At 40.3% G+C, this 53,365-nt stretch overlaps 2 protein-coding genes across 2 annotated transcripts; one reads left to right on the forward strand and one right to left on the reverse strand.

Annotated features, from left to right (window-relative positions):
• The first annotated feature begins 2,658 nt into the window (after positions 1-2,658).
• On the forward strand, positions 2,659-26,949 carry Ercc6l (ERCC excision repair 6 like, spindle assembly checkpoint helicase). Its single transcript, XM_027920163.2, has 2 exons — positions 2,659-2,794; positions 22,971-26,949. The coding sequence occupies exons 1-2, from the start codon at positions 2,727-2,729 to the stop codon at positions 26,632-26,634; spliced, it is 3,732 nt and encodes a 1,243-aa protein (XP_027775964.2). The 5' UTR covers positions 2,659-2,726; the 3' UTR covers positions 26,635-26,949.
• A 7,179-nt stretch (positions 26,950-34,128) lies between these two features.
• Positions 34,129-46,308, reverse strand: Pin4 (peptidylprolyl cis/trans isomerase, NIMA-interacting 4). Its single transcript, XM_027920170.2, has 4 exons — positions 46,147-46,308; positions 41,953-42,026; positions 35,146-35,265; positions 34,129-34,305 (listed from the first exon to the last, which is right to left on the reverse strand). The coding sequence occupies exons 1-4, from the start codon at positions 46,181-46,183 to the stop codon at positions 34,147-34,149; spliced, it is 390 nt and encodes a 129-aa protein (XP_027775971.1). The 5' UTR covers positions 46,184-46,308; the 3' UTR covers positions 34,129-34,146.
• Between the last annotated feature and the right edge of the window lie 7,057 nt (positions 46,309-53,365).

The raw sequence follows: 53,365 nt of genomic DNA on the forward strand, positions 1-53,365 counted from the left end.
TGGGCAGGTCCTCATGCAGGAGGTTAAGGGTGGGGTTGGTATGAGAGAGTGGTGATAGCCCAAGGGTGGGAAAGGTATGAGGGAGTCATGAGCCTGTCTTAGAAAGGCCTTTGGGAAAGTGAAACTTTTGCTTAAAATGGCGACTGTCAATTAAGATGCCTTTCCAGATGCTAAGCAAGGACTTTACGCTGTGAGCCTTTTTCCATGTCCAAAAAATGGAAATAGTAGTACACTGAAAGCCTTTTTTTTTTTTTTTGAGTACCAAGGATTGAACTTAGAGGCATTCAACCACAGAAGCCTTAAAGCCATATAAACACATGACATAAAGTGGTACAAATCAGGAAAATAGCTCATCTTAAAATCCTTTTAACTCTTGTTTATGAATTTTATAAAAATATACAATCCTCTGGACGCAGTGGTGTAGGCCTGTATTCCCAGCCACTTGGGAGGCTGAGGATAGAGGATAGTGAGTTCAAAGCCAGTCAATTTAATGAGACCCTGCCTCAAAATAAAAATAAAAAGGCTGGGGATGTCCCTTGGTGATACAGCATTTTTGGATTCAATCCCAGTAGAAAACAAAACAAAAAACCCCAAAGCAAATAAAGAAGCAAACAAACAAAACCCTTAACGTCTTCTGGACATATGGAATAGGCCTGGGGCAACAGGTGAATTTTCCAATATTAAATACTAGCTTAGAGTCCTGAGGAATTAATGTTCATGCTGTCACCAGTAAATGAATAAGAATAGTTTATTAGCTCACAATCTCCTCTTTAGCAGCACCCAATAAGCCACTTCAACTTGCTCCTGAGATTTGCCTTTGGCAAATCTTGTTACAATGGTGCACTTTATGCTTTGAAATGTAGCCCTTGCTGCTCTGCCACTGCAACTGATTTTTAAAATGGACATGTTTCTTTCTCTTCTTCTCTCCTTGCTCCTCCCTAATCTCCCCCCTCTCCCTAATGTCAGGAAACAGGATTATCTTTCTTCCCCATCATAGAGTTATCTGTCCTTGAGCACTCACTCACCCACTGTATGAAAGAAGTAATACAAATTTTGGAGATGGTACCAGAAGATCTCAGAAATGACTATCTCCCAAATAAACAAGTGAATTGCAACTCCAACAGAGAACTCATGGAATGTAGCCTTTTAATCACCTCTTTAAAAAAAGCTCCCTTGGGCTGGGGTTGTGGCTCAGTGGTAGAATACTTTCCTAGCATGTTTTGAGGCACTGGGTTCGATTCTCAGCACCACATATAAATAAATAAAATAAAGGTCTGTCAACAACTAATAAAAATGTTAAACAAAAAAAAGAGCTCCCCAGGCTGGGGATATAGCTCAATTGGTAGAGTGCTTGCCTTGCACGCACAAGGCGCCCCCCCCCTTCAATTCCCAGCACTACACACACCCCCCAAAATTAAAAAGCCCCCTGTTCTTGCTGATGGGCAGAATCACAGCCATTGGGACAGGAGTCTCCTGTGTTTCTCTTTTGCTAGCAAAGAAATTCTTTTTTCTTTTCTCAAAACCATGTTCCCGTTATTGGATTGGCATCAGGGATGCGGACCAAGCTTTCAGCAACAATCTGCCTGCATCTCAGCAGGTGCTCCTAAACAAATGGTGATCACTGCACTTATTTCTAAAATGAGAACTTTGGCTTTTTAAAATTAATTATTTTGGGGACTGAGGATTGATCCTTTACTACTGAGCCACATGCTACATATCTTGATCCTTTTAATTTTTTGTTAAATTGCTGGGACTGGCCTAGAACTTGCCATTTTCCTGGCTAGGATTACAGAAGGGGACCAACACAGCCTGCTCCTTTTACTTTTTGTGACAGGGTCTCGCTAAGTTGTTGAGGCTGGCCTGGAATTTATGATGTTCCTGACTCAGCCTCCCTAGCGGCTGAGATTATAGACTGCCTTGGCTTTGTTCCTTTTTTTTTAAGTATTTATTTTTTAGTTGTAGGTGGACATAATATATTTATTTCATTTTTTTTTTAATGTGGTGCTGAGGTTTGAACCCAGTGCCTCATGTGGGCTCGGCAAGCACTCTACCACTGAGCCACAACCCCAGCCCAAAGGGTTTTTTTTTATCTTATTTATTTATTTTTTTTTGGTGGGGTTCTTTTTTTTGTCTTTTTTGGAACTGGGGATCGAACCCAGGGCTTTGCGAATGCAAGGCAGACGCTTTGCCACTGAGCTACATCCCAGCCCGGCTTTGTTCCTTAAGACCCTTCTTCAATGTGACTTTAAGTCATCAGTACTCCACCTTCCAGGCCGTTTGAATTCAAAGTGTGCTGGGCCAGGAACTGGCGAGCAGGAAATGGTACGGCGGAGGTCTCTAGAGGCCGCTATCACGACTGAGAGCACATCAGGCCACCTCTACTCACAAGGATAGCACAGGCAAGCCCGCAAGCGCGCACGTGCACACTTTAATTCCCCAGTACCGGTTTGCACTGAATTGAAAATGCGAGGAGGGTCACAGGATGACGTAATCCTCCCGCGCAGCGCAACCATGACGTCCCAGCTACCGCGCGCCTAGGCGCAGGCGCACGACCATCGTGAGCGGGGCTCCGGAGAGGGGAGCTAGAGTACGGAGCCACGGATTGGTGGGTCTGGAGGCTGACGGTTGGCCCCTCTCGCCACACGTACGCGCACTGAGCTTGCGCGGGGCGGGAGAGAGCGAAATTCAAGCTCCAGCGGAGATACTTGGAACCTTACCTGAGGGTCATGGAGCTCTCCCAAGGCTTGGCAAAAGGCGAGACTTTGAGCCCAGAGCAGACTGCCCAGTACGTGAGGTATGTTTGGGCCTCCAGGCGGGTGTAGCTCGCAGGCCCTGCCAAGGCGGGGTTAGGGTGGCCCTCGGACCCTCCCAGGGGTCCAAACAGCCGAAGCGGAGCATTGTGAGGCTGGCTCCTGCATTCCCATGGGAGTAGGGAATAAGGATAAGTTCTGGACATTTATCGCATTCCTAGTCTCGGGAATCCCCGACACCGCCCTCCCCGTTGGCCAAATAACCCTCCATTATGAGCTTCTGGAGAACCACAACTTCCAGCTGATTAAGTAAACCCTCCTTTGGTCTTTTCAACCTACCAAGCGCCAGGACTAGGGATGAGATGCACAGAAGTTTTTTTTTTCTTTGACACAAGTATGCCTTCGTTTTACTCATAAAACAGCCTGGCTTCCTAAAACAGTGCAGGTTGCTTGTTTATCATCTGTCTGGGGGCATCCAGGCCACAGGGAATCCCCTGGATACCCACCCTTATGGGCTGGTGACCATGCAAAGAATCCCCTTTTTTCTGTACCCATCAGCAAGGCCAGAAACAAGGACTTTTCTCTAAAGGAAGTAGCCAGGATCAGAAATATCAACCTACAGGGCTTCCCAGATCTCAACAGATAAATACTTTCTTTTTCCAAAATCAGCACTGTTGGGTGGGAGACTGTGGGCACAGCACAGCTACCTATGCTTCTCCTCACCATTTGAGCTCTTTGCCAGCACTTGTGGGTGAAAACATAGGGGCCTTTACACAGCACCATTAACTTTGCCAGTCCATTTTCCAAGTGGATTTTTCAGGTGAACTGCACTGTTTCATAGTTGGAAAGACACAAGGGAAGTTTAAAAGAAAGTGGAGTTAAACTCTGATGTATAGAGATTTTTATAAAAAGGGGCTGGGGTTGTAGATCAGTGGTAGAACACTTGCCTTGTATGTTTGAGGCACTGAGGTCAATTCTCAATGCCACATATAAACAAATAAATAAATATGAAGGCCCATCAACAACCAAAAAACGTTTTTTTTTTTGGTACCAGGGATTGAACCCAGGGGAGCTTAATCAATGAGCCACATCCCCAGCGATTTTAAAAGCATATTTTAGTTTGAGACAGGGTCTCACTAAGTTACTTAGGGCCTCTCTAAATTGCTGAGGCTGGCATTTAAAAAAAATTAGTTGTAAATGGATACAATTTTTTTAATGTATTTATTTTTATGTGGCTGATGATTGAACCCAGTGCCTCACACATGTGAGGCAAGCACTCTACCACTAAGCCCCAGACCATGAGGCTGGCTTTGAACCTGATTATCCTCCTGCTTCAGCCTCCCAAGTCACTGGAATTACAAGCATGGGCCACTGTGCCCAGCTTAGAAGTTTTTAAATTTTGATGTGGTACAAATAAATAAATTGGGCTGTGTGTAGTGGCACAGGCCTGTAAATCCAGCTACTCAGGCAGCTGAAACAGGAGGATCACAAATTCAACATTAGCTTCAGCAACTTAGCAAGACTCTGTCTCAAAATTAAAAAAAAAAAAAAAAATTAAAAAAGGACCGGGGGTGTAGCTTAGTGGTAGGGTACCCCTAGGTTCAATCCTCAGTACCAAAACCCAAAAAAGCACAAAGAAAGAAAAGAAAGAAATTGGGACAGTAGAATAATTCTATTTCTGTTATTAAAAACAAAAATTTTTAAGGTGCTGATGTCTTTGGATTCATTACATTGCTTTCTTTTCTATCTTTCTTTTTTTTTTTTTAAAGAGAGAGGGAGAGAGAGAGAGAGAGAGAGAATTTTTTTAATATTTATTTTTTAGTTATCGGCGGACACAACATCTTTGTTTGTAGGTGGTGCTGAGGATCGAACCCGGGCCGCACGCATGCCAGGCGAGCGCGCTACCGCTTGAGCCACATCCCCAGCCCCTATCTTTCTTTTTTTTTTTTTTTTGTACCGGGGATTGAACTCAGGGGCACTTGACCATTGAGCCACATCCCCAGCCCTTTTTTATGTATTTTATTTAGAGACAGGGTCTCACTAAGTTGCTTAGCACCTCACTTTTGCTGAGGCTGGCTTTGAACTCACAGTTCTCCCACCTCAGCCTCCCGAGCCACTGGGATTACAGGCCTGTGCCACCATGCCCAGCTTACACGGCTTTCTTAAGGAAGGCTTGAGGTTGTGTTTTTAGTAGAGTGCTGGCTTCAGAGTTGGGTCATTTTACTTTTTTCAGTGCTGGGGATTGAGCCCAGGCCCTTCCCTATGTTTGGGCAAACACTCTCCCACTGAGCTACATCCCTAGCCCAGGTTGGGTTATTTTAGATTCAAATTACTGGCTCTGGGCTGGGGGTGTATGTCAGTGATAGAGCACTTGTCTAGCATTCATGAAGCCTTATGTTCTGTCCCCTTCTTACTAGCTCAGTGACCTTAAGCAAGTGTCTTGAGTATATTGAACCTCATTTTTTTCATCTAGAAAATGGTGATAAAGAGGCTTAGGACCTTTAGCCCTCCTCACCACTCATTTCCCTAAGCAAGCAAGTGATTTCCCCACCACTGTGCCTCACACTGACACTTTTCTCTTGCTCCCAGGGGTACCTTCTTGAACCTTCTCAAACAATTCTTTTCACCCCCTCCCTGCAGCAATCACCCCCCTCCTCTCACAATCCTTATCTTCTCTCAAAATCCCTACCGTTTCCTGTCTCCTGGTTCCCCCTCTCACAACCTCCCCATCTCTCATGACCCATCAGCTATCACAATTGCTCTTCTATTTCTCCTGATTGTTCTCAGTCTCTGCTGTCCTTACAAATCCACTCACACAAAGTATCTCCTCCTCTGTTGCTCATATTTCTGCTCTTCTTGCACAGTTCTCTCTCACACTTTTTCCCCTTCTCCCCTTTCTATCCCTCTCCTTCCTTGTCTCTCTGTCTTTGCTGTGTAAGCACTGAAAGAGAGCCCTGCAACTTGCTGTCACACACCTTCATCTTCTTTCACAGCAGCTCTGGGGCATACTCTGTCACTCATGGTTTCTCTTGGTGATGCCTGATTGCCAGTTTCTCTCTTGTCCACCTTGTCACTCTCCCATTCATGCTCCCTCTCTAGCATTCATATTATGTCTCTATTTCTCTCTTTCCCTGTCATCCACCACCTCTCTTGACACCTACCTGTTCACACTCTCACCTGCTTACTGTTCATCCACTTGCTTGTTCTGCCATCTCACCCTCCTTTGGTCTCTCTGTCATCCTCCCCACTCTGGCCTCTTATCACCCCTTCCCCCTTTCTCCTCACTCTTGGTTTTATTACCCATTCTCTACTTTTGCCTTTCGACCACCTATTCTCTTTCTATTCTCAATGCTTTCCCTGTCAGCCTTTCTCTCATGGCCTACTCTCTTTCTCTGTCATTATCATTCTGGGTCCAGTCAGCAGATAGAAACCACAGTGTATTAAAACAGGAATTTTAATATAAGGAATTATTAAACTGATAAATGAGATGCCAACTGATGAATGAAGTAAGGTATGAGGAAACTCTGAGTGGTACCCTAGGACTAAGGAAGAATATTTAGGTAAGTGAACTTGGAAGAAAGCTTCTTTCCCCAGGTGCAGGTTGAGAATTCTTAGAGGCATCCAGGGGCAGCCCCTTGGATAACAGATGAGTGTGCCTGCTTGCCTAGACTGTATCTGGTGTGTGTCCCAGTACACACAGGCAGGCAGTAACCTCTGGAGTACAGGAAGGGAGAGTAGGCTATTAGCAACTAGTGGCCTAGGCATGCACAATTCATAGGCCTAGTCCCAGGTGAGCTTCAGGGCCCTGCAGAGGGCACCACGGCAAGAGAACTTCAGGAACTGGTTCCATGTAAAGGAGGCTTAAGTAAGTTATCTGCAGCCTAGTTGGAGGCTTCATGGTCATTAAGGATCTGGGTGCTCTGGGTCTGTGGCTGTAGCTGAGCTCCACAGTGCCGCAGTCTGGCTGGGCACAAAATAACCGAGCCTTGTAGATTCAAACAGCAACTCTTTATTCCCGAACTCTCACCGACACTCTACCCACACTTCCCGTGAACACCCTGCCTCCACTCGGCTCTGCGCACCAATTCTCTCAGAACCCCGTGCGAGAACTCTAAAGGAGCTGGCGCCTGAGGCAGCAGGATACTCCCTAATCCCACCAGGATCCGCCCTAATCCTGGAGCCTAATCCTGGAGCCCCCCTATTCCCAGCAGGATTCACCCTAAACCCGGAGCCACCCTAATCCCTGAGCAGGGTCACCTTTCAACCCAAAATGCCATGCGTCATTCCTACTTGGCTATGGCTCTCAGCACCACAGGATGTTGTTTTTATTTGTAGCAGCTGGAAACTTCTAGAAAACCCCTTCCTCCTGCAGTGTCCCTCTAGTGCCCTCTACTGAGAAGATTGCCATTATTCTGATTAAATGAGAGGTGCTAGTTTATTCTATTCATTATCACAGAACAGGCATTGAGGGGTGAATTTGGAATTGAGAGGCAAGAAATAATGGCTGGAGAGTCATCCAACCTCTTTCTGTTGTCGATCTTCTCTCTTTTCCACTTACTGTGGCTCTGTCACTTAACCTGCTTGCACTCTATTGTTCACTCTTTCTCATTGTCACTTACCTTCTCTATAACTTCCCCTTGCTCACTTTGTCTATCACTCTCTTGTTATATCTTTTGTGTTACTGGGGATTGAACCTAGGGTACTCTACCATTGAGCTACATCCCTAGCCCCATTCATTTATTCTGATAGTTAGAAGTACTGGGCATTAGACATTAATATCCTATGTGCATATAGGACTACATCATGTACAACCAGAAGAATAAGTTATACTCCATTTATGTATAGTGTGTCAAAATGCATTCTACTATAAGTGTATAACTAATTAATTGTGACAGGATCTCAGTAATTTTCTGAGGCTGGCCTCCAATATGTAATCCTTCTGCTTCAGCCTCCTGAATTGCTGGGATTATAGGCTTGCACTACTGCACCCAGCAACTCCAGGAGGCCAGCCTGGGCATTATAGCAAAATGCTATCTCGAAAAAAACAAATTAATTAATTGCCATTTAAGAAAACCACACCCATTTTATTCCAATCAACAGTACATTTTTAACCAGTTATCCATATTTTCTCAGACTGTTAATTAAATAACTGAGTTAATTCAGAAGTTAGGATATATAGCTGGGTGTGTTGGTGCATATCTGTAATCCTAGTTTCTCAAGAGACTGAAGTAGGATTGCAGGTTGTAGGCCAGCCTGGACAATTTAGCAAGATCCTTCCTCAAAAAAAATTTTAAAAAAAGCTGCATATGTAGCTGAGTGGTAGAACAACCTTGGGTTCAATCCCTAGTACCACAAAAAAATTAGGATATATGGTTTGCCTTTTTGGGGATGGTATGGGAATAGAATCCAGGGGCACTTTACCACTGAGCTATAGCCCTTTTAATTTTTTTATTTTGAGATAGGATCTTGCTAAGTTGCTCAGGGTCTTATTAAATTGCTGAGGCTGGGCTTGAACTTGGGATCCTCCTGCCTCAGCTTCCTGAATCACTGGGATTACAACGCTGCCAAGTCTGGCATAGTTTACTTTTTGAAGCTAGAAATCTAGTATTTTCTTGTATAAATACACTTGCATGACTGGGCAAAAGTGTGTTTGTTTAAACATATGTGTATATATGATTTATCCTAGTTTTGTTTTCAGAAGGAAACAATCTACATAATTTGTGTGTGTGTGTGTGTGTGTGTGTGTGTGTAGTACTGGGGATCAAACCCAATGCCTCTCACATGCTAGGCAAGTGCTTGCTCTACCACTGAGCTACATCCCCAGACCTCTGTTAAGATTTAATTGCCAGTCTGACAGTATTGAGAGGTGGTGGGGCCTTTAAGAGGTGGCTGGGTTCATAGGAGCTTTGCCCTCATGAAGGAATTAATTTTCACAAGAGAAGATCTGCTCCTTTTGTCCCCTCCCTCTCTTTTGTGCAGTTTCCTCTTCCATTTTTCCATCATGCATAGAGTAGCATGGGGGCTCTCACCAGAAGCTGGTCAGATGCTGGTGCCATGCTCTTGGACTTCCAGAAAAGTGTTATGGTAATAGAAAACAGACCAAGATGGACCTCCACTCAAAATTTTGGTACAGATGTGAAGATTGCTGATTCCACATACAACCAGTGTTATGGTTTGGATGTGAGGTGTCCCCCAAAAGCTCATGTGTGAGACAGCACAAGAAGGTTCAGAGGAGAAATGATTGGGTTGTTAGAGTCTTAATCCAACCAGTGATTTAATCCCCTGGTAGGGATTAACTGATAATTGAAGTGGTAGGGTATGGCTGGAGGAGGTGGGAATTGGGGCGTGGCTTTGGTTATATATTTGTATCTGGCGAGCGGACTCTCTCTGCTTCCTGATCACCACAGTGGGAGCTGCTTCCCTCTTCCGCACTCTTCCGCCATGATGCTCAGCCTTACCTTGAGCCCCGAGAAATGGAGCTGGCTTTCTGTGGACTAAGACCTCTGAAACCGTGAGCCCTCAAATAAACCTTTTCTCCTCTACAATTGTGCCGGTTGGGTCCTTTAGTCATATCAGCGAAAATGCTGACTAAAACAATCAGGAAAGTATAAGATGTTTATTAGGCACATAATGAATTCCTTTTCTGGAGGAAAGCAGGGCAGGTTTCTTGAGAAAGCAGGGAAAGGATATAGGCTTGGGGGTTTTTAATGGTGGTTATGGTCTGGGGTAAAGGTTCCTGTGTGTAGGATAAGATAAGTTTGAATTTCCCTCTGGTGCCAAAAGAGAAAGAATTGGGATTTCTTTTTAGCTTGCTTAGATGTGGGGCAGAAGGGGAAGAAGGAGATGTAGAACTTAAAAGTTGTCAACAGTCAAGCATAAGTAATAGAATCTGTCTTTAATTCTACCTCCATTATCTAAATTTTAAGCATTCCTCTCTCAAACTTCTACCTTATCCCCCCAGTTTGCTGATTTCACCAACTCTTTCATATCATTGGGACTGTATAGTTTATTGATTCAGTCTTTTCACTATTGTTCATGCTGCTTAGGTCTTCACTTCCCTCCTTACATAACTTGAAGTTTAGAATCAATAATTATAGAGACTTACTTGCATACAACTTCAGCCTTTTTTCCCCCTCTCATTTCATTTTATTTGCTTTGCAAGACCACAACTTTCCTGTAGTAGGCAGAATAATGACTTCTGAAAGATATCTACATATTAGTTGCTGAAACCTGTTAATGTTACCTTATTGGCAAAGAGGAATTAAGGTTGAAGATGGAAATAAGGACACTAAGCAGCTGACCCTAAAATAGGGAGATTATCTTGAATACCTGAGTGAGCCCAGATGTCATCACAAGGGTCCTTAAAAGTTAAAAAAAGGGGCAGAAGAAGAGCTCAGACTGATGCCTTGTGAGGACTTAACCTGTTATGGCTGACTTGTAAAAAAGGAGCCATGATCCAAAAAATGGGGGCCCCTACAAGATGAATAGAGAAGAAACATTTTCCACAAAGGAATGAAGTCCTGCTGATACTTATTTTTTTTCTCAGCACAGAAAGACCTGTTTCAGGTTTCTACAGAACCACAGGATAAAAGATAATGTCTATTGGTATGGCAGGAACTAGTTCCAGGACCCCCCATGGATAAAAAAAAATTCCATAGATGCTCAAGTACATCATATAAAATTCCACAGTATTTGCATATAACCTACACAATCCTCCCCTATACTTTAAATCTCTAGATTACTTATGATAGCTAATATAAAGTCAGTACATATTGAGTACACACGCAATTTTTTTTCCAAATATGAATTCTTTGACACTGGGTGTTAACCCAGGTGTGCTTTACCACAAATCTATATCCTAAGTCCTATTTATTTATTTATTTGATTTTGAGACAGGGTTTTTCTAAATGGCTGAGGCTGACCTTGAGTTTACAGTCCTCCTGCCTCAGCCTTCTGAGTAGCTGGGATTACAGTAGAAATATTTTCAATGTATGGTTGGTTGAATTTGAGGATACAGAATCCATAGATGCATAGGATTATTTGAATATTTGTGTTATTTTAAGCCACTACATTTGTGATCATTTCTAACAGCAGCAATAGGAAACTAATAATACTTCACTAAACCTGTGCCATGGCACATGCCTGTAATCCCAGCTACTCTGGAGGCTGAGGCAGGAGGATTGCAAGTTGGAGGTTAGCCTGGGTAACTTCATGAGACCCTGTCTCAAAAAAGAAAAAGGGCTGGAGATGTGGCTTGGTGGTACAGTGCCTCTCAGTTCAATTCCCAGTACTATAATAACAAACAAAAAACATTTCATGAAATCCAGCTACAACCTATGCAGATGAACATGACTGAAGAGACAGTCATGCTGATGGGCCTCACTTGAAATCTGTAATTATCAATGTCAAGTAGGCCCTTAATAATACCTGACAATCATATTTCTCTAATGTATTCAGTCATTCATTCTAGTATATTCCTGTTTCATACCTTCTTGCTTTTCATACCCATAACACCTTTCTTATCTCTCTGAGTCTGTGAACCTGCTTCCAATTTCACTGGGTCGATAGAAGCAATCAACAGAGAATGTCCTCCTTGGGGCTGGGGATGTGGCTCAAGCAGTAGCGCGCTCGCCTGGCATGCGTGCTTCCCGGGTTCGATCCTTAGCACCACATACAAAGATGTTGTGCCCGCCGAAAACTGAAAAATAAATATTGAAATTCTCTCTCTCTCTCTCTCTTTAAAAAAAATCTTAAAAAAAAAAAAAACCCAGAGAATGTCCTCAAGCTTCTTCCTTGTCAACCCACCTCCCAGCATTGTTCCCATTCTATTTTCTGCCTTTTCTCCTATTACTGTGAATGAATCCTCCATGTTCCTAGCCAAGGCACAAGCTCTCCGCATAACCCCCTCTCTTTATGCAAAAGGTATAAGGACTTTGATCCCATGATTCTTTCATCTCTTACAAAAAAGTAAATCCCTCTCTTGATTCTACTTCCCACCCCAGTTATTGTTCCATGTCTTTTCTTCACTTTACATCAAAATTGAAGATACAGATATCATGGTTTGTACTCTATCACTCTAGTCAAATTGCTTTTGTCAAGGTCACTGATGACTTTCTTATAACTAAACCTAACAGTCAATTCTCAATCCTCATCTTCCTTGACCAATAGTATTTGACAAGATTTGATTACTCTGTCATGAAACCCATAAATTATCCCTGATTTTTGTCCTGCCTCACTGGCTACTTCTGGTCAGATTCTGATTTCTCAGATCTTTTAAGATTCTTTGAATACCTGAAGGGCACACCCTGACAACTGGCAAAAACGCAATTCATTGATGACCAACTACCTGCCCCCTTATCCCCATCTCCCTTTGTCCTCATGCATAGAAGGATGATTAGTCCTCACTTCAGGCTCTTAAAATTTATAGATCCTCAGTTACCATTGATGGTGGCTCTCTGCAGGTTTTAAAACTAAGTGTCTGTTGACCTCTCATCAATTTGGTGGTTTCTGTGATCTCATGTTTCTGTATTCCATAGATTCTCAGCTGCCATTTGATTTCCTACCTTGTCCAGAAGCATTTCCAAAATATTGTTCACTTTGAGGCATCTGGCAGAGTCATAAAGTCTGAGAATACAAATAATTACCTAGTATGATCATGGCATTTAAGGTCAAGAAGAGTTTAGAAACTCATTAAGAAACAGTTTATTTGGAAAGGGTGAATACCTGTTAGTAATCTAAGCCCTGTTATTTCATTCATCTCAAATTTTTTTTCTTTTCTGTTTTTTTTTAATACCTGAAATTAAATCCAGGGGCATTTAATCACTGAGCCACATTCCCATTCCTTTTTTAGTTATCAGTGGACCTTTATTTATTTATATGCAGTGCTGAGAATTGAACCCAGTGCCTCACACATGCTAGGCAAACGCTGTACCACTGAGCCACAACCCCAGTGCCCCAGTTTTTTAAATATTTTATTTAGATATAGGGTCTTGCCAAGTTGCTGAGGCTGGCTTTGAACTCAAAATCTTCCTGCCTTAGCATCCCAAGCCAAGCTGTTGAGATTACAGGCATGTGCCACCGCACCCAGCTCAATCTCTTTTCTTATGGGGTCTTACTGTGTCACCCAGGCAGACCTTGAATTTGGGATCCTTCCTGCCTCAGCTTCCTGAGAAGCTAGAATTACAAGCACACCTGGCTCTCATCTCAAAATGATTTTGAATTCCTCCCAAATCCCTAATGGGTTTAGATGGTAATAGGGCTGTGGATCTGAAACCTTGAGAGCATCAGGTCTGAAGAGCCATGAAGAGGGAAGGAAAAAGTGGGCAAATCTTGCACCCAATTGATGATCTGATGGATTGCTGGACCAAGACATATAAATTAAGTCTGTGTATATGAGCTGTCCAAAGATTGGAGTTTTGAGTGTGTGATAGTCATTTTATTTTATATATTTTTATTTTTTTAATATTTATTTTTTTTAGCTGTAGTTGGACACAAAACCTTTATTCCATTCATTTATTTTTATGTGGTGCTGAGGATCGAACCCAGGGCCCCGCACATGCTAAGCAAGCGCTCTACCGCTAAGCCACAATCCCAGCCCTAGTCATTTGATTTAAAAAAATAACCTGGGTTTAGTGAACAAAATTTTGATTATTTTGTATGTACATGGTATGTAATTTTGAAAATAAAAAGAAACAAATGTCACGGAATTTCACCCATAAATACTAAGAAATATCTCTAAAGAACAACAATAGTATACCATATCACACCTAACAAAATAAACTCCTTGATATCATCTAATGTATGGCCAGTTTTTAGTTTTTCAAATGTTACAAATGTCATCATTTTTATCATTGTTTTTATGGAATTGGGATTCAAAGAAGGTTCACACTGAATTTAGTTATATTTATTAAGCCCCCCCCCCTTTTTCAGTGGTTGGTGCTGGGGATTGAACTCAGGGCCTTCTACACGACAACTCCAGCACTAAAGCAACCTTAATTTTTAATGTTTTTCTTCACAGTTCTAGGGATAAAACCCAGGGCTTGAACCAGGCACTGTAGTGCACACCTATAATCCCACACTTGGGAGGCAGAAGCAGGAGGATTGGAAGTTTGAGGACAGCCTGAGCAATTCAGTGAGACACTGACTCAAAATTTTAAAAATAAATAAATAAAAAGGGTTGGAGTTGGTCTCTGTGCTAGCATGCCAATCCCCAGTACTGAATGAAAGTGGGGGCTTGGGGTGGGGGAGAAAAAGAAAAAGAAACCCAAGGTCTTGTACATGCTAGGCAAGCACTCTGCCACTGAGCTACACACCCATTCCTTAAGCCTCTTAATGAAGGACAGCTGCCTCCTCCCTTTATTTCTATTCCAATGATTTGGGTTAGCCTGATGGCTTCCTTGCAGTGTCTTTAGCTTATTCCTTTATCTCCTGTAATTTAAATCTAAAGGTTTGATAAGATTAGAGTTCAATATTTTTGTCAAGAATATTTTATTGATGAGGCTTTGTAATTTATTATTTATTTATTGATTGATTGATTTTGAGGTGCTGGGGTTTGAACCCAAGGGTTCTTTTACACTGAGCTACATCCTCAGCCCTTTTCACTTTTTATTTTGGACAGAGTCTCATTAAGTTGCTGAGGCTGGTCTCAAACTTGTAATCCTCCTGTCTCAGCCTCTCAAGTTGTTGGGATTACATGTATGTGCCACTATGCCCAGCTGATTATTTCTTTTTGCATCAACTCAGGAAGCATGTTTGATTTTCCTACTTTCAGTAATTTTTCTTTGGTACAGTGGATTGAAGCCAGGTACTCTTAACCACTGAGCCACATCCTCAGCCCTTTTTTTTGGAGGGTTGGGTACCATGGATTGAACTTAAACAATGAGCCACATCTCCAGCTTGATTTTGTATTTTATTTAGAGACAGGGTCTCACTGAATTGCTTAGCACCTCACTTAATTGCTGAGGCTGGCTTTGAACTCATAATCCTTCTGTCTCAGCCTCCTGAGCCACTGGGATTACAGGTGTGTACCACGCTGCGTGGCCTCAGCCCTTTTTATTTTGAGACAGGGTCTCACTAAGTTACTTAGGGCCTTGCTAAATTGCTGAGGATGGCCTTGAACTTGTGACCCTTCTGCCTCAGCCTCCCGAGCCACTGGGGTTACAGGTAAGCGCCACCATGCCTGGCCCCCATTTTATTTATTTTTAAATTTTTATTAGATGTTAATGGACCTCTGTTTTACTCATTTATTTACATGCAGTGCTCAGAATCGAACCCAGTGCCTCACACATGCTAGGCAAGCACCCTACCACTGAGCCACAACCCCAACTCCCCTATTTTAGTTTTAAAGTTTTGGCAGGAAGTAGTTTTATTTATTTGTATTATGTAGTGTTGAGGATCAAATCCAGTACCTCACGTGTGCTAGGCAAGTACCCTACCACTGTGCTACAACCCCAGCTCTATTTTATTTTTAACTAACCAATAGTGTATATATTTGTGGGGTACAATGTGATGTTTTGTTCCCAACTTAAGTCTCACTTTCCTGATGCTGGAAGGCCAATTTCTCAGGAGGTGAGAGTTGGTAGAAAAGAATCTGGTTTATTCTTGAAGAAGTTGGAGGGACTAGGTCCTCAAGGCTCCATTATGGGAGTTGGGGGTGCAAAAGAGTTCAATAGGGAGGAGCAGGGCAAGGCAGGACCTTAGTTTCCCAGGGCTTGTGTCTCTTTTATTCCTTTAAATTTTATTTTGTGGTGCTGAGATTAAACCCAGGGCCTCAGACATGCCAGGCAAGTGCTTTACAATTTGCATCCCCAGTTCAATCCTTTATTTTCTTTTTTTTTAAAGAGAGAGAGAGAGAATTTTTTTAATATTAATTTTTAGTTTTCGGCGGACACAACATCTTTGTTTGTATGTGGTGCTGAGGATCAAACCCGGGCCACACACATGCCAGGCGAGCGCTCTACCGCTTGAGCCACATCCCCAGCCCCCAATCCTTTATTTTCTGGCAATGGACTTCAACCTCTTGGGGCTAGCTAGCTTCTGTAGTTCTTTTTAAGTTGTTGATGGGCCTTTATTTATTCATTTATTTATAAGTGGTGCTGAGAACCCAGTACCTTGCACATGCTAGGCAAGTCTCTATCACTGAGCCACAACCCCAACTCTCCTGGAGTTCTTTGTGTTAGTTGATACAGAACTAAAGAGGAAGGAGAGGTGTTACAAATGTCATCAGGTGTTTTGGGTTTTGCAAGTATGAAGAAGGATTTAGCACTTAACATCTTAATCATTTAGAAGAGGCGTCTCTTTAGAAGCTGAACAAAGGGAAAGGGACCTAAGGTTTAATGTGGTGAAAATGGGATGGGTAAGGAGAGTAACTCCACTAAGGACAACTTCACAGAAATAGCCCTGTTAAATTTTGACAGGTATATTCATTATGAATGTTTCAGCCTAATTAATTAACATATTTATTACCTCAAATCATTTTTTAATAACATTTAAAATCCATTCTTTTGGGCTGGGGTTGTGGCTCAGTGGTAGAGTGCTCGCCTCACATGTGTGAAGCCCTCACAGTCTCAGTACCACATAAAAATAAATACATAAAAGTATTGTGTCCATCTACAACTAAAAAAAAATATTTTAAAAAATCCATTCTTTTAGCTATTTCGAAATTTATAATACATTATTATTAACTGTGGTCCCCATGCTGTGCAGATCACCAGAACCTTTCTAACTGAAACTTTATATTCTGACTAACCCTAACCAGGATATCATGATTGCCAGGAAAGTGCTCTACCAATAAGCCTCATCCCTCTATTATATTATTTTTAAAAATTAAAATTTTTTTGTTTTATTTATATTTGTTCTTTTTAGATACACATGACAGTAGAATGTACCTAACAATATGCTACTTTATTCTTTTTGATACTATTATAAATGTATTTGTTTTTGTTATTTCCTTTTCAGATTGTTCATTTTAGTATTTAGAATTGCTATTGATTTTTGGCTGTTGACTTTGTATCCTGCTACTTTGCTGAATTAATTTATTAGTTTTAACAGTTTTTTTTTATGTGTGTGTATGTGTTTTCATCATCTGGAATCAGATAATTTTACTTCTTTCCAATTTGGAGATTTATTTTTTTTTCCTCACCTAATTGTTCTGGCTAGAACTTTCAGCAATATGTTGAATAGAAGTGGTGATAACTGGCATCCTTTCTTTCTGGAAAAGATTTCAGTCTTTTAACATTGAGTATGATGTTTACTGTGGGTTCTTCACATATGAGTCTCATTATGTTCAGGTAGTTTCCTTTTATTCCTAGTTAATTGAGTGTGTGTTTTTTTTCATTATGAAAGGGTGTTGAATTTTGTCAAATGCTTTTCTTACATCAGTCAAGATGATCATGTGGCTTTTCCCTTCTATTAATTTGATCAATTTTTATATGTTGATCTATCCTTGTATTCTGGGACTAAATCCCACTTAGTCATGTTGTATAGTCATTTTAATATGCTACTGAACTGTGTTTGCTAATAATTTGTTGAGGATTTTTGCATCTCTGTTCATAAGAAACATTGGTCTATACCTTTTCCTTTCTTGTAGCATTTTTTTTTCTGTGGTTCTGGGGATCAAGCCTAGGGTCTTGAGCATGCAAGGCAAGTGTTTCTTTACCACTGACCTACATCCCCTTTTTGTACTATCTTTGGTTAAAATTTATTTATTTTTTGAGAGAGAGAGAGAGAGAATTTTAATATTTTTAGTTTTCGGCAGACACAACGTCTTTATTTGTATGTGGTGCTGATGATCGAACCCAGGCTGCACGCATGCCAGGCGAGCGCGCTACCGCTTGAGCCACATCCCCAGCCCCCCTTTTTGTACTATCTTGATGTGATCTTTTATATGGAAAAGCCTGGTGAATACACACACACACACACATACATACACACACATACACAACTAGAATCAATAAACAAGTTCATCAAAGTTGCAGGATATAAGATCAGTATTCAAATTTTACTTGTATTCCTGTACATAGCAGAGAAAGACATCAAGATTTTTTTACAATGGCACCAAAAGGAATAAAATGCTAGGAATACAGTTATCCAAGAAAGTACTCATTGAAAAGTACAAAACATCCTTGAAAGACATGGAAGGGGTCCTAAATAAATGGAGAGATGTTTGCTATTCATAATTGGAAGACAATATTGTTAAAATAGCAATATTCTCCAAGTGTTACATAAATTCCAATGCCATATCTTACAAAATCCAAGCTGACCTTTTTACAGAAATTGACAGGCCATAGTAAAATCCCTGTGGAAATTCAGGGGACCCAGAGTAACCAAAACAATCTTGAAAAACACAAAATTATCAGTTCCTGAACTCAAATTTTAGAACAAAGCTACAGTAGTTAAGACAGTTTTGTACTTGTATAAATATAGATATAGGTCAATTGAATAGAATTGAGAATCTAGAATCTTCTACAACGATATAAAGCGCCTTATTTCAGGTATTTGCTAGTATTAGGGAATATGGTTGCTATTGTGTTTTGTTTTTTGGTCCTCCCCACTCCCCTGCTAAGCAAGCTTTCACGGCCACTTTATTCTGGTGATGATTTTTTTATATATATATTGGGGATTGAACTCAGGAGTGTTTAACCACTGAGATACATCCTCAACCTTCTTTATTTTTTATTTTGAGACAGGGTACTGCTATATTGCTGATGCCAGCCTCAAACTCACTATCTTTCTGCTCAGCTCCCCAGTTGCTGGGATTACAGGCGTGTGCATCATCATGCCTGGCCTGGTGATGGATTTTACCCCCTAACCATTAGGTTGACAAGTAACATTGAGTTATGAATTATAAAATGTATATAGGAAAATATATAAATCATGGATATTCAGTTTAAGGTGGTCCAGGGTCTCTTAGGATAGGCTTCTGCACAACATTCTATTTGGGACTTAATGCTAGCTACGTTGTTTCACCTATGAGTACAATCACTTAAAACCATGTAAGACTTTGTAGTATTTATTACCTGTCAATGGCTTTGGATTCCACAGACAAAAACTATGTGGATCAAGGTATATGTTGTGGAAGAGATTCAGTGTTCTTACTGCCCCTTCAGGTCCTTTATATCCTGCCAGAAAGATAATATATGCAGGTAGGAGGAGCAAGGCTTGTTTCAAAGGGAGTAAAATCAGGCAGGATTCTACAACCCCTCTTTTGTAATGTAGACCTGAAAATTTCAGTGCTGCTTTTGGTCACTGGGCAAATCTGGCTAATTATTCTGGAAAAAACAACTAATTAGTAATTATGCCAAAACCAAAATTATCTTTTTTTTCTATTATAGCAGATGATGTGCTTTGGCATCTAGATGGATCATACCAGCCAATGCCTCTCAACAGGAAAAAAAAAAAAAAAACTTTCATTATTTGGGGGAACATTTGGTGGTTAATACCCTGACTAGTCCTTTGGGATAATGTTTAGCTAAAATGAAAAATTCACCAGAAACAATACTGAATTAGTTTATAGTAGATATAGAACTTTAGTGCCTGCAGCCCTTTAATCTTGCAGCCCACAGTTATCTGTTTCACAACTGGCAGACATAAAAGGACAAATATTTATGATTCTATCTATATGAAAGATCTAAACTAGGCGAGGTTACTAGGGACTGGAGGGAGGGAAGTTGTTACTTAATGTGTACAGTTGTTTGGGGTGATGAGAAAGATAGTGATAATGGTTGTACATTATGAATGTAATGTCATTGTATACTTATATATAAAAAAGTAATTGAAATGGTAAATTTTGTTATATATTTTACAATATTTATTTTTATTTTTGCCACCAGAGATTGAAAGCAGGGGTGCTTTACCACCACTGAGCTGCATCTCCAGATCTTTCTTAAATTTTGAGACAGGGTCTCCCTAAGTTGCCCAGGCTGATCTTGAACTTGTAATCCTCCTGCCTCAGCTTCTCCAATCTCTGGGATTATGGGTGGGCACCATTGCACTCTGCTTTTACCAGTTTTTAAAATTCCAGAAATTTATTCTCTCACAGTTATGGAGGCTAGAAGTCTGAAATCAAGGTGTCAGCCAGGTTAGTTTCTTTTTGGAGGCTGAGAGAGAGAATTTGTTGCATGACTCTGAAAAACCAGCCTCTACCTCAGAGCAAAGCCTGTGTAAGGAAGGGGGCGTGGCCTTTGTCCTTGGAAAGACCCACAGAGCACTCCTAGGCACATACCCTTGTTTATCTACAAATAACAGGAGAGATCTGCTGAGCCAGGTGTCCCTGACTCAGTCAGGCTAAGTGGGCACCCATAGCAACCCCCTAGCAGCCACCAATCACCATGAGACCAGGAAAATACCTGGGATGCCAGATGACCCTCCCAGTAGTTTATGGTGGTTGATAACATGTAGGGAAACCATGTAGTTTAGCACGTACACCCCTCGTGCCTAAACCAATCAGTTCAAATAAATCCCCCTCTTGCACTAACCAATCACCCCTACCCAACTTGTTCCTGCCAGTGAATGTGCTAATCACGTTTTAGAGTTGTTGTTTGATTTTCCCGCGATGTGTGATGATTTCATAAGAGATGCTATGATGTATGTGGGGGTCCCTGCCTTCCCCAAAGTGTGTATAAAACTGCTGGAGACCCTGGGCTTGGGGCCTCTCAGCGTCACCTGTTGCTGTGTGCATGCGAAGAACTGAGCTAGCTCACAATAAACACCTCTTTGCTGCTTACATCAATATGGGTCTCTGGTGGTCTTTTGGGGGTCCCGAATTCGAGCATAACAACTCTTTCCTAGTTTCTGAAATACCAGCAATCCTTGTAGCTTTTCTGCTTGTACATGCATCACCCCATTCTCTGATACCGTCTTTGTATGGCACTCTCTGTTTGTGTCCCAGTTTTAACATCAGTCATGTTGGATTAGTGCCCCCTCCCCCAAATCCAGTATGACCTCATCTTAATTTGATTACATATACAAGGACCCTACCTCCTAACTCCCTTCAGTGAGGTGTTTTAATACAGTTAAATTATTTTGTGATTCTAATACTGTGTGTTAAATGCACCAGTAGAGATACACAATGGGAAGTATTGAGGTGGAACAATTAATCTACTTGGGGCATGGGGTAGGGATGGAAGGTATCTTAGAGGAACCTCAGGTGAGGCTGGAGCTGTATCAAAGTAGCTCTTAAAGTGTGGTCTCTAGACCAGAAGCAATAGCATTAACTGGGAACTTTATAAATAGAAATTCTTGGCCCTTATTAAAGAATCAGAAAATCTGACATTGGGGCCCAGCAATCTGTTTTACAAGACCTTCCAGGAAATTCTGTAGAAAAATGAGAATGACTATTTCTAAAGAGTAAACAGTCCCATGATACTGTTGCTGACTCTTATGTAGACTATGTAGTGAAGAGGACAAGAGTGAATGTAGGGAGACCAGTGAGCAGGAAGTTGGGGTTCCAGGCAGTGGTGGTGAGATGGAGAGAAAGGTTATACATGGGAAATAAAATTAGTAGGACTTGGGACTGCCTGGCCTGGGGAGGGACAGAAAAGAAGAGGAGAGGTCAAAGATAACTCATATTTGGGTTGGGGCTCAGGATAGTCTTCAGATTTCAAGCTTGGGTAGGCAAGTGAAAGGTACTATTTATTACCATACAAATTGGAGAAACATGTATTTAGAGGGGAAATAATGATTTTAAATTGGCATGAATTGAATTTGAGGTGCCTGTGAGACTTTTTTAAATACCTTTACTTTATTTTTGATGTGCTGAGGATAGAACCCAGTCCCATCCACATGCGAGGTGAGTGTTCTGCCACTGAGCTACAACCTCAGCCCCTCCTGTGAGACTTTTAAGTAGAGATAACTTGCAGGCAATTGGGAATATGGTTCTAGACTAGAGCTTGTGCCTAAGCTCTGCCTTGGAGAGTGATATGGGTATCATGAGCACGTATGTGGGAATGGAAACTCTGCGAAATATAAGGGATGGAATATAAGAAGGAAATATAAAAGAGGAAAAGTCCTAGGACTGAGTCCTCTGGGAGGAAGAACATAGAGAAGAAGTAGCCAGTTGGATTAGTCATCTTCATTGTTATGACCAAAATACCTGACAAGAACAATTTACAAGCTGGGTGTGGTGGCGCAGGCCTGTAATACCAGTGACTTCAGAGGCTGAGGCAGGAGGATCATGAGTTCAAAGCCAGCCTCAGCAACTTAGTGAGGCCCTAAGCAATTCAGTTGAGACCCTGTCTCTAAAAATTTATATATATATATATATATATATATTTTTTTTAAAGGGCTGGGATGTGGCTCAGTGGTTAAGCAACCTGAGTTCAATCCCCAGTACCAAAACAAAAAAAAACAATTTAGAGAACAAAAAGTTTATTTTGGGTCACAGTTTCAGTAGTACAGTCTATCATTTGTCAACTCCATTGCTCTGGGCCCATGGTGAGGCAGAACATCATGGTGGAAGGGAGTGGCAAAAGAGCACTACTCTACTTATGGTGGTCAGGAAGCAGAGAGAAAGGGGGAAGAGGCCACAGGGAAAATGAACCCTTCCAGGGAGTACCTGTAATGTCCCACCTCCTCTAGCCATGCCCTCCTTGTCTATAGTTATCACCTAGTTAGTCCTTTCAAATTATTAATCCATCAAATGGATTAATCCACTAATTAGGTTCCAGTTCTCATAATTAATTATTTTGCTTCCTACTCATACAGGAAACTTTGCAGGACACCTCTTGACTGGTCCAAATCCTGACACCAGTGATGGACGAAGAAAACTATAAGGTTTTCTTGCCCTCCCGCCCCCCCACCAGAGATTTGCTGCTCTGTAATTCTTATATTGGCAGTTTTTAAAATTCCATACAATCAATAACCTTTGTGCATTTTATGTTTTCACAACTTGTACCTGAAGGTAAGTGTTGCTGGTAATGACAGTGGATTTTTGTTTGTCTTGAGTGATGGCAACTTTCTTTCTTTTTTCCTTTTTTTGCAGTGCTGGGAATGGAACCCATGGTCTCACACATTTTAGGACAAATGCTTTACCACTGAGTGACATTCCCAGCCCAATAACAGCTTCCATTGGCATCTTCTATGTTAATCTTTCCCATCCTGAATCTCAGATATTAAAAGCCCAACTAAAATTTGGATTCTTAAGTGGACTCGAAAGAGTTTTTAGACTGAATATTCAGTCTTTTCTAATCCTGTTTGTATAATTTTTTAAACCTTTTTTTGTAGATATGTGAAAGAGGCCAAAGAAGCAACTAAAAATGGAGATCTGGAAGAAGCATTTAAGCTTTTCAATTTGGCAAAGGACATTTTTCCCAGTAAAAAGCTGATGAGCAGAATCCAAAAGCTACAGGAAGCCATGGAGGAGTTGGCAGAACAAGATGATGATGAATTTACAGATGTGTGCAACTCTGGCCTGCTGCTTTATCGAGAGTTGTACAACCAACTCTTTGAGCACCAAAAGGAAGGCATAGCTTTTCTCTATAGCCTATACAGAGAAAAAAGAAAAGGGGGTATCTTGGCAGATGATATGGGATTGGGGAAGACTGTTCAAATTATTGCTTTCCTTTCTGGTATGTTTGATGCTTCACTTGTGAATCATGTGCTATTGATCATGCCAACTAATATCATTAGCACATGGGTAAAAGAATTCGCCAAGTGGGCTCCAGGAATGAGAGTCAAAACTTTTCATGGCCCTAGCAAGGATGTACGCACTAGAAGCCTCAATAGGATTCAGCAAAGGAATGGTGTCATAATCACTACATACCAAATGTTAATCAATAATTGGCAGCAGCTTTCAAGCTTTAATGGCCAAAATTTTGTGTGGGACTATGTCATCCTTGATGAAGCACATAAAATAAAAAGCTCATCTACTAAGTCAGCAATATGTGCTCGTGCTGTCCCTGCACGTAATCGCATCCTCCTCACAGGAACTCCAATCCAGAATAATTTACAAGAACTATGGTCTCTATTTGATTTTGCTTGCCAAGGGTCCCTGCTAGGAACATTAAAAACATTTAAAATGGAGTATGAAAATCCTATTATTAGAGCAAGAGAGAAGGATGCTACCCCAGGAGAGAAAGCCTTGGGATTTAAAATATCTGAAAGCTTAATGGAAATTATAAAACCTTATTTTCTCAGGAGGACTAAAGAAGAAGTACAGAAAAAAAAGTCATGCAACTCAGAAGTCAGACTTATTGAGAAGAATCCAGGTGTTGATGCCGTCTGTGAAATGCCTTCCCTTTCCAGGAAAAATGATTTAATCATCTGGATACGTCTTGTACCTTTACAAGAAGAAATATACAGGAAATTTGTGTCTCTAGATCACATCAAGGAGTTGTTGACGGAGACCCGTTCACCTCTGGCTGAGCTAGGTGTCCTGAAAAAGTTGTGTGATCATCCTAGGCTTCTGTCTGCACGGGCTCGTTGTTTGCTCAATCTAGGGAATGGCAAATTTTCTGCTCAAGATGGCAGTGAGGAAGAGGATTCCTCAGATATGGACAACATTGATCATGTAACTGATGATACATTGAGGCAAGAATCTGGAAAAATGATATTCTTAATGGACCTTCTGAAGAGACTGCGAGATGAAGGACATCAAACTCTGGTATTTTCCCAATTGAGAAAAATTTTAAACATCATTGAACGCCTCTTAAAGAATATGCACATTAAGACATTGCGTATCGATGGCACCATTACTCATCTTTTGGAAAGAGAAAAAAGAATTAACCTGTTCCAGCAAAATAAAGATTACTCTGTTTTTCTGCTTACCACTCAAGTAGGTGGTGTTGGCTTAACATTAACTGCAGCAACTAGAGTGATCATTTTTGACCCAAGCTGGAACCCTGCAACTGATGCTCAAGCTGTGGATAGAGTTTACCGAATTGGACAAAAAGAAAATGTTGTGGTTTATAGGCTAATCACTTGTGGGACTGTAGAGGAAAAAATATACAGACGACAGGTTTTCAAGGACTCATTAATCAGACAAACAACTGGTGATAAGAAGAACCCATTCCGCTATTTCAGTAAACAAGAATTAAGAGAGCTCTTTACAATTGAGGATTTTCAGAACTCTGCAACCCAGTTGCAGCTTCAGTCTCTGCATGCTGCTCAGAGGAGATCTGATAAGAAACTAGATGAACATATTACCTACCTGCACTCTCTGGGGATAGCTGGAATCTCAGACCATGATTTGATGTACACATGTGATATGTCTGCTAAAGAGGAGGTCAGTGTGATAGAAGAATCTCAGTATATTCAACAAAGAGTTCAGAAAGCTCAATTCCTTGTTGAATTTGAGTCTCAAAATAGGATGGAACAACAAACTGGAAATGAGGGGGCCTGGGAAAAAGTACCCGTGTTTCCTTCTCAAACAAAGAAGAAATGCCCTGAATTGAACAAACCACAGCCTCCGCCTTCTCCTCTTCTAACTATTCATCCTACCCAAGAAGAAGATATCAGTTTTCAAATGGCAAATATAAACATTAATGAACAGTCCAAAGAGAGTGACACACAAGATCTTTCCAGTGTACAGATAAACGTTACCATGCTGCAAGATAGTAAGTACCCACATGAAAATACACTGGAGGCTGACTTTGTAGCTACATTACCCAAAGAGATGGGAAGTGTTGAAGGAACTTGTACTGACTTATTATTGGGAACAGCAAAAAACATTGAAACAGAAAATGAGGCTCTGCAAAAAGAGGCATCACAAGAGAGGCCTGAGCAAGAGGCACTGCAAGAGAGCCCCCGGGGAAGTTTTAATTATTTACTTAGCCAACCCATGAAAGCTGATCTTGGGCCAAATCTAGATCTACAGGATGATGAGATTTTACAAGACTCTAATCCCTGGCCCATAACAAGTGAAAATAAAAATACAGAATCGGATGCATCTGTTATTGCACTATCTGATGACTCATTGGCATCCAATAGTGCAGTGCAGGATACTCAAGTAAATGAGGCCAACTCAGAAAGGGAAATTTTAGCATCTTCACAATATATGTGTGATTTCAATCTTTTTCTGGAAGACTCTACAGACAATAGACAAAATCTCTCTAGCCAGTCTTTAGAGCATGCTGAGAATGAAAATAGCTTGTGTGGCTCTGTAGGTAATTCTACAGCAGAGTCTGTGCATAGCAACACACATCCCAGTTTGGATCTTTCTGATAAGAAAGATGATGAATCAGTAGTAGTAGTTAATGTCAAATCCAGAAGCAAATCTAGAAGGATTGTTTCAGATGATGAGGATGATTTTTTTAAAGGTACTTCAAACATAAGTCCAATCAACACATCTCCCTTTCAGTTCTCATCTGTGAAACAGTTTAATGCTTCAACTCCTAAAAATGACACCAGTCTATCTAGAGGATTCTTTTCACCTAAAATATCCGATGGTATAAATAAGTCTATAAACTCAAGAAAATCCCTGGCTTCTAGGAGGTCTCTGATTAATGTGGTTTTAGACCACGTGGAGGATATGGAGGAAAGATTTGACAACAGCAGTGAAACAGAGGGTGCTGAAGATGATTGGGAAGAAGAAAAAAGCAGTGATGAAGACTCAGAACATACAGAAGAGGGTCCTTCTAGAGAAATGATGTCTTCAGAAAATAAGTTCAGTGGGCTAACTGTGTCTAAACCACTAGATTCTAGCCTACAGACCTCTGCTGATGTCCCTGAGCCTTTGCCAGGTGCAGTGTTGATTGATTCGCCCCAGGACAAGTCAGTGGAGGCTGCAGATGACTACGAGACTCTTGTAACTCATGGAAAAGAACTGAAAGAATGTGGAAAAATACAGGAGGCCCTCAACTGCTTTGTTAAAGCACTTGACATAAAGAGTGCAGATCCTGAAGTCATGATGATGACTTTGGGTTTGTATAAGCAACTTAATAGCAATTGAGAGTTCCATAATCTATTTGTTGTATTTTAAAATGAAAGAGAATATGAGATAATTTTTAAAGTTCCATCATTGGGTTCTTTGGGAGCATGAAGCATTTATGTTAAGAAAAATCTCAAAAAGCAAATTTTATTTCTACTCCCTGGTTCTTACCTTGCCCCTCATATATAAATTCTGTTTTCTGAGCATGAGGTTAATATTTCCACACTTGAGTATTGTTTTATTTTAGGCATAATCTATTAATTTTACTGTTTGTGTTGTTTACTTTATTAAAACTTTCTAGAGAAGTTTTTATAAAACTATTCTGGCTACTTTATTCTGAAAGGGATCACCTTTGTTCAGATAAGAAAATTAAAATGATTTTTCTCAAGTGTTTTCCACTCACTTTCTTTCACTGAGATGATACTGGCAAATGGATATGGGTACTCCTTAGTTTAGCAGGAGCTTGTCATTGGCATTCCAACTCTGAGCCGTCCCTATTAATATGTTGTTGTTTTCAACTTAACACAGCAGAAGGTACCTGTGCTGGCATACTTCCTTACTAGTTGCCTGTCCTGGAGTCACTTTGCTGACTATTTAGTGGTTCTTCACTCACCATCAATTGTATTCTCCTTTTCTCAAAGGAGAACCAAATACCTGCATGTCTGTCTTGATGTGTGCCATCACAGTCTCTCTTTGGGTTGTAGACTGGAAAGAAGTTCATCTCCCTCTGAGAAACAAAAAGTGCAACATAGCATAGCACTCTACACTGTCACCAGAGAAGGTGGAACTATCATTTATCAAGTACCTACTGAGTATTGGGCACTCTACACGGGCTTCTTATTTAATCCTTACCAAAATCCTCTGAGGTAGAGGGGGTGTAGTACTTAACATTTTTCAGTTGAGACTTTCTTGAGGCTCAATGGGGCTGTGACCTGTCCACGGTGATACAGTAAGACATAAAATGGATTTTTAACTGGTATTACCAAATGAAAAGTCACTGAGCAGTTTTTGCTCCAGATGCTTCTTACACTACATGTGGGGGGGTCTCCACACCAAGCCATTTTCCAGTTCTCTGCAGACACTAACCAGGGTCCAACAATTCAATTCTAACTCTCCAGAGTTTGCATCAGACTCTGCAGGTTGTAGGACTCAGTCCCACAGGGACTGCCTTAGCTTCACATGGCAGTTGCCAAGTATTCAGTCTTCAGGTTACCCACACTTCTGTCCAACTTGGCTACAAATCAGGGGTTTCTCTGACTCTCCCCCAGTTCAATAATTTGGTAGAACAGCTCACAGAACTCAGGAAAATAGTCTATTTACTATCACCAGTTTATTTTTTTAAATATTTTTTTAGTTGTGTATGGACTCAACACCTTTATTTGTTTTTATGTGGTGCTAGGATCAAACCCAGTGCCTCACACTTGTGAGTCAAGTGCTGTACCACTGAGCCACAACTCCAGCCCCTACTATCACCAGTTTATTATAGAGAATATAACTCTATAATGTAAGAGATGCTTTTGTAGTGAGGTATAGGGGAATGTGCATAGAGCTTCCATGCCCCCTGGACACACTATCCTCCTAATGCTTAGATGTGTTAACTAGAAGCTCTGAACTCCATCATTTAAGGGTTTTATTTTTTTCAGTACTAGGGATTGAACCCAGGGCCTAGTACATGCTAGGCAAGTACTGTACAGAGCTACATCCCCATACCTTTTTAATTTGAGACAGGAGGCCCTGTGTTGCTAAGGCTGCCCTTTAACTTGTATCCCTCCTACCTTAACCTCCCCAGTCAATGGGAATACAGGTGTCCACTACCACCCTAGTCCTGGAAGTTTCCTAAGACGGCATAATTAGTCACTGATGATTGACTTAATTTTCACCCTTTTCCCTCTGCAGTGGTTGGGGTTAGGCTGAAAGTCCCAATCATCTAATCAAACCTTGGTCTTCTGGCTACTATCCCCTATTTCTGAAGCTATTTAGGGGTCTCCATCCACTTAGTCATCTCTATATCAGCATATAAAAGACATCACAATAGAGATTCTAAGGGGTTTAGAAGCTATATCCCAAGAATCCAAAGACTTTTGTTTTTGAGATAAGCCTCATTACATTGTCCAGGTTGGCCTTAAACTCCTGGGCTCAAATGATCCTCCTCCCTCAGCCTCCCAAGTAGCTGGGACTATACCACCATGCCTAGCTAAAATTATTTTCTATATCACACAAACATATAATTACTTGTAAACTATGTGTATAAACAATATTACTGATATGTTTGAAAGATAAGCTGAATTTTAAATTTATTTTTTTGCATTACTGGGGACTGAACCCAGGGGTACTCACCCACTGAACCATGTCCCCAGCCCTTTTCATTTTGAGACATTTTGAGACAGGGTCTTGCTAAGTTGCCCAGGCTGACCTTGAACTTATGATCTTCCTACCTCAGCTTCCCTAGTCACTGGGATTACAGGTGTGCACTACCAGGCCCAGCGTGAGTTTTAAATTTAAACAGGTAATTTATTGATATAAAATTTTTATTAAAAGCAATTACTACTAATATATTAGTAATGTGATTGAATGTAATTTTTGAAAATATATATGTATATATATTTTGTATTGGGGATTGAATGGAGGGATATTTCACCACTCAGCTGTATTCCGAGCACTTTTTAAAATTTTTTTTTAGTTGTTGATGGACATTTTATTTATTTATATGTAGTGCTAAGAATCAAATTCAGTGCCTCACACATGCTAGGTAAGTGCTCCATCACTGAGCCACAACCCCAGCATTTTTTTTTTTTTTTTTTTTTTGAGATAGGGTCTCACCAAGTTGTTTAGGTCCTTGCTAAATTGCTGAGGTTGGACTTGAGCTTGTGATACTCTTGCCTCAGCCTACTGATTTGCTGGGATTATAGGTTTGTGCCACCATTTCTGGCTAATTTTGAAAATATTGACTTAACATTTTGTGAGTCAGCAATTCACAGGCTGCATCTAAGTCCAGATCACTGTTTCCCTGTGCATTTTCCCACCATGATCCAGGTGAAGATCTGCACCTTGCATCTTTTTCAATCCATTCATCAAGCATACAAATGTGGAAATTCAGCTCATAAATTCCTCTTTCCTGATGTACAAAACAAATCACCCAGGAGTTTTTACATTCCCTGAAGTAACTGAAGGAGCCTATATCCATTTGATCTGAACAATAAGGCTTAAATTTTAGGTGTATTTCTCACTGAAAATGCAAAAAAAAAAAAATTTTGGTACTGTTAGAGATGAACCCATGGTCTTGTGTATGGCTAGGCAAACACGTCCAGCCCATCAAAATGCTCTATTTGTGTACTATGACAATTTTTGTTTGGGGAAAAATACACATGGTAAAATATTCAAAATATCCATGACAGGGATTTTTACCCCAGGAGTTCATGGATAGAATTTAGGTGTCTGAATTTGGGGAAAAAAGATATCTTTCCTCCACTACTATGTATCTGGAATTTAACATTTCCTTTTTTTTTTTTTAATGAATGTAGGCAACAAGTATTAGTAATACTTGTGACTTCATCACTAATAGAAATCAAATTGATTTCATAATTATTGCAGATGTGTCAAATAAATATTGATATTTGTTAAGGTGAGATTGCAAGTCGATCTTAAAGCAGGAGACGGAAACTTTATTCACTAGCCGGTAGTCAAGATCCACCAGCCTACCCAAAGGGATAGGCTGCAACTCTAACCCTTTGACCCCCTCCTGGGGATTGAGTACACCTTTTATAGTCCAAAACCATATTAATCATAATAGCTGTTGCTGTGATTCAAAACCATAAACAAACGTCATGAGATCTAAAATCATAAGCAGAAGAGGGGAGTGGGTCAAAATGTCCCTAGTTGAGTACAAGTTAAAGAATGGTTACTAACATCTAGACAATCAATGTCTGACAGGGTATATTGTCCAAAAAATGGGAACCAAAGAGAGAACAATTTTACAATGTATGAGAATTGCCATTTTGTATTGCCAAACATGCTATGCTAAGCAACTATTGATGGGTACAGAGGCAGGACTTTCCCATGGGAGAAGCAGTTTTTACATGAAGTGGAGTCTCAGGGTAAGATGGAGTCTGTTTGGTCATTGCCCATATAGCCTGGCCCATAACATATTTATCACTATAAAATCACTGGTTGGAGCTGGGGATGTTACTCAGTCAGAGTGTGTAGTATGTGTTTAGCATGTGCAGAGGCTCTGAATTTTATCTCTATCACCAAAACAACAACAAAGAAACACAGTAGTTTTTAGACTTATCATTAGAAATTACCTAATAAAAAGGCATAAATACACATATTACAAATTTTATTATTAGTAGTAGTATTGGGTATTGAACCAACAGTTGCTTTATCACTGGGATACATTCCCCAATCCTTTTATTTTTTATTTTGTGATAAGGTACTGCTAAATTGCTGAAGCTGGCCTACAACTTGTCAATCTTCCTGTCTCAGTCTCCTGAGTTGTTGGGATTACAGGTGTCTGTCAGCACAACTAGGCATGTATTATAATTTAAAAATTTTCAATTACTGTATTTCATTGTAGTTGGTATCCTTTTAAATAAATACATAGTCCTATGTATTTATTTGTTTTGTGATACTGGGGATTGAACCCAGGTTGTGTTCTACCACGGAGCTACATCCCAGCCCTTTTATCTATTTATTTTACAGTACTGAAGACTGACCCCACAGGCATTCTACCACTGAGTTGCATTCTCAGCCTTTTTATTTTGAAACAGGGTCTCCTTAAGTTGCCCAGGCTGGCCTAAAACTTGGGATCCTTCTGCCTCAGCCTCCTAAGTAGCTGGGCTTTCAGGGGTGCACCACCATGCCCAGTCTATTTATTTTACTTTATGCATTTGATCAATATTCTGAGAAAGGATCCATAAACATGGGCAAACTGCCAAATGGCTCTATGGCACCAAAATTTTAAAACCCTTGATCTAAGGCTATGAAGGAAAAACCCTCTTACCCTCTCCTCTCAACTCCCAGTTGAGGATTGCCACTTCCAGAGACAGTCTGTGTATAATCAAAAGCAGTATGTGTGTGTGCCTGTGTATTTTTACATCTATAACCTTTTTTGTACTGCTAGGAATGAAACCCAGCACACACTCTACAAATGAACTACATCCTTAGCCTTTTCAAATTTTAGGACAGGTTCTTGCTAATTTGCCCTGGCTGGCCTTGCCTGTGTTCCTCCTGTCTCAGCCTCCTAAGCAACTGGAATTATAGGTGTGAGCCACCATGCCTGGCTTTTTTTTTTTTTTTTTTGCAGTGCTGATGATCAAACCTACAGCCTCAACATGCTAGACAAGCACTTTACCACTGAGATACAACCCCGTTTAATTTTTTTTTTTTTTTTGCATACTAGGGATTAAATTCAGGAGTGTTCTATCATGGAGCAACACCCCCAGTCCTTTTTATTTTGAGGGAGGGTTTTGACAAGTTGCCAGGGCTGACCTCCAAGTGTAATTCTCCTGCCTCAACCTCTCAAGTAGCTGGAATTATAGGCATGTACCATCATACTTGGCTTTACGTTGTTTTTAAGATAGTTTCTTTTATTTGAAACTACATATTCAAGTAGTTTCTTTGCCTACTATTTGAACATCTCTATATCATATTGGTATACCTACTCAGTGGGGAAAATCTCATGTAGGCATAAAGCTGATGGGTTGCTCAGAAACTTTTAAAATGGGAAACTTTGGTCTCTAGGTTAAATTGCCATTATATATAAGTTGGGATAATGTAAGGATAACATCAGATGTAAGCAAGGAAGAGAATGCAGTGTGTTAAAAGAAATGCTATTGATGCTGGACATGGTGATACATGCCTCTAATCCCAGTAATTTGGGAAATTAAAGCAGGAGGATTACAAGTTCAAAGCCAGCCTCAGCAACTTAGTGACACAGTCTCAAAATAAAATAAAAAATAAAATGGGCTTGGGATGCAGTTCAGAGGTTCAGTGCCCCTGAGTTCAAACAGTCCCAATAGTGCCAAAAAAAAAATTATCGCTCTTGGTGCGGAGATGTAGCTCAGTGACTGAGTATGTGTACAACCCTGGAAATCTAATCCCCAGTACTGCAAAAAGAAAGAAGAAAGAACTGCTGTTAAGAATCACATAGTTGTAAAAATAAATAAATAAAAAGAATCACATTATAGCTGGGCATGGTGTCCCATGCCTATAATTCCAGTTACTGGAGAGGTTGAGGCAGGAGGATGACAAGTTCAAGGATAGCCTCAGCCAACTTAGAACCTATCTCAAAAAAAGAAAAAGGCTGGGGATGTGGCTCAATGGTAGAACACTTGAGTTCAATGCCCAGTACTGAAACAAAACAAAGCAAAACAAAAAAGAATCATTTGGTTGTCTGGACAAAGTTTTATTTTTGAAGTAGTATTTTATTATTATTTTTTTACTTTTTTGTATGACACAAATATGGCATTTTATTTATTTAAGGTGGGGAGGTTCTGGAGATTTAGCTCAGAGGCACTTTACCTCTGAGCTACATCCCCAACCCCCCCTTTTTTTTTTTTTAATTTTGACACAGGGTCTCACTAGTTGGTTAGGGCCTCCCTAAGTTGCTAAGGATGTTTTTGAACTTGCTAAGGATGTCTTTGAACTTATGATCCTCTGGTTTCAACCTCCCAAGCCACTGGGATTACAGGCATGCACACCATGCCCAGCTCAAATATGGCATTTTAAAATTTAAAACTATATATATATATACAGAATTTTGGTCCCAGAAAGGAGAGTCAGAATGTAATCCATACACTGAGGTTGAGGGAATGCTGTTTTCATGCTGATATTTGTCCCATTAGCTAGCATTTGGTGAATGGCTTAGTCTAGTAAAAATAACCACTGGAAGAACTAAGTGCCTTTTTCCCACAAATAGATGTTTATTTAAAAAGAAAGAAGGTTTGGGGAAGATTATGTTCCACAGGCTAGGCAATTTAGCTTCTTCACCAATAGGTGAAAGCTAAGAGACAGTGGACAACATTCAAAGTCAAACTAGCATTGTGTATGTTGCTAACTAAATACAATAGAAAAAAATTAAAAGAGTTAATGTTGAATGGCTAAATGTGCCATGTACTGACAATGGAGTTAATAATACCTGTCCTGGTAGATCAGTTCACTAAATTGTAAAGGAGTTTTGTCCAGGAACTTCCTGCATGATCCTCATTTACGAATTCATCCGTTCAATACCCAATATTTTCAGTTGCATGAATAGTGTGACCTGAGATTTGACTCCCGTGAAGATGATTTCTGAATAAATTTACAGGATACACTGAGAGGTAAAGTCATTCTGGGAGGAATGTAAATACAGGTTAAAAGTATTACACTTGACTTACCTTCTGAGAATTACTGACTGAATACTGAGTGTAGTATACACTATATACCCATCCTATTTTGTATCTACAAACCCATACCGACATTTCATAAAATACAAGGATTATTAATTACCTTTAAAGAAATAAAATGCATAAGACTTACTCTGTTTTTCATATGATTTTATTTTCTCCCTTCAACCATAATAATATGATATCCAAATTTTGTCTTAACTGGTGGGTCTGTAAACACAGGTTTATCCATCCCACTTACAGGCAAGGCAAATGCTGCTTCTTGAAATGGTCCAACCATTGACCCTCTTGTCATCCAGCCCAAGTCACCCTGAAAAATCCAAAAGATATATGATACCAAATGGCCCTGAAAAGGAAACAGTTCTACAGTAGCTTGAAAGAACTTTTCAACATGAACCATAAGGTTACTAGGTTTTTAAAAATTATTTGTTCTTGGGGCTAGGGTTGTGGCTCACTTAGCATGGGCAAGGCCCTGGTTCGATCCTCAGCACCACATAAAAATAAATAAATTAATTAAAAGATATCGTATCCAACTACAACTAAAAAATAAATATTTTAAAAAATTATTTGTTCTTTTTAGTTATACATGACAGTAGAAAGTATTTTGATATATCATACATATATGGAATACAACTTCCCATGATGTGGAGTTACACTTGTGTATTCATACATGAACATAGGAAAGTTATATCTAATTCATTCTACTTTCTTTCCAGTTCCCATCTCCCCCTACTACGTTTATTCATCTGGGTTATGTAGGAGTTATTTAAATGAGAACAAATAAGTAGAAGTCTAAATCTAGACTGAACACACAAGCACTCATAATATTGCTGGGCTCTGAAGTTAGCTGTGCAAGTTTGGTCATGCCAGGGTTAGACATAGGAAACTCTTTTTCAACTGTTCACAAGTTGGACATTTGGACCTCTTTTTTTTTTTTTCCAGTAGTACTGGGGATCAAACCCAGGGCCTCTGTGCATGCTAAGTACATGCTGTAGCTAAGCTACAACCACAGGCCCAGAAATTGGACATTTTTGTGCTTAAGATCTTTAAACCAAGATCTGAATAAAATTAATAGAAGAAATTAAGAAATAATCCTTGCTTTTGTGTTTGCTCTGTGGAGGCCAGAAAATTTTAAATAAAAGCAACATACCCCTTGCCTGGCTTTATCTTCACTATATTGTGTGGCTACTTCATTGAATCTCATTCCAGACTTTAACTTTTCCATGGCTTCCATGATTTTGCTGTGTTTTTCACATAGAATGTGTCTAACCTACAAAGAAAAAGCATGTACTTGTAATACTTGGACACCCAAATGATTCCTCTCAGTACAGCAGTTACATTCGGATTAATCTCACCAGTTAAAAATAGTTTGTGGAAAATGAAAATCCTGCAAGTCTGCCCAGTTGGATGACTGCCACAAATTTATTATCAAGACAGTATCTCAAAACCCTGAAAGAGATGGAAAATGGGCACTCTGGCTATGGGAACCTCCCCTCTTTCAACATGTATCTTAGTGGTAACAAAAAGAAGAAACATGATTGACAGCATGTTAGCATCCAATCTCAGCTCTGCTGTATGACCTTGGGCATGTCTTTAAACCTCCAAATGTTTCCCCATTTGTGCACTGAGATAATAACAAGACCTATGTGTTCTCCCGGGGTTGTGAAGATTGAGATAATGTAGCTAACATTCAATAAATGCGATTATTTCATCGGAGTAGGCATGCTATAAAAAAGCTCACCAAGAAATATTTTCTACCCAAAGGGACCTAAAGTGTAACAGTCACCCCACAATTCAACACTCTGAAAAAGTATCACATATTGAATATTAAGAATACTAAAGCAGGGGCTGGGGTTGTGGCTCAGCATTAGAGCACATGCCTAGGTTCGATTCTTAGCACCACATAAAAATAAATAAATAAATAAATAAATAAATAAATAAATAAGGGTATGTGTCCAACTACAACTAAAAAATATTTTTAAAAAGAATACTAAAGCAGGGGGCTGGAGTTGTAGCTCAGTGGTAGAGCACTTGCCTAGCATGTGTGAGGCACTGGGTTCAATCCTCAGCACCACATAAAAATAAATAAAGGCATTGTATCTGTGTACAATTTAAAAAAATAGATGCATAAAAGGAATACTAAAGCAGGACATGGTGGTGAGGATCACAAGTTCAAGGCAAGCCTAAGCAATGTACCAAGCCCCTGTCTCAAAATAAATAGGGCTGTGGATGTAGCTCAGTGGTAGGGAACCCCTGGGTTCAAGCCCCAATACTCCACCCCTAGCACACACAAAGAATACTCAACACAGGGTTGGGGATGTAGCTCAGTGGTATAGTGCTTGTCTAGTATGCATGAGGCTCTGGATTCAATCCATAGTAGCAAAAAATAAACCTCAATAGTATAGAAACATTCATTTTGACCTGTGTTTACATAAAACAATGTTTTTTTTAAAAAAAACTATATTTCTAAAATGATTTTGTCATCATATCTGTTTTGGAGAATTTCCTATTTTTCAAACAATCAGTTTTTTGTTTCAGTGGGTATGGTGGCTCATGCCTATAATCCCAGTGACTCAGGAGACTGAGGCAGGATCGTTGTAACTTTGAGGCCAGCCCCTTCTGTTTGATGAGACCCCATCTCAAAAAATCAAACAAAAGGGATGGGGATATAGCTCAGTGGTACAGCACCTCTGGGTTCAATCCCCAGTACCACAAAAAAACCAACCCCCCAATAAAACACCAACCAACCAACAAACAAAAAACACCCCAACAACCCCCAAACCCATAATCATTTGTTTCACATTGGAGGTGATAAACTGGGGTACAGTGAAAGGACTCTCCCTGTTAATTTAGACAAGCAAGCTAAGTATCTTTAGGGTTAACTACAGAAATCAGGGAGATGGAGAGTATCCTCATCCCACTGGAGTAACTTTCTGACTAGTGGAGTTGAATGCACCAAAGGAAAGAAAAGCAGGGCTCGGAAAGCCAAATGTCTACAGAACACGTTCAGCACTATCCAAGGCAGACAGGGTAAACAATCTGGAGAAATAGCCAGAGTTAGCCTGATGGGAAACAAGAATGGTTCATAAGACCTCAAACTGACCTGGCCACAACAGCATCTAGACTGCACCTCTCTTTTTACTTCCACAGTTATGAAGCAGCCTTTTGACTTACCTAATTTTAGTAGTGTACACAGCACTCATGATCACAGAAAGGGGACACTGCCCACCATTTTATAAATGAACAAATATATGGTTTGGACAGTGTGACAGAGTGAGTTTGTAGGACCCATGGTGTTTTGTAAGTGTGATGACCAGCTGGCAATTCTATAACTGTGTCTTGGAAGAGAACCAAGCCCCAAAGTTCAGGAGCGATGAGCATGGAAGAGGTGGCTGAAGTTGTGGGTGTTGGTGAGATTACTTATGGAGGCTTTGCAGGATGAGAAGAGAAGGAAATAAAGCTGAAGACAACCTTGGAGAATATCAATGTCTGTGCAAACAAGAAAGCACAAAAAGCCTAACAAAAAGGAAAGGCAAAGTAGGTAGGAGAGAAAAGTGTGTTAGAAACCAAGTAAGAAAAAAAGAAGAGGTGAGGGTATAGCTCAGTGGTAGTACTTGCCCAGCATACCTAAGGCCATAGGTTCCATCCCTAGCATTGCAAAACAGACAGACAAAAACAACATAGGAAAAAGTTTCAAAGAGGAAATTATCAACAGGGTTAATTAAGTGCTATAGATATTACGAAAGAAATATAATAAATTTAGCAATGGATGGGACTGGGCATGTAGCTCAGTGGCAGAGTACTTGCCTAGTATGCATGGAGCCCTGGGTTTGAATTCTAGCAACCCACACAAACACCAATGACTGATCAATGTCCTTAGCAAAAGGAGTTTCAGAGGTGCAGAAGCCCAGACACAGCAGGTTGACCAAGGAGGCAATATGAAGTGGGAAGGTAAACCATCATGTTGGGCATTTTCAACTAATTTAGTTCACAAAGAAGAAAGGGCTCTAGTTAGAGAAAAAAAAAAGCTTGAATATGTATACATTTTCAAGATTCCTGAGCATATTTTCAGAATTAAGGGAAGGATCCAGTAAAGAGTGAAAGGGTGGAGACAGAACAAAGACAGGAGGGTACAAATAAATGAAGGCGCAAGGCCTGGTCTTCAAAACACTGTTTGAAATAATAGCTTTAGCCGGGTGCTGTGGCACATGCCTGTAACCCCAGTGGCTTGGAAGACTGAGGCAGGAGGATTGCAAGTCCAAAGCCAGCCTGAACAACTTAGCAAGACCCTGTCTCAATAAAATAAAATAAAATAAAATAAAATGAACTGGGGATATGGTTTAGTGGTTAAGTGCTCCTGGGTTCAATCCCTAGTGTGAAGAAAAGAAAGAAAAAAAGAAAAATTAGCTTTAAAGGAAAAAGGGTGAGGAGAGAGAAGGGCAATTTGGGCAAAGATAACTTTGTTGATGAGGGCTGAAAGCCAAGGAGTTCCTGAATCCTTGTGAAAATATTAAAATATCATTAAGTCACTGATATATTATTAAATTTAACAAATCAATAATTTAATTAAATTAAACTAATTACCAAATAATTATTGTGAAAATAATAAAACTACTTAAAAGTTATCAGGTACTTAATGTTTGCTAGACACCCGTGCTAAGTGCTTTACTTAAATTATCTCATTAAATCCTCACACCAACCTATGAGAGTAGACCAGTATTTCTTAACTCTGGTAGCATATTCAAATCACCTCAAGAGCATCTAAGAAAAATATCAAGGTCTAGGCCCCACTCCAGAGATTCTGATGTAGTCTGTCTGGAGTGAGCCTCTAGGCTCTTCAGGTGAATTGGATGCAAACCCAGGGTTGGGAACCACTGGACGAAGTTATCTGCTGAGTGGCTGGAGCAGAGTGGTAGGCAGCTTGCGGAGAGTAGTAAAAGACTGGTGAGTAGCAAGGCCTAGGGCCTAGCTAAGATTAGATGACTGGTACTAGTGGCCCCAATCCTCAATATCCTATGGGACTCTCCAGTAGGGCCCAGCAATTCTGGGTTTAAGTACAAAGAAAGTAGATCATTGGATTAATCCTCAGCTGGGTAATTTGGAGGTGGATGTAGTGAGGATGACCAAAAGGAAAAATGTCAGGGCTCCTTAATCCATGGATCAAGCCCTTAGATTCAATTTGCAGTTCATAGGAAATAGGACAGGAGAAGAAATATGAAACCTGAGAGAAAGTGGGGAGAGCAGAGCGGGCTTGAGGGCCTGGAATCTGGGAGGAGAACAAAACAGGAAGGGAAGGAAGGAAGCTGTGGTCAGCAGGTGGGTCTCAGAATCTATAGAGCTTGTATACAAGGGTAGGGTGTGGACACAAGGGTGGAAACTGAAATAATCAGAGGATATGGAAGGAGCAGAGACCCTAAAAGCTAGAGTGTCCCAGGGTCTCTTCCCTGCTGAGGCCTTTGAAAACATTGGAAACAATTCAGCTGTCCTTCAACAGGTTAGTGGTTAAACATACTATGGCACTTATACATCATGGAATAACTATTGAAACACACAACAGTTTGAATGAAATCTCTAGACAACTATGCTAAGTGAAAAAAAAACAATCTCATAAAGTTACATTTAATATTCTTGAAAATTATCAAATCACACAAATGGAAAGCAAATTAGTTGTTTCCAGGAGTTAAGAAGTGGGTAGAGGAAGGGGCAGGAAGGAAATGGATGTAGTTATCAATGTGCAACAGGAGAGGTTCTTGGGGTGATGATAACGTTCTATTCTTTGAATGTATCAATGTCAATGTCCTGGGTGTACTACTGTACTCTAGTTTTTTGTAAGATGTACTATTGGGGAAAAGAGGGTGTAAGGTAAGATATTATTTCTCACAAGTGCATGTGAATCTACAATTATCTTAAAATAAAAAACTTAACCCAAATCTACTTTACTACCAAATTACATATCACTCCTTTCCATATACCTTGTGTATAGCCATTCTGGAATTAATTTTTCTATAGAGGGCATGGTGTTTCTTTAAATCCACCAGCAATACCTCTTTGGTATCTCTTTGGTTAGGTGGTCATAAAAGTTGCTATTTGAAGCAACTTCCAAATTGCATATAGCCAAAATTAGCCTAGAATATTCTTTATGAAGATGTCATACTGGAGACTAACAGTTAACTCTCATTAGCCCAACTCCTGAGTTGTAAAAGTGACCAATTCTTCAGCTGAACAGCATATGAAGCACCTAGGTTGTATTTAGGGTCCATGTTTTAGGAAAAATTTCTTTGAACACCAGGATCCCCACTTTTCATGGTCGGATGGTCATACAGGAATGGAGGACAACTGCAGAAAAGCAATCATCTATCTCCTCATTGAATAAATGAATCAAATTACAGACTCCCAAATCCTAACTTGGGAACTGCCTTGTTACATAGCACACGGTAGTATAGTTCTGTTTCCAGATTAAATTTTCTCATGTAGATGCTCCTCCGGGACTAGGTTAAGTACTTCATGTAATATTTGCTGAGTGTCTCCTACTACCATATTTATGGTCAAGGCCCTGGCTTATAGCTCCCTAGTGTGTGTGGGGGGGAGCTTTCTAATGAGACCTACACCCTTACTTGTTTATTTAGCTGAGGTGGCTTTTAGCTTTTATCTGAGCTCTCAGTTTCATAAAATATTTCTTTTCCCAAATGAAATTCCCAGAGAATTATGCTGAGTGAAAATCCCAAAAGGTTACATACTATGTGATCTTCATAAGGAATGTTCATCTTCAGGTACTTAATTTGATGTTCACCTGAAGAAGTGGTCACTTTTATGACCCAGCAATTGGGCTAATGAGAGCTGATATGTTTCCAGTATGACATTCTTCATAAAGGATATTTTTTTAGGCTAATTTTGGCTATATGCAATTTTCATCTTGAATGCTGACTTTTATAAGCACCTAACCCAAGAGACTCTCCACTGATGGCTTTAAAGAGGCATTCTGTCCTCTCTAGAAAAATTAAGTCCAGTGTGGCTATACATGAGGTATATGGAAAGGAGTGGGCATATAATTTGGTAGGAAAGTAGATTCAGGTTAAGATTTTTTAATTGGGTTTTTAAAGATAATTGTAGATTCACATGTAGTTGTGAGAAATAACATCTGTACCTTTTGCCCTCTTTCATTGAGAATATCTAACAATGTTTTAGGAATAATAGTAAAGTATGAAGGAGCCTGAGAGGTGGTACACACCTGCAATCCCAGTGACTCAGGAAGCGGACACAGAAGGATCATAAATGCTCACATGGGAGGATTACAAATTTGAAATCAGCCTGGGTAACTTAGCAAGATCCTATCTCTTAATAAAATTTTTAAAAAGGGCAGGTGATGCAGCTCAGTGGTAGAGCATTCTTCAGTTCAAATTCCAGTGCCACTATAAAATAAACAAATAAATAAAAAATAAAAGCAGTAAGAAATTCTAGATGTCTGAGAAAACATTTGAGAAAATATTTAAAAGGAATTTTTAAAAATATTTTTATAGTAGATGGACACATTTTTTTTTGTTTCTCTTTTTTTTAATATTTATTTTTTAGTTTGCGGTGGACACAACATCTTTGTTTGTATGTGGTGCTGAGGATCGAACCCGGGCCGCACGCATGCCAGGCGAGCGCGCTACCGCTTGAGCCACATCCCCAGCCCAGACACATTTTTTTTAATGTGTGCTGAGCATCGAACCGAGTGCCCCACATGTGCTAGGTAAGTGCTCTACCAATTGAGCCACAACCCCAGCCCCTAAAAGGAATTATTTTTTATAAGCAAGATTGATTCTTATTTTCCAGTTCTGCATCACCTTGGTTTTATGTCAGTGTTAGGTTAGCTTTTAAGAATGAGTTAAGCATCATGTGTGTGTGTGTGTGTGTGTGTGTGTGTGTGTGTGACTAATGCTGAACATGGAAAAAGGGAAGTAGTGAATCAACTCACCTTTACTGCATTGCCACCACCTTTGGGTCCCTGAGCCTTCTTGTCAGCATTGTCACTCCCAGAGGCTGCTCCCCCTTTAGAGAAGAGATGACAGGTACTCTTTTAAACTGTACCTTGGTATTCACAGAAAGCTCCAGCACATAAGACAAGTTGATACTTCCATCATAGCATGAAACTACAAAAGGGAACTCTGCCAGAAACTTTACTATATCAAACTAAATGAAATCTGTGACTCACCTTTCTTAAAACAAAGGAAATTCATGCCCTTCGTAAACATTACATCAGAATGGATACATGAATGCATGTGCTAATGGATGAATGAAAGCTTCAGAGTCCTGGTCCAGATTTTCTGGACTCAATTTCCAATCCTGCCTTCTAAGGGCAAACCCCTAAACTCATAAGTACTGCAACTATAGATTGAGCACTCACAATTCCAATAAGTAAAATTTCCAAGAATATATTTGGCTAAATAATATATTCATGTTTAAATTCCTATAGTCTATTACACTGCCTATTGATGTCTCCCTATGAAAAATCATTGATATTTAGATTAATGACCACTGGCAGCACCTTATATTTTACTGTGAGGCTGATGTTCCCAATAACTATAGCTGGATTAAGTGTTCAGTTAATAAACATTTCCTAAGAAACTACTAAGTTCCAGGTATTAGAGGTACAAAGATGAATAATCCATAGGAATTCACATTCTAGTGAGGAAGACAGATCATTTCAGGAGAATGCAGCAGGCACAGAGAAAATTATGGACAGGAGGTTGTGGAAGCACATTTTAAGAGGACATTTTAATCAGGCAGGGAAGACTTCCTGGATGAGCAGGAGTTGACTAGCTGAAGAAAGGAGATAGGGACATTCCAAGATGGGACAAACAGCATATGTAGGAAATTGTACAGATGAGGTCAATTTGAGGCAGGAGCACTGTCAGATGGGCCAGCCTAGGGGAGGGGGCTTAATATCAAGACATGAGAGCCTTTGGGCCCCATTAAGGAATTTGGATCTTTTGTGTGTGATGCTGGGGATCAAACCCAGGACCCTGGGCATGTTAGGCAAGTGCTCTGCCCCTGAGCTACACTCTCAGCTCAGAATTTGGAATTTATTCTAAAATATGGAGCCATCAAAAAGTTTTGAGCAGGAAACTTCATCTTACTTGTATTAGTACAGGTTGAGCATCTCTAATCCAAAAATCCAGAATTCCCTGAAATCTGAAACTTTGTGAATACTTAACACAAAATTTCAGATTTTGGAGCATTTCAGTTTTCATATTAAGAATGTTCAACTGGTAAAGTCTATACAAACATTCCCAAATCCACAAAACTCCAAAATTTAAAACACTTCTGGTCCCAAACATTTTGGACAAGGGATATTCAACCTGTGTCTCCAATGCCTAGCACAGTGTCTGGCACACTACTGGTGTTCAGTAAATGTTTAATTAAACTGAAAATCAAAATACTGACTACCAGAAGTCTAAGAAAATGTTATTACTAAGAATTTTACTAGGCCAAACTCGTAATTTGCTATGTATTCACTTTTTTTTTGGGGGGGGGGTACCCAAGGGTGCTTAACCACTGAGCTACAATCCCCAGCCCTTTGTATTTTTTGAGACAGGGTCCTGCTAAGTTGCTGAGGCTGGCTATCCTCTTGCCTCAGCCTCTGGAGTCACTGGAATTACAGGGATGTGCTACCACACCCAGCTGTATTTACTCTTGAATGCTGATACCTTCCAGTTATCCCATGCTCTCCTCTCCTGGATGCTATCATCTTCTAACTGCCAACTCACTCCCTTTCATTTACTAAGGACTCTGGCCTCAACTTGGGCTTTCTCTCCACTCTCAGTCCTGCCATCAACTTGGGTGATTTCACCATCTAAATTGAGGAATTTCTTCCAACAACCTAATCTCATAGTTCTGAATTTTCCTCCTGAATGCCCATGCTCTCTACTCAGGCCACCTGTCCCAGGGGCACATGACAAAATTGCATCACTCACGTAGTTCAGTCTATGTTTACAATCTGATCTTTCAAGATTTCTTATACCCGATTCTCACAACACCAGCTCCTTGACTTCACAGAGTACCACCACTGCCCCACTCCCACCCCTACCACTGAGTTCCTTTATCTTGCTAAATTACCCTAGACTATCAGACTTCTCCTCCTCTTCCCAGGCTGGACCCCTATGCTTGATCATCTGAACTGCATTCCAATGGCACCCTTATTTACCATGTGTTGCTATCCTACTATCTTATTTATTTCTACTGGGAATTGAACCCAGGTGTGCTCTACAACTGAGTTACAATCTCTGGCCCTTTATATATTTTGAGATAGGCGTCATTAACTTGCTGAGGCTGGCCTCAAACTAATGATCCTCCTGCTTCAGTCTCCCACGTAGCTAGGATTACAGGGCATACCACTGTACCCAGCTTCTATCCTACTAAAATTGTCCAACAAAACCTCAATGCTGGCTCAAGGCTACACCAGGCTTTTTTTGATCCAATATTGTGCCAGTTGCAAGGCGCTAGGTAAAATTTGAGTGTGTAGACTGTGTTTTCTCCAAATTCATGGCCTTCAATCTGCCAGGCTCCCAGCCCTGAGGGCAATCCTTCTATTTGTGTTTCATTTCCACTCCCAATACCACATTCCAAACTTTTGTCACTCTTTTCAAGACCCGTACTGAAACCCTGCCCACCTCAGTCTTAAAAAAAATACTCTTGCCTTCCACTTTATTAAGGAATTGAAAGCATAATCTCCCTAATTTTATGCCTTTCCCCTCCCTGGCTCCAATTTTTTACAACAAAACCCATTCTGTCTCTTTCTCTAGACCTCAAACCTGCAGTGCCACTTCTATGCAAAGGTCAGCCGCTCCACCTCAGTCATAGGCTCCAGTTTTTCTGAAATTTCATTCTTCTGTACTTTGACCTTTCACCCTACTGGATCCTTCACTTCAGCCTCACTCTCATATTTTCCCTCTTCTGATGAAACAAACAAAATAAAACTGTCTCCTAATGTTTTATCCTCTTCTATCTCCCATCCCATTTTTATGCTTTTTTAATTAAAACTTTCGAGAGAAGTCCATACTGATTGTAGCCAACTAATCATTTCCCTGTCAGTCTTCTAGTACTACAATATGGCTTCTGCCACTCCACTGAAACCACTCTTTCCTAAGGTCACCTTTAATTTCTAAGTGTAAAATAGTATTGTTTTCATCTTATTTGGTCTCTCTATTGTGCTTAACAGACCATATCGTCTTTCTTTAAACATTCTAGTCTCTTGGGCCTCTGTGACATCATCATTCTACCACTTTCTCTTTTGATTTCCCATAGCCAATACCTTAGTTCAGGCCACCACCATCTCTGAGCTGGAGTACCAGAACAGTCTCCTTATGGGTCTTCCTGACCCTTAACCCACCTTCTTAACATCATATAGAGCACTCTCCATGATTTGTTTTTGTTTGTCTTCAGTGAGAAACTAATTGCCATTCTGTCTTGATTTTTTGCTCCAGCAACACCACACTGCACAAACCATACTGTTTTTCACCTCTGCTATTCCTGCTGTCGAGAATGCTTTGCCCTATCTATTGCCCATCTTGGCCTGCCAAATTCAACTCCAGGAAGTCTTCCCTTCCCTGTTAGTTTCCACAATATCTGTCACAAATCTCTCTAAGTACTGCATGTAGTATGGTACATTATGGTTACTATACTTCTATCTTCCCATAAGAGTAGCAATGTGTACCTTATTTTTATATCCTCGCACTGTGCTTAACACATGTGTGTTCAATTGAAGAATGAGTCCTTCCTCCATGGTGGGCATGTCATTCTCTAAGCACTTAAGAGAACCTTAGGACTATCTATATGGGTTTCCTTTAACTGGTGGCTTTTGATGAGATTACACTTTACAGCTGTAATAATCCTTGAAATAGCAACCCCAAGTCATTGCTTCCGAGGAGCCATTCCTACCAGCTTCTACTACCCACCAGAACGGTCCCTGCACTATATTCCAAAGCGTTTACAAGTAATACCCGGTCGCCCACTTATCCTTTCCAAGCCTCGCCGGAGGAAGTCCTGACATAATCTATGGAAGCTCTGTGGGTCCACTTGCTGCCTCCGTCTTGGACCTGAGAATCGCTTGTCCGTTCATTCCCCTCTCCTCACCCATCCCCATTCTCCCTGGTTATTTTGGATGCTCTACCTTTCCCCGCTTTTCCACCTTTTCCTTTGGGCGGCATCTTCGAAACTTGCCGTTGAACTCTCAACTGCTCCGGTAGCCGTAAAAAGCCCCTTCAGGCCCCATGGGTATGTCTTAAACAATGCCTGTAAACGGCATCATAGTCGACCATTTTAATCGCGGCTCCAGAAGCAGGCATAGCTTGGGACAGACCCAGTCCTTTAGCTCTAGGACCAATAGGGCTAAAGATGATTGACCAATAAGAAGCTGGGTGCCGTGTTGAGGGGGCGGAGACAAAGGTGGTGTTGGGGCGGGAAAGCCCACCTCTGCGCCTTTCATTACTTCTTCAACACGCCCTTATTTGCACCACTTCCCCCGCATCCCCACTACTTCCTCCACGCGTGCGCAGTGAGAGCCTCCGCCTTCTGCAGTCCCTCGGCGCCAGCTCTGGCCAATCCCGTGGGGTCGCTAGACAAAGGGAAAGCTGGAAGAGTTATTGTGGCCACCCACTTCCGCGGCCGTCCTCCCTTACGTGGGGCCTGCCCTCCCTGGGCATTTTTCTTTCTTTCTTCTTTTTTTAAACATTTGTTTATTTTTAGTTATAGGTGGACACAATGTCTTTATTTTTTACTTTATGTGGTGCTGAGGAATGAACCCAGCGCCTCACGCATGCTAGGCGAGGTATTTTTCGTTTTTTAAATTTTATTTTGCAGCTGTAGCTCATTGAGTTCAAAAGGTGGTTTTTTTTTTTTTAAAAAAAAGAATATTTTACTTCCTTTAATCAAATTCAAAAACAACAGACTTTGATAGAAGACTTAGAAGATCCTTCTTTAAAGTACTATGACAATGAAGGGTAAAGTTTAACAAAAATCTTGTTGAAATGATTGCCATTATACATGGATGCCATTTTCAAGAGTTGATAACATTCCTAAATTGATATACCTAACTATGAATCCTAATACAAAACTATTTATGTTCCAGTTAATGATATTTACTAAAAAAACTTTTTTTTCTCATTTGTTTAGCCATGAATGAGAAAGTTAGGGACATTATTAAATGCACCTATTGAAAGTGAACACCATTTTAGTATTGCAAATATACTTTGTGACCTTTTGTACTAAAGGAAGACTAGCAATTTATAGCATTTAGAAAACCTGGTTTGTACTAGAATGTCTAGCTTTGTAATTCAATAACTTTAGTGATTAAAAAAAAGCTTGTTAATTTTTACATAAAATTCAAAAGGTGGTTTTTAAAAAGGCCTATCACCCACCCCTCTGCAATACTCTGTCACGGAGAAACGTTGGAAGCAGTCTAAATGCTAAATACCCTCAGTAGTTTACTGTTTAAATAAATAAACAGTAAAAAAAAATAAACAGTAAAAAAATGTTTGAACAACACAAAGTGATATTATGCATATTTAAAATGATGATTGTAAGACTGTGTGTACACATAGGGGAAATGGCCTTAAGGAAGATTACAGACCAAGATACAAAATGTGATTGCATTTTAAAGAGTATGTATCATGTACTATATAATCTATGCATCTAAATGGCAGGCAGTCTATAGGGTACAGCAAAATGTGACAGGTGGTATTAGTCTACACAGGTTGTTGTGTTTTTCTGTATTTTTCCAAAGTTCCTATAATGGTGCATCATAATGATGTGGTTAAAAGCATGAATTCTGGAGCTGGATTGCCAGATTTCAAATCCCAGCTTCACTGACTACTATCTCTGTGACCTTGAGGAAGTTACCTCACTTATCTGGGTCCGTTTCATCATCTGTGAAAAGGGGTTGTTGATAATAGTACTTACAGAGTGTTAAGAGAATTAAACAAGTTCCTATTTGGGTGGTTTTCATTTGTTTGTTTGTTTGTTTTGCTTTAGGTACTGGAAATTGAACCCACTGAGCTACCTCCCCAGCACTTTTTATTTTTTATTTTGAAACAGGGTCTCACTAAGTTGCTTAGGGTCTTGCTAAGTTTCTGAGACTAGCCTCAACCTTGCAAACCTCCTTCCTCAGCCTCTCAAATTGCTGGGATTACAGGTGTAGCCACCATGACCTGCACAAATTCCTATTTGTAAAGCACATAAAACAATGAGTGTGAAGCACATAAAACATAGAGTGAATTTAAGATGAATGATTTTTGAACTTGTAACCCTTGTTTTTTCTTCCTTTACCAACAACCAGCCTTCATTTACCATTAATTTGTGCATAATGTCAATTTTTCCTCTCTTCCATGAGATAGCTGTCCCAGCTTGCCACTGCCAGCCAGAATACATGTTACCCTGGTTCAGAGTTAAGTGTTTTGTTTTGGTTTTGGTTGTTGTTTATTCATTTTTCAGCACCGAGAATCAAACCCAGGGCCTTATGCAACCAGGCAGATGCTCTACCACTGAGCCACACTCCCCAGCCTAGAATTTAATCTCTGAATATAGTCTTTGCTGGACTTAGAGATGCCTAATGGCCAAATAAGGGTGTCAGATATTTTTGAGAATGTATCCATCCACAAATCAGACATAACAAAGAGCTCCCTTATGTTGCACTGCTGTGACTTCAGGACATATCTTGGACACTCCTTGTTTTGGACTGGGAATAACTGTGAAGAATGTAACCAGTGCTGAGGGGATCATTGCTTCCCACATCTGAGAGATATCTTGCCCATGTATTGATTTTCTAGTCAGGAAAGAGATGAGGGTTGGGGTTTTACAATGAAAGTATGACCTCATGTTTATGTCCAGGAGACTCTTTTACTTCTGGTGTTTCACTGGGAAGAGCCTGTAAGATCCTTGCTTAGCATCCGGACAGCCATCTTAAGTGACAGCCGTCATTTTAAGAAAAATTTTGCTTTCCCACCCAAGGATGTATCACCACTCCCTCATACCAACCTCACCCTTAACTGCCTCCTTTAGGACCTGCCAGATTCGGCTCTAATCCCTGAGCCTGCCCCATAAAAGTCCCAACCCCCAAGCCTGTTTTGCTTCTCTCTCCATCTATGGAGAGATGTGCCTTTATTTGTCAGCTCTGACAAATAAACTCTCGTGTATAACTCTGCCTGGTCTCTGTCTTTCATTTCTTGATCTCCCTGTGCCTCGCTTTCCTTTCAGAGCCTTTCCTGTGACCAGTGGCTATGGCAGTTGGGAAGTAGGAATGAAGAAAACCAGAGTTCATATCCCAATGAAGAGCCAGCGTAAAAAGCTGATACGACAGGCAAATGCTTGTGAAAGTTCCATGCATTCCAGCAGACAATAACAGCAACAATTATGATAAGTGAGCCTGTGTACATGGCTGAATTTGCCCAAAGCAATGCCTAAAGGCCATCAGATCCAAGAAGAAAAAGATGAGGGTAGGTCTTCTGGTGTTCAAAGTAAAAAACACTTTAAGACTTTAATGTATGATCTCAACCATGCAATATGCGTCACAAAAAATGGGGCAGAGAACATCATAAAATTTTCAGTGTTTTGGGATATCAGTTTATGTCTAACTTTCATTTTCTTCTGTTTATATTCTGCTATATTGTTTTGGTATGTATTATTTTCTTCAAGAAAAAAGGCATTAAATGTTATTTGAGAGATAAACAACAACAACCAAAAAGCCGGCTTCAATATAGGGTTAAGTCTGCACCAGTCTGTGGAGGCAGACTGTGGAGGAGTCTGTGAAGCAGAGTGACAAATTAACTAAGGAGAGAGCAGGAGGAGCAGAGAGGAGGAAGATTCAGCCTTGAAACCATGGTAACATCTGCTGGAGTGTGCAAGTGACTCAGAGCCAGTAATGGCTGCCAGTTGTATTTTCTACTAATTATCTCCTCAGACTGAGGCTTCTACGCATTACTTAAACAAGGAAAAATCAGGAAGGAAAGCTGGCAGCCCTCTTCCCAGAACAGAGGTTCACAAACCTTGGCTCAGACTTAACTGCCCAACCCCACTTGCTCCCAAATCAAAGGGCTACAGTTTCTTTCCTATTTGAGATACAAGCAGATCTTATTCTGAAAGGGAAAGCTTGAAGCAATAAAACAGAGAGATCTAGTTGATTCCATTCATAGGTGGTCAATACATAGAGAGCTGTGGGTTCCAGACTCTGGGGAGAAGGGAAGAAAAAGGTCACCTTGAGAAATTGAAACCAGGAGAAAAATAAGAACATGGTGGACAAGATCAGTCACTTAAAAAAGTAGCCACTTATTATGGCAAACAGATGTAGGTATATTGCTGATAGAACTGATGTGTCTCTCTGAGTACAATCAGTGGCTGAAGATTTTCTAGCCCATTTGGTGTTATTGTCACATCTCTGACATGAAGTAATGAGGCTTTGGAGTAACTGGTTTTTCAAAAAGGGCTTCAGAGAGGAAGAATCCATCCATGTTTGCCCAGTTTCGTCTAAGCAAAAGAACGACAGTTTCTGGAAGACATGTCTATTACAGTATCTAAGAAGGTGGATTTATTTTTCAGAGGCTGTGTTCATTTATGACAGTAGAAAACAACCAACAAAAATAGCATATATACTATGAGCCAGTAGCTTTCCCTGCATGTAGGGGTGTGTGTGTGTGTGTGTGTGTGTATGTGTGTGTGTGCACGCACGTATGCCCCCGCATGCATACCCCTGCACTTTCACACATGTGCATTCCATGGTAGGGATAGAATCTACAGCTTCACGAATACTAAGCAGACACCTCTCAGTGAGTTACACCTCCTACTTGATCTCCTTAACTTTTCACAAAAGCCTTATTTGCAAAATACCACTATTGACATTTTAGAGCTAAAGACTCAGAGAAGTCAAGAAATGTGCCCAAGTTTTCACAGCTAACTACAATCAGGTTTGGGTTCTTCATTCAGGTCTTTGTGACTTCTAAGCTGGTACCCTCTCTAGAATGCTACACTGTTCCAGGCTTTGTCATCTTATAAATAAAATCTAAGTACACCCAGTACCCTTTGTTCTGAGTGCTTGTTCACCATGTTAGCTGTCCAGGGACTGTGAGGTCTGCAGTAGACACTCTGGGCAAGAGGCCCCAAGGGTCAAATTTTGTCCCCAGCATGGGACATAAAATAAATTAGCTATTCGATTATGCATCAGTGTGTGGGTTATGAGTAACCTGGAATGTGCCTACCTCTGCCTGCTGTGCTGGACCTTCCATATCATAAAAACACAGAGAAAACAAGAAGGAACCCAGCATAAATGGGGAGTAGTGGGCAGCTGCTGCACAGTAGCTGAAGTAGCAAGGAGCTTGTTAGGAAAGGTTTTCTATGTCCTCACCTTCTGGAACTATTTTCCATGTCTAATAAATTCTGCCTCCTTAATAGCTCTTCTCTTTTTCTCCCCTACATCCTCTCTTTATTTCCATTTTTTTTTTGAGACAAGATCTCCCTATATTGCCAAGGCCGACCCTATACTCCTGGGCTCCTGGGCTTAAGCCATCCTCTCACCTTGGCGTCCTAAGTAGCCACAGCACCTGACTGCCCTGACCCCCATCATTTTATGAAGAACAGTGAACATGCTAGATTTACTTTATTACATATCCACCCATCAATCCATCTTGTTCCCATAGCATTGCAAAGGAAGTTATAAATAGTAGTACATTCTATTCCCTAATACTTCATTGTTAACTAAAATTTACCAGTCGTCTCTGGCACCTATCCCCTGTCTTCTGCCCCACTGCCACAGCCTTTTCTGCATATTCTCAGGACGATCGAAACAACCTCTGCATTGAAAACTCTACATCAGTCTCACTTCTCTTTTAAACTATCCTATGTGGTACCTGAAATAGAACTCTAAGAGGCTGGGGTTGTGGCTCAGTGGTGGAGTACTTGCCTAGCATATGAGGTACTGGGTTCAATCTTTAGCACCACATAAAAATAAATAAATAAAATGAATGTATTGTGTCCATCTACAATAACAGAAAAAAAAAGAGCTCTAAGAAACATAGAGCTTACACTATTACTCATCCTATAAGGACCCTTCAATGATTTCCTGTTACCTGATAGGATAGGATAGTATCCCACTCCTTAACCTGGAGACCCAAGGGCTTCTCCCAAACTCCCACAAGGAGGATTGAACCCAGGGCTGCTCTACTAACATCTGCAGCCTGATCACTTGATAGATCCTCTGGGATCTAACCATAAAGTCACCATTTATAAACCCTCTCTTTTTTTTTTAATTGTTGGTAAATGTCATCATATAATACAACCTCAGTGAGCCTATTTTTATATTTATTTTTTAGTTATAAGTGGACACAATATCTCTTTATTTTATTTTTATGTGGTGCTGAGGATCGAACTCAGTGCCTCATGCATGCTAGGCAAGCGCTCTACCTCTGAGCCACAACTCCTGCCTTATAGGCCCTCTCTTAAGATCTTCTTCTGTGCTGGAAATGTGATTCAGTAGTAGAGCGCTTGGCTAGCATACATGAGGCCCTGGGTTTAATCTCTAGTACTGAAAAAACAAAAATAAAAAATCTCTCTCTCTACTTGGAATGCTTTCCCCCCTTTTCATTTTTGGTACTAGGATTGAGCCCTGGGGCTCTTAACCACTGAGCCACATCCCTAGCCCTTCTTCTTCTTCTTCTTCTTATTTTATTTTGATTTTGAGACAGGGTCTCACCAAGTTGCTTGGGCTTTGGTAAGTTGCTGAAGCTGGCTTTGAACTTGTGATCCACCTGTCTCAGCCTCCTAAATTGTTGGGATTACAGATGTGTGCCATCATGCCTGGCATGTATAATTTTTATTATTTTAAATTTTTGATATTTTATTTTATACTCCCTGCACACATAACAGGAAAAAATACCTAAAAGATGTATATGGTTAGTTTTTAGAGAAAATGCCAAATTAGCCGGGCGTTTTGGCACACACCTGTGATCCCAGTGGCTTGGGGAAGGGCGCTGCTGAGGAAGAAGGATTGGGAGTTCAAAGCCAGCCTCAGCAACTTAGTGAGACCCTGTCTCAAAATTTATGTATATATATATATATATATATATATATATATATATGCATATACACATATATATGTATGCATATACACATATATACATATACATGTAATTATATATACACATATACACACATATATATGCATGTGCACGCACACACACACACACACACACATATATATACATTTGGGGATGTGGCTAAGTGGTTAAGTGCCCCTGGATTCAATCCCCAATATTAAAAAAAAGCCAAATTATTTTCCAGAGTGATTACAACATTCTATGCTCCCACCAGAATTTGTGAGTGATTTATTTCTCTAATTTGCATCAGCA

The sequence above is a fragment of the Marmota flaviventris genome, chromosome X (genome assembly GCF_047511675.1).
Source record: "Marmota flaviventris isolate mMarFla1 chromosome X, mMarFla1.hap1, whole genome shotgun sequence".
NCBI lineage: Eukaryota > Metazoa > Chordata > Mammalia > Rodentia > Sciuridae > Marmota > Marmota flaviventris.

Excerpts from the sequence above, each read along its gene's own strand:
- Pin4 (XM_027920170.2), bottom strand. The coding sequence starts at position 46,183 with ATGCCGCCCAAAGGAAAAGGTGGAAAAGCGGGGAAAG. Across the intron at positions 35,266-41,952 it reads GTGGTGGCAATGCAGTAAAG|GTTAGACACATTCTATGTGA; the intron begins GTGAGTTGATTC and ends TTTTCTTTGTAG. Across the intron at positions 34,306-35,145 it reads AAGATAAAGCCAGGCAAGGG|GGTGACTTGGGCTGGATGAC; the intron begins GTATGTTGCTTT and ends TGGATTTTTCAG.
- Ercc6l (XM_027920163.2), top strand. The coding sequence starts at position 2,727 with ATGGAGCTCTCCCAAGGCTTGGCAAAAGGCGAGACTTTGAGCCCAGAG. Across the intron at positions 2,795-22,970 it reads CAGACTGCCCAGTACGTGAG|ATATGTGAAAGAGGCCAAAG; the intron begins GTATGTTTGGGC and ends CTTTTTTTGTAG.